Source organism: Zingiber officinale, chromosome 5A (assembly GCF_018446385.1).
Source record: "Zingiber officinale cultivar Zhangliang chromosome 5A, Zo_v1.1, whole genome shotgun sequence".
Classification (NCBI taxonomy): domain Eukaryota; kingdom Viridiplantae; phylum Streptophyta; class Magnoliopsida; order Zingiberales; family Zingiberaceae; genus Zingiber; species Zingiber officinale.
The window spans coordinates 111605214-111677302 of NC_055994.1; the positions used below are offsets into that span (position 1 = coordinate 111605214).

A 72089-nucleotide genomic window follows, 5' to 3' on the forward strand; every position below is an offset into this window, starting at 1 on the left:
ATCTTTTCTTTTTATTTTCTTCTCCTCTCCCACGCCGCTTCCCTCTCCCGATTTCCCCCGACCCCGTGCCCTAACCGGCGCTATTCTTATCTCCTTCCTCTCGTTGCCGATCACTTCTTCGGCTACTCCACCCGACGGCGCCGCCCTCTTCGATCTTCACTGTGCTACCACCAAGCTCCTCCTCAGCCCTAGCACCGGTTGCCAACACTGTGCCTTGCCGATGGCGTCGCCGTTCGCCGGGGAGCTCCCAGCCGTCGATCCTCTTCTGTGCCTAATTCCTCTCGCGTGGCCACCGATCACCACAGTCGACGCCGGCCGCTCTGCCATCGTCCGATCGCTCGCCGCCGCACCTCTGCACGGGGCTTGCCTTGTTTGTGCCACCGCCGAGTCTGCTTCACCGACTCTAGCCTTTGCCCCGACTCCAACGACGCCGTCTCTGTGCCTTAGTTCATTACCGCCAGCCCTCTCCTAGCCTCCAGCCACTATGCTCTAGTTTTTCTCTTTACTGTGGTTCTGTTTTGTTGTTCCAGTAGCCACAGCAGTTGTGGATTGAGGTAAGGGAAGCTAGGTTGATGTTAAATTGTAGAGGTGTATTGATATTTTGGTTGAGCCTCAATTTTTCTTGTGATCTGGGCAGTGTGGAGGGTTTCCAGCAACAGTTACTTTGTCCAGCAATAATTTTCCTTGGCTGTGAATTTACAGGAGCGGCTAAGAAGTAAGGTAATGGTTTGGTGTATGGTTTGAGTTGGCACGCTCTTGATACATGTTGTTTTAGGTATGAATTGATACATATATAATTGGATTTGGATTTAGGTTAGTTTCTCGGGGATATGATTTAGCTAATTAATTTATATGTAATTAGCTAAATCGGTATACCATGTATTACAGGACTTTGACGCGAGTCGAGCATCTTGACATCGGATTGGACCGGATACGATCCTCTTATTGAAGGCGGGTACCTCTTGACTTATCTTTTATGATAATGTCTTTGGATATGCATAGTATTTTATAACTACAAGCAATGAACATGTTTGTCTTTGGTATGTCACTGTTTGATATACATAGCATGTTAGGTTTATCGCCTGTGACGTATCCGTGCTTATATCATGTGATTTATTGCCATGAGTACTGTATTACCATGAGTATCTTAGTTTCTAGAATAAGTGACATACCATGTTTTACTGAGGTTAGGACTAGGTTCTGGACTTTTGGTTTCAGTCATGTGTATCGAGATTGTCTGATACTTAGATTTTATGTCATGACTGGCTTGTGTACCCCTATTTGTATATCATATATGATTCGTGTACCTAGACCTTGATTCTTGATATGTGCATATTGTTGGTACATATGTTATGGAAGGAGATATGTTTAGGATCTAGGTTGCTATACCATAGAGGACCTGTATGCCCTAGATCCGTGGATTGACCTACTAATACTGTGGTACCCATATTATGTATATATGGATTTTTCTATGCTGATCAGGATATTCCATACTTATTATGTTCAGGACATAGGTTTTTGATATTCTATCTGACCTGTGTACTATAGATTTTGGTATGTGACCATCGCTTTTACAGTACCCATTTTGTATATATAGATATGGTTATGTTGATCAGTTTTTGTTATGCATAGTGACATGCATCATGATTGCATGCTATGCGATTGTCGGCTCCACTATGGTTGAGCCCATCGCCAGTTACATATACTGCACACACCCCCACTCATGGTTTAGTGGTATATCAGGCAGGTGTGTGGCGTTGTTTGGCTCCGTTGGTCACATGACCCAGTGAGGTAGCCGGCAATCCGCTCTGTTTGGCTTCACTGGCATTTAGTGTAGCAGCGGAGTAGCCGGCAGACGGTGGACTCTGCTTGGCTCCGTTGGTCGGTGACTCGGGTAGCCAGAGATACCTCCCCATCGTGTACCGGAGTTGAGAGCATCGAGCTCCCCATTTATGATTTGGGGTCACAGGAGAGGAGGACAAGATCCCGCCCACTCGGTCACTCATCGTGAGTAGTGACGACAGAGTGCACGGTTGTCACAAAGACTACCCACTCGGTCTCACCATTTGTGTGTGAGATGGCTGGCGTGGTGACCAAGACGCATCATTAGCATCATATGCATTGATGCATTTATATTTTTATGATTGCTGCATTTGGTTGCTGCATTTTGGTTGGATACATACTTTTGACTGCAAGGATTATTGACATTTTCGGTTTGACGACCCTTTTGTCCGGATAGGAGTTCCTGGTGAGTCTGACTTCCTCGATACCTTTCAGTTTTGCGTATTCCCTATATATGATTACGAGTTGTATTCCATGTTTGTTGCTGTTAGATATATCTTACTACTCATGTCCATTGGTATTCACGAGTTGTTGAACTCACCCGTTGATACTATCTTTTCGTGTACCGAGTTGGTTTTGGTGTCGCTTGGAATATCCTGTCTGCTGGTCCCCACGTCACATCAGAAGACTTATCGGTTTCACGTATGTTTTGCTTGTTTTATGTATCAGTTTGTTTAGCTCTGTACTCTGGTTTTATTTTTGGAGGGTTGATGTTGTTATGTGGTGTTTTGTATTTGTTATTGGTTGTGTAAGTCTAGCTGGCTAGCAGTTTTGTGTTTTGGTTTTTGATACAGCCGAGTAGGCTGCTTTATTTTTAACTGCGTGGTTGTGTCAGCCAGAGGCTGAATTTGATATTAACTGCGTGGTGTTTGTTTTCTTTTATTGTTATTATTCCAGCCGCATGTGGCTGAGGTATATAGTGCTTGTAGAAAAGTTTCAGATTGTCCGTCGTACAGGGGAGATGCTGCCGAAATTTCTTCAGACAAAGACTCCTCTGGGACGTGACACCTAAACTTAAATATTCATCAAATATTGAAACTTCACATCAACATTTGATTCGATCTCTAGATTAATTGCAAAATGTGTTGTGATGCAATCTGTCCAACTCATCCTTTGTGTCCTCTACATGGATCTCATGTTCTCTTTAGTTAGATTCAAGTTTTAATTTAAGCTTCTATCGAAGTCTTCCATTAGCCCTTCCTTTTGGATAATTAAAATTCATCACCTTCAACTTTGTGATAGATCCCACAAAGTCGTAAGCATCATGATTACATTATACCTATTGTATAGTTTTGTTATCCAATACTTTAAGAACATGATTCTTGCCTAGGAAATCTCATTTTTCTTTGTCATCAACTCTCCCTTTGCTTAAGGCTCATTTTTCAAATACATTCGAGATATCTATCCCTAGTACCCCTACGAGGTATAATTTCTTCGAGTAATACAATATATTATTACTATTTTCTCTACTCCTTTGGAGTAACTTATCTCTTTGGATAGAAATTTTTAAATTGAGGTGAAAAATAAACTTTCTTTCCTGACGATGATATTACCTCACTCTCCAAGGTGTTAACGACTTATTAATAATCGTCTTCTAAGGTAGCAAAAGACGACTACACTCGTCCCCAGTATCTCTGTAAATTTATCTCAGAGTCAATAAAGAGGAGATATATCACAAATGACTACTAGTCTTTAGAATAATGAGTAGTGCATGAAAAAGACATTTACCTCGACTATACTGAAATTCGAACCTCAAATCTCATGATGACAACAACTCATATACTAACTACTACTGTCCTTAGTCCTTAGGAGATTTGACAATTGTCGAAAACACGGAGCAAAGAAAACATCAGAAGAAAGCTCATAACTGAGGTTGCGAGCTTGCTGTGCGATTATTCTCGTGTCATTATGAGAAGGGATTATCGATGAAAAAACAAAGGGTCGGTGATCCTATTATTTTGGTAAAAATATAGATTACCTATTTTTTTTTTTTTTTTTTTTTTTTGCCAAGGCTTGCCCGACAATCCATTTTCTTGATCATTATTTTGATCGGTATATTTTAAAAAAATTATCCGCTAAACAAATAACTAGTAATTTTTTAAAATAACGGTCAAATATATATTTGACTAGTAATTTTTTAAAAAAAATAGCTACCAATTTTTTTTTACAATTAAGTGGTTGGCAAAATTTTTTTAAAATACCAATTAAATATATATTTGGTAAAATTACAATTGACCGATAGTTTTTCTAAAAATAAATATTAGCCACTATATTTAATTGGTATTTTCAATTGAGTTACCGACTAATACATTTGGTCGCTGTTTCTTTTTTTAAAAAATACTGAATTATCTTAATCAAATTTTCAATCATTTCTATAAAATAATAATCAATAATTTAAAAAAACTAGTTAAATAACAGATAAAAAAGTGAATTTTAAACTGAGTAGTAAATTACTCAAAAAATAATAAAATAGAGTAAATAGTAAATAACTAATAAAAAGGCACTATGAGAAAAGATTTACGTAGGGTGTAAAAACTATTTAGATTATCTTCTTCTTCTTCTTCTTCTTCTTCATCATGATTGGAAGTCGGCTCAAACTATTGAAGTAATCTATTATGAAGTAATCTACTATGTTGATATTGCATGAGGAATTGATTAATATTTTTTATGTCTTGATTTCTGAGTAGGCTTGTGCCTGTATTATCTTTATTTCATGCTTGGGTTAAGATATTTGTGTTTCTCAAATATTTAAGGGCCAAGTTCTAGTTTTAACGAATTCATGAATAAATTTTTCTGAATTGATGATTGAAGATTATATTCGTCATCTTTAAAATTAATTAATATAAATTGAATATCCCGTGTCAACTAAAAATTATAATATATATATATATATATATATATATATATATATATATATATATATATATATATATATATATATATATATATATATATATATTAATAAATAAATAAATAAAGGAGGGACAATTACCCCTTTTCCTCAGTGGAGCCGGCCCAGATAGCATGTACAATACAACAAAAAAAATTGTAAAGCATTACAGAGTCAAGAGATGGGATATAAAGTTTTCCTATATGGTATATTTTATAAAGTAGCGAAATATGTCAACAATCGATGAAGTAGACTATAGTGTTAATAGCATCATTCAAATTTTAAAAGGGATAGATGCATGATGGAGAACTTAGATTATTTCTATTATACAGTGTCGTTTCATTTCTGCAATATTATTTTGATCCGGGTTTGAGAGCAGAGATGAGGATAAAGGAATTGATATTCTTCTCTTCAATCAAAGTAGATAGAATATTTTATGACCAAAATGACATTCAATTCAATGTTTCTTTAAAATGATAGCATATGTGCAAGATATAATATTTTATCATGAGAAAAAGCTAAACAAAGGTAGATCCGTTACCTTAACGGCCCCCCTAGTGCCGGCTCCATGGATATGGAGGGAGGTTCATGCAGGTACACAGGTCATAGGCGCATGGCGGGATAAACTCCAGGTCATCAGTTCCTGAGAATCGACCCCTGACCATTACGCCAGAGATACCATGCGCCCATCGTCTATACTACGTCCTGGGGGCAAGAAAAAGCCAAACAAGATTTGCTAAGTGATTGATAAAGATAACATATTAGAGAAAACATTGCATTAGACATAATATATAGGAGAACGACTTTGAATTATTGGAAAGTTAGAGACATGGTTAGACCAAAAAACAAAGATAATTATTTCGAAACAAAAATGTTACATAAATTGTATGGTAAAAATGAGATACGTAAGTATAATAACAAATGATCTCTTGAATAAGATAAGGAGAAGGATGACTGATTCTGTGCTGGTTTCGGTGAATGGTGGTTCTAATGATGATGAACTTCTGAAGATCCGGAAGAGCTCTTCAACAATCCTAAGCACAGTCGAGATGAGCCAATAAAGTGTTAGCGAGATAGGATCGGGGTAGAGATCCCTGACTAGGCCTTTCGACACTCAAGTTAGTTCCTCTCTTAAAGGTGGAAGAAGAAGAAGAAGAAGTACAGTAACTAAAGTACTTAGAAACAGAGTTTTGGATACTAGAACTTACTTACCTTGCCAACGAAGAGGATCCCCTTTTTATACTACCTCATATAACCTCCGTAGTCATGAGGTGGTCCCCGATTTGTTAGAGTTGTTAGAAGATAAAGTCATACTTTAGGCTTCGTGCAATAATTCTTTAAGAAATCTTTTTTTATCCCAGATGTACCTCTTTTATCGTTTGTGTCTCATATTTCTGATGAAGTATGTATAGGAACACGTCACTATAACTAGAGAAGGTTCTAGAGAATATTTCTCGCCAATTTTGCCAAGTTGTCATACTTGTGTGCTATCTTCTGTTAAACATGTTTCCGCCAGTCGTTCAAGCCAGTCATATATATATATTGAGAATACTTTCTGTTAAGAATGTCTCGACCGATCATTCAAGCCGGTCGAATATATATTGAGAATACCTTCTGTTAAGCATATCTTAGCAGTTCATTTAAGTAGTTGCATATATATTAAGAATACCTTCTGTTAAGCATGTCTTAGCCTGTCATTTAAGCCATCCCCATACATATTGAGAATACCTTCTGTTAAGCATGTCCCGGCCGGTCATTCAAGTCGGTTGCATATATAATGAGAATACCCTCTGTTAAGCATGTTCCGACCGAGAATGTACTATAAGCTTTATAAGGTTGAGCACCTTTACTCTCGGTCGGGGTCTGCCCGACCAAGCATATATAAGCACATTGATGCTCGCTTGGCCTTCACTCGGCCAGTAATATATTAAAAGTTGTATAAGGCTAAGTATATTTTCGTTCAGTCTGGATTTATCCGGCCGAGCGCATATAAGAATCTTGGTGCTCACTTGGCTTCACTCGGCCGGTAATATACTAAAAACTATATAAAACTAAATAATTTTATGCTCGGTCGGGCTTTATCTGGCCAAACGCATATAAGCACATTAGTGCTCGCTTGACCTTTACTCAATCAGTAATATACTAAAAGCTGTATAAGACTAAATACCTTTACACTCAGTCAAGTTTTGTCCGGCCGAGCACATATAAGCACATCGGTGCTCACTCGACCTTCACTCGGCTAGTAATATACTAAAAACTGTATAAGACTAAGTACCTTTACACTCGGTCAGGTTTTATCTGGCTGAGCGCATATAAGTACATTGGTGCTTGCTCAGCCTTCACTCGATCAGTAATATACTAAAAGCTGTATAAGTCAAAGTCCTTTTACGCTCGTTCGGGCTTCGCCTGACCGAGCGCCTACAGAAAACCTTTTATTTGGTCGTTCATTATCCAATTAATCATACATTCACCCAGCTATAGACCTCTCCTATATTTCTCGATCATGACTTCTACTTCATTCGACAGGTCGACCTATCATAACCCGTATCACTAGCCTCCCCTTTAAGTCTAGTCGAATGAGGTATAACCGACTGACTAGACACGAGTTTCAATTTTGTTTGTTTGCACTACTCTTCTAACTCATTGTTTTATGTTTTCTTTTCTCTTCTCTCTTAACTATATCTTGAGAGTCGAGCTATTTTTCAAAATTATTTCGTTGGTAATTGGTCCTTCATCAGAAAGAGAATGTTGGAGGCGCTTGAAGATATGGCGTCTCAGGCTATGATTTGGTATGTCCTGTCCATCATAAATGTCTCTTTATGGGTGAGCGCCACATAACATTTTCTCCTATTTCTTGAAGCAACCTTTAAAATGCTTCTTTGTCAATGTCCTATCAAATATTCTTCTTAGCAAATCAATGACTCTCCTTTCACGAACCATTTCAATTTAATGACGATTGTTACTAGTTATACCACCCTAAAACCCTAAATCTTTTTTATTTCTTTACCCTTCGTCTTCCTCAACTCACTTTCTGGCGATTCTCTTTTCCGGTTCTTTCCAATACCCAGCGCTTCTTCATCTTCCCTGACCTTCTTCTGCTACCTATTCTTTCCTTAAGGACCTAGTAAGTTGCCTATCCCTTTAGTGTTTTTGTTTTTCGCCATGGCTGAGGAATCACTGGTTCCTTAGTATGCTCAGATTCATTCATCCTTTGGTACTGTCGATCGAATTTCCATTCATTCTCAATACGAAATCCCTAAGGAGTATCGTGTCAAGGTCTTGCAACCTGATGCTTATCCCCATCTCCCTCCTAGTAACTATATTACCTTCTTCAAGGATCAATTAGTGGCAGATTTACGCTTCCCTATTCCCTCATCTTAGCATAGATAAGTCAGTATTTTGATATAATTTACAACAATTTGCCCTAAATACTTTCTGATATCTATGTGGGTTATACATATTATTTCACCTCTTCAGTATTCCTCCTACTCCTCAAAATTTTTTCATATTCTCTTACCCTAAAAAATCGGAGCTAGGAGTATTTCTTTTCCAATCCCGTCTGAAGATGATGTTTTTTGAAGAAATGCCTTCATCCAATAAGGGTTGGAAGTCATGCTTCTTCATCATAAAATTTCCTAGACCCGTCACATGGTCTGCTTCATGACAATCTTCTTGCCCCCCTCTTCCCAATATAAAAGAAATTCATCAACGACCAATCTTCTCTGATTATTCCAAGAGATTACTTGGTCACCATTTTTTACTTTCACAAATGGATACGTAGTGATCTTCTATACCTTTTTGGTCTAAGCCCTGTTCAAAAGAAATTGCGATGCTCCTTTGGTAAGTTGTGACATTTTAACCATTACTTTTTTACTAACTAAAATACTCTTTATTTGTTGTAGTGGATGCTATATTTGAAGCCATGGTCGACAAGGAAATCGATCTGGAAGAGGAGGTGTTATTGGCCAAGGAACAAGAACTTAGTGTCGAGCGAGATCAACCTTCTACCGCATCTTTGCCTGAAACCTCCATCCAGCAGGCGACTGCTTCTAGTTCCCAAACCATTCTCGGGGAAACACAAGTGCAAATGCAAGAATCTCCATTGCCAGAAGACACTCCTTTAGAAATACAAGAGCAAATGCAAGAAGCTATTCCTAAGGGAAAATGCCTCAGACGTAGATTGACCTTAGCACCCCCTCCCCAAGAGACGGGCTATTTCTGTTTCTGAAGATGTGGTGCAAGGGGATACTCAGACTACTTCTCCTAAACCCACCTTATCCTCCTTATATCCTATTTTCTCTTCACCATCTATCCAGCCACAGGGGGACCCCCCCCCCCCAACTCAGAGTACTAGCTCGGATCCTGAGTTTGTCATGACTTTCCCAGAACAAATTCCTTTACCCCTCTAAGAAACTCAGGATCCTCCTTTTCTTCTCTTCTCTCCGCCCTCACTTCACACTTCCTTATTGTCCTCATCCACACATTCTTCTACCCTTCCAATATTATTGGGAGGTTCTTTAACAATTGTTTGGGCAGAAACTCGCCAACAGCTTGAGAAGCTCACTTCCGCTAAGTTGGCAGATAAATTTTCTTTTGAGGAAACTAAGGTAAGATGCTATTCATTTAGTTATTTTCTCATTAATGCACTTTACTAACAACTTTCTACTCTATAGCGCTGGGCCACTAATATGAGTGTGGCCTGTCAATTATATGACTTGGTTCGAGCGAATGATACGTTAAGGCAGCAAGCCCCTGAAGCATCTTCTTCTTAAGCTTCTTAAGAGATATTTGAGTTATCTGCACAGTTATAAGAGACTCGCCGACTACTTGAGGCTGAATCTAAAAACCTGAGTCAATGGAGAACCTCTGTAGAAAACTTCGAGTCTCAAGTTCAATCATAGATCAACATACGTGCTGAACTGACCATAAAACTAGATAAGCTCACCATAGAAAATACTCAATTATCATCTCAGATACAAGCATTGAAGGATGCTCATGCTTTAGAATTAGCTGCTAAAGTTTTCAATTTACACTCTAAGGACATAGAGATAGCCTCTCTACATTCATCCTTAACCAAAGCTCAAGCAGACATTTCTTCTAAAGAGACTGACCTGAAAGCTTCTCAAGATACTCTAGAAGACTATCAGGTGGGTGAAGATGACCGATTTGAAAAGAAGAAAAGAATACTTCTTGAGTCGCCCGACTTCAATGCTCCTATTGCCACCTCCATTGTCAAAGCTTTCAATCATGGGGTTGATGGGGCCATAGAACAATTAAAAGAAAAAGGATATCTAGCTTCCGACCCTCTAGCTAATTTCCTCGCCCGTAGTAGATTACTTAAGACCCGACCCCCTAATTTATTTCCTAAACTAATATAATCTCCACTTTATCTTTGTATCGAAGAATCTTTTTTAATAATTCTAAGTGTTAACCTTTTTCTATGATGTTTCAAACATTCGCACAATTTATCCTTAATTTTGACTATTAAGTACATGAAAACTTGTATAGTCAGATGAGGTTATGTTGATTTTTTTTAGAGTTAATTTGATTTTATTACTAAAGGATTGAGTTAATATTTGTTTTTAATCAGAATTGATATTCATTTGGCTTTTAACACTCGCTCGGATTTGTTCTATTGTCTTTAGGTTTATTAGTCATTAGTCTTCTACGGGAGGATTACCCTTATTTTAATCCATACTTATTATCTCCCGATCGTAGCATTTGTCTGCCTTTTATCAATCGATCTGGTTCGCGTACTTCTATATTTACTTTCGCTCGAATTTAATACTCGCCCGACCTTTAGTGGCCGACCAAGTTTATACATACATATATGTATATTTTAAACTAGCCTTAAGACTTAATTGGCTCATAATGGTTGATCGAGTTTATACATACGTATATATTTTGAACTAGCCTTAAGACTCAATCTTTTCATTATAACTGACTGAGTTTATAATACGAAAAGCATATAACTCATATTCTATATCATAAATATTTAGCTTTTGTTGGGATCTTGGAACTTTTCAATTTAATCTTAGTAATGGCTCTAATATCTTGAGAACGTAACCTTTTATGTCGATTGTCGATATCGTTTTCCAATTGGCGACATGTGTGTCTCTGACGTCCTAAGTGTACCTATCTCATTATATCCACCGCCTTATGAATCCATCCAACAGTTCCCCCTTGACCCCACTTTTTTTATCATCTTGATCTTGCATTTCTACTTAAAACACCTTTTTCAATACTTTACTAAGGCTTTTAAAAAGAAAAAGAGGAAAATCCTTAACACTTCGTTTTCTTCCTCCAATTTGCCTATTTCTTATTCTTTGCCTTCTAATAGCTTTGCTTCTTGTTCCTACTAATCCTTCCTGCTAACAATGTCGACATCCGACGAATGGTACACTCAATGTTCTTCTAGATTTACTGTACAAGAGGCCTATGAGCTTCAATGGAACTATCATTTTCCTCCATACCTAGTTGTCCCTACTTCAAAGTATTGTCCTCACCTCCCTCCTTCAGAGAGCGTGGCAATCTTCTGGGAACAAGTCTTATCGGGTTTTAGGTTTCCCATTCATCCCTTTTTTTATTGATGTTTGTAGATATTTTGACATTCTCCTGCATCAACTCATTCCTCAGTCATTTTCTATTATGGTTGGTTTTGTTGTCCTTTCTCGCTTACTTGATTTTCTTTTATCTCCTCGCCTGTTTCACGATTTCTTTATTCCCCGTCAAGTGGAAGATAGTTTATTTAAGTTTCAGTCACGCCTTAAAGTCACTCTATTCCATAGAATTTCACCCCAAGGAGAATAGAGGGACAATTTTTTTTTCATGCACCTTCCTTCTCCTTCACCGTATCCAATAATCTGGTAGCGAAACCTACCCCCTATTCCCCACTTAGGTGATTTTTTTGAAGATCCTATGCTTCGCTCTTCCATAGGAAAATTGAAAGGCGCAAAGTTTAACTTGCCTTGATCACAAAAGGTTTATTATTTACTTTTGATCTCAGCTGAGCCAACACAGCATTAGACGCCCCCTTCGATAAGATTATTATCCTTATATATATATATATATATATATATATATATATATATAGTCATTTTCATATTGTTCCTAACATGAGTTCTCTTTTCTCTAGCCGATGCTATTCTTCCCGCTTTCATGTATAGGAATACTCGCCTAACAAGAACAGTCTTGACTAGAATGGGGGAAGACTTATTAAGAGATTGTCTTCTCAATCATCCTTCCTCTTCTCTTTGTTTATTACCTCCAGCTGCATGACCCAGAGAATCCTCCAGCTCACCAGAACAGGAAGATCCCTTTATTGTCAAATGTAAAAGACCTTGCACCAAAGCCCGGGGTTTACTTATATCCACCATACCTACTTTTGAACAGATTCCTATTACTCCTTCTAAAATCTCCTATACTAGAGGTAAAGAACCTGCACCTCCTACACATGCTCATTCCTGTTCTACACTCAATATGATGAGACTAGGGATTCTCATCCTTATGTCCCATGTTATTCCTCTAGTTGTTCCTTCACTTGAGGTGGTACCAACTGTCCGTGTGGCTTTATCGCCCTTCTTCAGGTTTTAACTTCTTCTCCCACCAGGCCCCATGCCAAAAGAACCCCTTGCTGGAGATCGATTATTCCTGGGCCCATTGAAACACGAACAAGATCCTTCATCGATCAGCCTTACACCCCCTGATCCATCTTCACAGATTTCCTTGGCAACTCCTGAACTTCCTCCTACTTCTTCTTCACAATCCACAACTTCGACCAGCTCCTCCATCATTTTTAAACAATCTCATGGCTTACCATCCTAACTTGGTCAGACATTTATTCCTCCCTCATGTGGGATACTCCAGCTAAAAGGTGTCTTAGCTGAGTCATGGATGCATTCTCAAGCACATATGAGGGAGCACACCATCTCTGAACGTGTTGATGACCACAACTGCCAAACTACTGCAGTAAGTTTGTTATTGAATTTCCTTAGTCTATGGTTATAAAGTATAACTATGTTATTATCTTATTTTAGTTCTACACCGCAAGATTATATTTGGATCAGCTAGCTGCGGATCTGGAAAGGACTAATCGAGTTTTGAAAGACAAAGTGGAGGAATTGCAGGCTGCCTCCAACCTCCCTAATGATGAACTTACTCAGCTATGAGACAAAGTAAATTTATAGGTTGAACTCAACACTGGCCTAGAAAAAAGCCTTACAAGATTGTCGTCAATTACTACAATCTCGAGAAGAAGAAAAGAAAGGCTTGGAACTTCAATTACAACGGAGTACATCTCAACTCCTAATAGAGAAATCTTTGAAAGACAAAGCTCTCTCAAATTTATCCTACAAAACTACTCTTTTGGAACAATTACAATTATCCCATGGCTCTAGATCTCTTGAGTTAGCTAAAGAATTAACCTCTAAAGATTTTACATTGTTTCAACGATAGGAAAGACTACGAGTCCTAGATTTGCAGTTAAGCTCATTTTTGAAAGAGATAGAGAGTGCTAAGGCAGAGAAAACTACCCTATAGGGAGAGAAGGATAGCCTACAATCTAAAATCCAGACATATAAGGCAGGTGAGGAGCAGGCGTAGATCCTATTTATACTCCCTTGAGTTTGGTAAGGAATATGTTCGGCGCATCATAGAAACTCTCACCCATTCTGTTGAAGAGGTAGTCCGACAATTAAGAGAGGGGGGGTTACTTATCAGGAGAACCTCCTCCCTTATTTGTAGACCACCGACGACTCAACAAGGAGCTTCCCAAAGACTTTTTAAGTAGATTTGAGTAAAATTGGAATCTTGTATTATATCTTCTTATTATTTCATCACTACTATACTCTACTTATTATATATCGAATATTAATGAAAATTTGTAATTACCTGTCCTTCCTTGTGTAGCATCCCATGTCTTCGGAACCACCTAAGTATTCATATAGATTAAGTTCTTTGATATATTCACCACATATATCTTGTAGAGAAATCCCATACAGAAATTATAATCAGAATAAGTAGACCTCATAGTTATCTCCTGAGTAATATATAATACTGTGTGAATTCTCCTTGACGATTTCCGAGCTTCTATGATAGGTTGAACGCCCCTGCTTGTATAAAGGACCCTCGACCTATCTAATAAACCGGTTGAGCATATATTCTCGGACAAAATAAGTAAACTAGATGCAATATAATCATTTTTATAAGAACTCTTTAGTTTAGATTACGTAACCATATACTTCTGACCAAAGTAAAGAGGCTAAATATGACATAAGAGCCTTCCTCAATGAATGTCCAGGTTACATGATGAATTGATCGATCTTATACCACCAAATGAAATGAGATAAATATAATAGTCACACTCCATATGCTTTGATTAACTTGTTGAGGGTTTAAATTCTCTGGTTCTCCTTAAGGGAGCATGTCCGGTCACCCCTTAAGGTCTCCGATCGACTGAATAAAGGTTTAAAGTCGCGGTTCCCCTTAAGGGAGACCACTCGGTCACCTCTTAAGGTTCTCGATCGACTGAATGAAGGTTTAAAGTATCTGATTCTCCTTAAGGGAGTCTATCCGGTCACCCCTTAAGGTACCCAATCGACTGCATGAAGATTTAAAGTCTCCGGTTCTCCTTAAAGGAGTCTATCCGGTCACCCCTTAAGGTACCCAATCGACTACATGAAGATTTAAAGTCTCCTGTTCTCCTTAAGGGAGTATGTCCAGCCACCCCTTAAGGTCCTCGATCGATTGAATAAAGGTTTAAAGTCTCCGGTTCCCCTTAAGGGAGCTCGTCCGGTCACCCCTTAAGGTTCCCGATTGATTGCATGAAGGTTAAAAGTCTCTGATTCCCCTTACGGGAGCCTGTCCGGTCATCCCTCAAGGTCCCTAATCGACTGAATGAAGGTTTAAAGTCTCCAGTTCCCCTTAAGGGAGCATGTCTGGTCACCCCTTAAGGTCCTCGATCAACTGTATAAAGGTTTAAAGTCTCCGATTTCCCTTTAAGGGAGCATGCCCGGTCACCTCTTAAGGTCCTCGATCGACTGTATGAAGGTTTAAAGTCTCCTGTTCCCCTTAAGAGAGCATGTCTGATCACTCCTTAATGTCCTCGATCGACTAAATGAAGGGAACCCAATCTATTTATTTAGGAAAATGTGTATATTTCCTCATAATATTATCTGTGCTTTTCATTAATTACACCAGAGAACTGAACACCGTGTATAAATGGATTACAAGCATTCTTGTTATGTTCGATAAGGTTGTAATGATTAACATTCCAAGGTCGTTCGAGATTTCTTCCATCTATGTCATGGAGATAATATTAGTCCGAAACAAGTTTTTGTATCACTTTTTAGGGTCCTCCCCATTGCGGCTCTAATTTGTTAACAACCCCGACTGGTTTGATGCGCTTCCAAACTAAATCGCCTACTTGAAAGAACCGGGGAATAACCCTTTTGTTATAATTTTGTCTCATTCTCTAGTGGTAGGATATAAGCCGAGTTACTGCCTTATCTCACACTTCTTCTATTAGATCGAGCTCCATAAGGTGTCGCTCTGAATTATCTTCATCATACAAACGCCTTCAATCGGATTCAACTCCGATTTCAATTGGGACCATTGCTTCACCACCATATACTAAATGAAAAGGAGTTATCCCTATTGACTCTCAAGGGGTCGTACGATATGTCCATAATACACTAGGTAATTCATCTACCCAATTGTCATCAACATGATCTAATTTAGTTTTAAGCCCTCTGATAATCTCTTTATTAGTTACTTCAGCTTGACCATTGCTCTATGGATATGTCATAGAGGTGAATGTCCGTGTAATGTCATACTCCAAGCACCATTCTCTAATTCTCCTGCATTGAAATTGTCTCCCATTATCAAAAATTAATTTGTGTGGGATACCAAATCTATAAATAATATATTGCCATAAGAACTTAATGACTACTTGTTCAGTAATTCTGGCCAATGACTCAGCCTCCACCCATTTTGAAAAATAATCCACAACCACTAATAAAAACCTTCTCTGAGCAGGTGCAATAGGAAATGGTCCCACTATATCCATCCCCCACTGATCAAAGAGACATGATACAATGGAAGTCTTCAATAATTCAGTGGGGGTGATGAGGAATATTTTGATATTTTTAACAAGATAAGCATATTCTTACAAGTTGAGCAGCATCCGCTTATAAAGTAGGCCAAAAATATCCAGCTAATAATATTTTTTTTTAACAAGAGATCGTCCCGCCACATGACTACCACAAAAATTCTGATGCACTTCATGTAGAATATATTATATATCATCTGGTCTGACACACTTAAGTAAGAGACTAGAGAACCCCCTTTTATATAACTGATCCCCTACCATAGTATATCGAGCACCTCTCTTCTTAAATACATGTGCTTGTTCTCCATCAGTTGGCAAAACACCTTGTTGTAAGAACATGATGATTGATGCCCCCCAATCACCTTATATCTCCACATCTATTTACCGTTCAATATAAGACACCAGCACTGTTTGTTCCATAGGTTTATCTAAGTTCCAGGGTATTATGGAGAAAGTCAATTTAGCTAATTCATTTGCTATTTGATTATTTGATCGGGTAATATTCTGTATGCTTACTTCTTGGAATCCAACCTTCAACTTATCAAATGCATCTGCATATAATTTGAGTCGCTCATTACTGATTTCAAAATTGTCTGTTAGTTGTTGTGCTGTCAATTGAGAATCAGAATAAATCAGAATCCAAGTGGCTCCTACATGCCTTGCAGCTTGTAGTCTGGCTATTAGCGTCTTATATTCTGCCTCATTATTAGTAGTTCTATAATTTAATCGAATGGATAGTTGTATTCGATCCTCCCTTGGTGATATAAGAAAAATTCCTATTCCACTGCCTTACCGGGTAGAAGACCCATCAACATATATTTTCCAAGTCTCCTCTTCTTCTGGACCTTGTATTTCTGTTATAAAATCGGCTAAGGCTTGAGCTTTGATTGTCGCTTGGGGTTGATATTATATATCATACACACTAATTTCAGTTGCCCATTTAATTAGTCGCCCGAATGCATCCGGGTTAATGAGTACTCGACCCAAAGTATTATCAGTTAGTACTATGATTGGGTGTGATAAGAAGTAAGGGCGTAATCTCTGAGCGACCAGAATCAATCCGTAAGCCAATTTCTCGAGTGCAGTGTAGCAACACTCGACTCTTTTTAATAAATGACTTAAGAAATACACAGGCTGTTGTTCCTTCCCCTCTTACCTCACCAAAACTGAGCCAACAACATGATCATCGGCCAATAGATAAACCCACAAAGTTTCCCTCACTATTAGTTTAGCTAATACAGGCAAAGTAGACAAATAATTTTTTAATTCTTCAAACACCTTATCACATTCTTCGTCCCATTGGAATTTAATAGCTCGTCGGAGTATATTGAAGAAAGGAAGACTTCGATCGACCGATCGAGAGATAAAGCGTGATGGAGCAGTGATCCGACCAGTCAACCCCTGTGCCTCCTTCATGTTACGCGGTGGAGCCATAACTTGAAGCGCTCGTACTTTATTGGGATTGGCTTCTATCCCCCGCTTGATCACTATATATCCCAAGAATTTTCCACTCTTAGCTTCGAATAGACATTTACAAGGTTGAGCTTAAGTCCATACCGCCTCAGAGTCCCGCAAGTTTCTTCTATATCAACACACAAATTCGTAGTTCATAGAGATTTAATAAGAATATCATTCACATAAACTTCCATATTCCTCCCGATCTGCTCTTGAAAAACCTTGTTCATGAGCCTTTGATAGGTGGCCCCTGCATTCTTTAGTCCAAAAGGTATAACATTATAACAATAGGTACATTCGACAATTATAAAACTAACTTTTTCTTGGTCTTCCTTATCAAGCGGGACTTTATGATATCCTTGATAAGCATCCAATATACAAATAAACTCACACTTAGCAGTAGAATCCATCACTGGGTCAGTATAAGGTAGGGGATAATAATCCTTTGGACAAGCTTTATTGAGCCATTTATTTCAAGTTTGGAAACCAAGACCACATTAGCCAACCAACTGGGAAATTGCACTTCCAAGATATAACCAGCTTCCAATAATTTATCCACCTCTTCCTTAATGATTTTATTCTGATCAACTCCAAAATCCCGCTTCCTCTGTTTAATCGGTCGGGCATCAGGATATACATGAAGTGTATGCTCCATAACCATAAGGGATACTCCTGTCACTTCCTTGGGCATCCACGCATATACATCATTATTGCGTATTAAACATTGTATCAACTCGACTTTTAGTTTAGGTTCCAAATCTAATACCACATGAGTAACAGGTTTCGGTCGGCCAACTTAGATCTGTACCTCCTCCTTTTCTTCATATACCAGGGCGGGCGGTCCTTCCTGGATAGTATTAACTTCCATCCTTTGGATTTTCCATTCAGCATTAGCTTCCACCTTGACTGGTTCCATGTAGCACTTGTACGCTACCAATTGATCTCCTTTCACCTCCCCTACTTGATCATCCACATGAAATTTAATCTTCTACCAAAAAATAGAAATAACCGCCTAAAATTCATTTAAGGTTGGTCGACTTAGGATGACATTATATGGAGAGGGCGTGTCTACCACCATAAAATACGACCGGTGCATCCTCATTAAAGGTTCTCTCCCAAAGATATAGCCAGTTTTATCTATATCCCAATGGTTGAACTTCATTTCCAGTGAAATCATATAGAGGAGTTACCATGGGTTACAAGTTGCTCAGATCTATCTACAACTGATCAAAAACTTATTTGAAAATAATATTAATTGAACTACCAGTGTCAATAAAGGTACGAGAAATGTTATAATTGGTTATAACATCCTTGATTATTAATGCATTATCATGGGCACTTCTATCTCCTCCAAATTTCTGGGCCCAAAACTAATTTCTGGTTCGATCGCCTTTTCTGTGTTGCACCCCACAACATGAATTTCCAGTTGTCGAGCATGTGATTTCCTCGCTTAGTTAGAATCACCATCCATCGGTTCTCTAGCTATCGTGTTAATATTACCTTGGGGAGTGTTGCTGTGATTTTCTTCTTGTCGAGCTGATGTTGCTTCTTGTTGTGCCTGACCGAGTACTTGAGCTTGCCCGACCGGGAGTGGTAGAACTCTTGCCTATAATTCAGTCATTCAGTACTCCAGCTTAAGTAGACTATCTTGCCTCAGATATTGTCGGTGATTTGGGGCTGGAGAATGTCGCCGATATCGAGGATTATGAGCTTGTTGATTCCTGAGGGTATAACAATTTTCTGTACTGTGAGTATTCATTAAATGATATGTGCACAATCTTTATGGGATCTCTTGAGGAACCCCCCACGTGTTGCACAGCTTGAGGTCGCGGTTTAAGATGCCATTGGGGAGGAACTGCATGAGGCCCTCTGGGTGGCTGAGTAGGTACCCCCGGACGATCTACATTTGGAGTGGGAGTGGGAGAAACAAATTCCTTTCTCTGAGCAACTTGAGCTTCCTCCACATTAATAAACTCAGTCACTCGCTCGATCAATAAATCAAAATTGGCTGGAAGGTTTCTGACCAAATCCTTAAATAAATCATTATCCTTAAGTCCTTGAGAAAAGAAGCTTACCAAGATCTTGATGGTAGCCGTAGGTACATCTATGGCTACCTGATTGAACCTCTTAATATAGGCTCGAAAAGATTCCTTCGGCCCCTATTTAATTGAAAAGATACTCTAGGGGGTCTTGTGATATCGTCGATTGCTAGAAAAATGATGAAGAAATACCTTGCGAAAATCTTTGAAGCGGCTAGTAGTGGCTTAAACCACCTTTGCGCTGCCCCTCCAAAGATAGTAAAGAACATCCGACATTTGACACCATCGGTAAATTGTTGTAGGAGAGCGACATTCTCAAATTTAAGAAGATAATCTTCTAGATCGGTTGTTCCAGAATATTCTCCAATGTTTAAGTTTTGATAATGCTTTGATAGAGGATCATCCAATACTCGTTAAGAGAATGGTGTAATGATCCTCTCAGGAGAACTGTCGCGGGCTATGATCTTTCCCTTACGCTTATCTCGCATAGGCGCTTCTCCAGAAGACTCTTGGGGAGCCTCCCTTCGTCCTCCTTGTTCAAGGGATGCGCGAAGAAAAACTCGAGGGTGTCGAATTGGGGAGAGAGGAGTAGGAAGCAAGCAAGCAGGATCCTCCTCCTCACCTCTTCTCTCCCTTGGATAAGTAATTATTAATATCGTTGGATTTAGAGTCATAGGTAATGTACCACCAGTATTGACTTTCTATTGTTGTTGCAATAATTTCTGCACTCTGGTGTTGATGAGCAACTCCAGATCTTCTTGTGTCATGGTTATGGTGTTAATTTTTCCAACCTCCTCCATCTTATAACTTCATATTCAGGTGAAGATTTCCACAGATGGTGCCAAATTTGAGCATGTTTGAAATTTGTGAGGTGGTGTGCTGGCTCGGGTGAATGGTGGTTTTGATGAAGATGAACTCTTGAAGATTCGGAAGAGCTCCTCAATGATCCTACGCACAGTGATACAAGTCAACAAAGCGTTAGTGGCCTAGGACCGGGGTGAGGATCCCTGGCTAGGCCTTCCGATGCTCAAGTTAGTTCCTCTCTTGAAGGTGGAAGAAGAAGAAGAAAAAGAAGAAGAAGAAGAAGAAGTCCAGAAACTAAAGTACTTAGAAATAGAGTTTTGAATGCTAGAACTTGCTTACCTTGCTAACGAAGAGGATCCTTCTTTTTATACTACCTCATATAACCTCCGTAGTCATGAGGCGGCCCCCGATTTGTTAGAATTTGTTAGAAGATGAAGTCAGATTTTAGGCTTCATGCAATAATCCTTTAAGGAATCTTTTTTTTTTTAACCTAAATGTACCTCTTTTATTGTTTGTGACTCATATTCCTGATGAAGTATGTATAGGAACACGCCACTATAACTGAAGAAACTTCTAGAGAATATTTCTCGCCAAATTTGTCAAGTTGTCATACTTGTGTGCTATCTTCTGTTAAATATGTTTCCGTCGACCGTTCAAGAAGGTCGTATATATATATTGAGAATATCTTCTGTTAAGAATGTCTCGATTGGTCATTCAAGTCGGTTGCATATATATTGAAAATATCTTCTGTTAAGAATGTCTCGATCGATCATTCAAGTCGGTCACATATATATTGAGAATATATTCTGTTAAGCATGTTTTAGCCAGTCATTTAAGCTAGTCACATATATATTGAGAATACCTTCTGTTAAGCATGTCTCGGCCAGTCATTTAAGTCAGATACATATATATTGAGAATACCTTTTGTTAAGCATGTCTCGGCCGATCATTCAAGTCGGTTGCATATATAATAAGAATACCTTCTGTTAAGTATGTTCTGGCCGAGAATGTACTATAAGCTTTATAAGACTGAGCACCTTTACGTTCGGTTGAGTTCTGTCCGACCGAACGCATATAAGCACATCGATGGTCGCTTGACCTTCACTCGGCCAGTATTATATTAAAAGCTGTATAAGGCTAAGTATCTTTTCGTTCAGTTTGGCTTTATCCGGTTGAGCGCATATAAGCACCTTGATGCTCACTCGACCTTTACTTAACCGGTAATATACTAAAAACTGTATAAGACTAAATACCTTTACGCTCGGTCGGGTTTTGTCTGGCCGAGCGCATTAAGCACATTAGTGCTCGCTTGGTCTTTACTCGACCGGTAATATACTAAAAGTTGTATAAGACTAAATACCTTTACGCTCGGTCGGACTTTGTCCGACTGAGCGCATATAAGCACATTGGTGCTCGCTCGGCCTTCACTCAGCTAATAATATACTAAAAGATATATAAGGCTAAGTCCCTCTACGCTCGATCGGGCTTCGCCTAACCGAGCGTCTGCAAAAAGCCTTTTATTTGATCGTTCATTATCATATTAATCATACATTCATCCAGCTGTAGACCTCTCCTATCTTTCTTGTCCATGACTTCTACTTCATTCGACGGACCAGCCTATCATAACCCATATAAATGACCAAATCAAATATGGCAAATGGAATATTAGTGAAATGACCCTAGCTCCTATTTTAAATAAAGAAAACTGATTTTTTTTTATTTTTAAAATTAAAATCACAAGAGTCTTATCATAGCATACCTACCATACCCCATTTCAAAACTAGTTTACCAATAAAATAAAATCATCTATAGTTACCACCCATTTGTAATTATAGGCATCGAGGGTGAACATATGAAGGCTCAAGCCAAAGCATAAATATCAAGGCTCTAGGCCAACAAAAAAAAAATACAAAGTCAACGAATTCTATAAATCAAATATTTCCTTAATGCGACAAGGTGAATAAAGGTCTCCATGTAAACGATAAAATTCCTTCTCATTATCAGGTGCAGCAAGTCCATCATAAATTGAACTAATTTTCACCAAAATAAAATCAATTGCAATTAATATTTATCATGCCAACCAACCTAGTACGAATAAAATTTATGTAAACCAGTCTAAACATCATAAAAATTTAAGAATAATAATACTTAAGCATATTATTTTTTTCATCTTTAAAACCCCTCATAAACCAAAAAGAAAAAAAATTATCCTAACATAATGCGATAAGCAGCATGATCCTCGAGTGTATACTGCAACGACCCGGTCCAGTCAAATGTTAGGGCCTTCAACTTCATAGCTATTATCACATGTACCTATACAAATCGAGTGAATCTAAGGACCCAACACTTCCTAACCAGTAATAACAAATTTTACATATACAGGTGTATGCATAACTAAAAATAAAATTACTAAAACATATTCATCTTAAAAATCATGAACATATGCATTTATCAAAAATCATTACAAACTTGATCATCATTTATCATTTCCATATATCAAAAAATCATCACCATATCATCATATAGCTTTTATCTTCATCATATAAAAAGAAAATCCTTTTAAGGTGAGATTTAATAGTGTTGGTGCAGGTAGTATCAAACAATCGAACCTGTGTTTTGATAATGACAAATGGTTCAAAGTTAAGTTGTCATGTAATCTAACAAGTGTTGAATCAAGTATACAGGAAAGTCCTAAGTGTACTTAGACAAAAGTCCTAGTAATGCTAGGCAGGTGGAAAACCCTAGGAGGTGGTAACTCTAGGTCCTAAGATGTGGTAACCCTAGGCGGAAAGTCTTAGCGGGTCGAACACTTTGGGCAAAACCCTAGAGTCGGAGACTTTAGATGAAAATCCTGATGGTCGAGAACCAAGTGGAACACTGAATGGGTCAAGGATTAGACGTCTAACGGAAAAATCCTGAAGACTCGAACGCTGAGCAAAAGTCCAGTCGATCTGGAGAGCAGGTCTGACAACAGGTAAACTCTCTTGAAAGGAGTAGGTGAAGATGTGTTCCCTGAAAAGGGAACAGTAGGAGTCGGTTCGACCTAGAATTTTAGCGAAACTCAAAGCCAGAACTGGACAGTCCGGAGATTGTTAAAATAATTTATTATTTCATATTTTATTGTGCTAACTCTATTTTGTAAGGTATATTTTATATTTGGACTAATATGCCTTATAGGAAGTGGAAAGCACAAAAGAGCCTCAGGTGAATAGCATTCAAGGCGCCTTCCATGGAACTTGAAGATGTTTCCAGTTAACAGTGTTCAAGGCGACTTCTATAGAGCTTGAAGGCGCCTTCGGAGAGATAAAATTTGCAGAACACGAATGTTATCAATGATCAAAGTTATGGGGATAAGAATCAAGTTAGAGGTGCCTTCCATGGAGGCTGAAGGCAGCTTCAACAACCTATTTAAGGCAGGTTCGAGTAGAGCCTTGATAACACTCATTCTTCGCAATCTTTCTACTGTGCACTGCTCAAAAGATGATCCGACGAAGCTCTAACAGAACTTCGACAACCGGAAGTCCGAAATCCCTTATTCGTAGTTGTCAGTATACTTTCAATTATTGTACTTTAATTATTGCACTTGTAATTTCTGGATTGATAGTGAATTGCTCAAAGTAAATACTCAACGAGTGTGGACCTTAGAATAGTCGTCACAGGCTCCGAACCAAGTAAAAGAAAAATGTTAGCACTTGATTTGCTTCTGCGTTATTTCTTATTTCCGCTGCATTAATTTGTGCTTTCCAAAATGAGTGAAAAAGACACGAGTGTTATTCACCCCCTTTAGCGCTTCTCGATCTTACAAATAGTTGAAAGGGACTAGCTATCATCATATGACCGATTGATCAATATCAGCTATAAAACCATGGTACTTGGCAGTGCGGCGTCAACAACTCTTGTCATTGGGTCGTGGCATAATATGGAAATCTGATACTGAGCTCCCTATGGGGCTTTTTCCCATAAACAGGCTCCCTTCGAGATCTTTTCCAGTAAACTGGCTCCCTCTGGGTCTTTTCCCGTAAACGGGCTCCCTCCAGAGCCTTTTCCCTTATAGTATTCCCATTAAGTTATCATTGAAATCATTATCTTTCTCGTTTTTTTACAGTCATCTAGCATAAAATAAAAAAAAAAAAAGAAAGAAAAGTCATGATATAGAGATTTTGCCACATATTACCTTTCAACTTGGTACAATCTGAACTAAATTTAAATAACTTAGCTTTTGTAGGAATTAACGCCAAAGAAAAGTAGTCGTCTTTATTGATGAATCCAAAAAAAATGTTGTAAGAAAATAAAGAGTACAAAATCTTATATAGTTAATTAGTAGAAAACCTAAACCCTAAATTGAAAAGGTAAAAGACTAAATTATCCTCAGGACTATAAACAAATAATTCTAATTATATAATCTAACATCCCCCCTCAAACTCACGATGCTACAGCCAAAAGCATTGAGAGCTTGTCAGATAAAAATCGGAAGCGCAAAGTAAAATGAGCCTTGGTAAACATATCAACTATTTGTAGTGAGGAAGGAACAAAAGGTAATATGATAATGCCAAGCTGTAGATGATGACGAGTGAAATGACAATTTATCTCAATATGCTTCGTTCTCTCGTGAAAATCTATATTATGTGCAGTCTGAATGACACTCTGATTATCACAATGAAGAGCGGTAGACTTTTGAAGAAAAATTTTCATATCTGCAAGCAACCAACGTAGCAAAATAATCTCACAAGTAGTGATAGTCATGGCACGATACTCAGCTTCTATGGAGGATCTCGAAATAACATCTTGCTTCTTACTTTTCCAAGATATAAGAGAATCTCTAAGAAAAATATAGAAGCCAGTGGTCGACTTATGATTCATAAGGTCACCTGCCCAATCAATATAAGAGTATGCACAGAGCTCTAATGAGGAAGTAGAAGGGAATAAGAGACTCTAAAACTTAGTTCCCTGAAGATACCGAAGAATGTGAAGAATAGCAGCCCAATGAACTGTGGTTGGTGTAGTGATAAACTGACTAACTACATGTACAATATACGCAATATTAGGATGAGTCACAATGAGATAAACCAAACTTCCCACAATTATACGGTAAAGGTTAGGATCTGGCAAAGGAGAACCATCTGATGGAGAGTACCTAGCATTAGTCTCAAGGGAAGTATCAACTACCCTATTGCCATTGAGACGTGCACGCTCAAATAGATCAGCTATGTACTTTGATTGAGACAAGAGATAACCTTTAGATGAAGAGGCGATCTCAATCCCCAAAAAATAGCACAGTAAACCCAAGTCTTTCATAGTGAAACAACGAGCTAATTCAAACTTTAAAGACTCAATTCTATCAAAACCATCACTAGTAATTATCATGTCATCCATATATAAAGACAAAAGTATATAACCTGCGCACATGCATTTGACAAATAAAGTCGAATCATGATTACTGGGATGAAAGCCAAGCAAGGTAACCACCGTAGAGAACTTGGCAAACCAAGCATGTGGTGCTTGTTTGAGTACATAGAGAGCTTTGCGAAACCTGAAAACTTTACCAGATCAGTGAGCAACTCCAGGAAGAGGCATCATGTACACTTCCTCTTGAAGATCACCATTCAAGAAAGCATTTTTGACATCCATCTGAGATATCTTACATTGACGAACAAAGGCAACAACAATTAACATATGAATAGTGGTCATTTTAGCAACAGGGACAAAAGTTTCCTCATAATCCATGTCATACTCCTGAGAGTAACCTTCAGCAACAAGACGAGTTTTGTACCGTTCGATAGAACTATCAAATTTAGTTTTGATTTTATAAACCCAACAAGAACCAATGCCACATTTCCCTGGTGGCAGAGGTACCAAATCCCAAGTATGAGTATAATGCAGAGCAGTTAATTCCTCGTCCATAGCATTCTACCAAAGAAGATTACTAACAACTTCTCTATAAGACAAAGGCTCAAAAAGATGATGAATAGAGACAACTAAAGAGGCAAAGGAAGTAGAATAACAAGAATAAGTAAAATCAAGTAGTTTAGTAGACTTAGAAGGTCATGTAGACTGACGAATAGGATTTTTTTAAATCTCTAGAGGTGAAGGAATAGTCGTAGGAAGGGGAGGGGGAGGTGAAGGTGGAGGAAATGTCTCGAGAATACTAGATTCAGTGAAACCGTCATGTGGATGAGTAGCCATGGGGGAGGCTTCGTCGGTGTCGGTACTGAAGGGATTAATGCGAATAGGATTTGCATGAGTCATGTCATGTGATAGAAAAGGTATGGAGAAGAAAAGAATATGCTCAAGAAACACAACATGACGAGTGATATATAATTTTTTACTAACTGGATTAAAACAATGATATCCCTTTGACCAACACCATAACCAAGGAAGACACATAAAACAGACTTAGAGGACAACTTATCACGCTCAACGTGTGGTCGGAGAACAAAATAGGTACAACCAAAAACACATAAAGAGGAATAAGCAGGAGCATAACCATATAGTTTTTGAAAAGGAGACAACCCTGAATTGTAAGAAGCTGAAATCCTATTAATTATATGAGTAGCAGTAAGAACTACTTCTCCCCAAAAAATACTAGGAACATCTGCAGATAATAAGAATGAACGGGTTGTCTCAACAAGATATCTATGTTTTCTCTCTGCAACCCCATTCTGTTCAGGTGTTTCTTGACACGAGGTTTGATGTAAGTACCTTCTGATGTAAGTAAATGAGAAAAATTATTAGAAGTGTATTCGCTCCCCCAAATCATAATGAAAACACTTGATAACTATTAAATGTTGAGTTTTGACAAGAGCTTTAAAGTTATTGAAAATGATAAGATAATTAGATCTGTGTTTCATAAGATAAACCCAAGTATAACGAGTGCAATCATTAATAAAAGAAACATAATATCTTGATCCCCTTTTATAGTAACAGGAGAAGACCCCCACACATCAGAATGAACAAGATCAAAAGGATTAGGGGAAAAAGATAGACTTTTATTAAAAGGTAATGTAGAAAATTTTGTCAATTTACAACCACTACAATTTGAAATATCATGACTTTTTAAAGTTCCTAATACTCCAGATGAAACTAAAAATTGTAAACGAGAGGCTTAAACATGACCTAGACGAGTATGTCATAAATAAAAATTAGAAGAAGAATGACTCAATCGGAAAGATGACAAATCGACACTAGAAGTTGCAAGATCTAGTATTTGAAGCTTATCCAAGACATAGAGTCTCCCTTGCCTACGACTTATCCCAATCACCTTTTGAGATCAAGGGTCTTGCACATAACAATTGAATGAAGAAAAAGAGATTAAATATATAGACTCAAACAATTGACTAACTGAAACAAGATAAAGTGTAAGACTAGGAATATAATAGACATTAGGAAGAGACAAGGAAGTTGTAATAACAGAACCAACACCTAATAATAGCATCGGAGTACCATCAACCGTCATAACTGATAAAGATGAATTAGAAGATAAGAAGATAAAAGATGATAAGTTAGATGATATATGATGAGAGGCTCTAAAATCTAAGATCCATAAAGAGGAAGATATACCTGATGTATCGGAGGATGACAAACCTATATGAGAAGAAGCAGACATGACAGAGGGTTGTGAATTAAAGAATTCTTGAAACTACTCAAGCATATAAGGATCTAAAGAGGGGGCAACCACTGCATTACTAAACTGAGATAGTCTATTTGGCAACTGTTGTGGTTGATTACCAGATTTCCATGAAGCATTCTGATGTAGCAATGGTGGTTGTTGAGGTCGTTGCTGCTAATATTGCTGTTGTGGTGATTGTTTTTACTACTACGGTAGTTTACCTTTGTTTAACAATAATGGGCATTGAGACTTCCAATATCCTTTTTTCTTTGTAAAAAACACACTCATCACTAGAAACCTTCGAAGTCGACCTACTTTGATTATGCAGCATAAATCGTTGTGGTGCTGCAAAAACATATTGCATAGATGGTGCAACAGTCCTCTTATCAACTTGAGACTTAAGACGAATCTTCTTAGTTAGCAATTTATGTACTACTGAATCAATGGAAGGGAGAGGACTATGATGCAAAATTATTCCACACAATCCTTCAAAGTCATCACGAAGTGCCATCAAGAATTGGACCAGACGTTACTCTTCTCTACGAGTGACATAAGCTGGGAATGCTCTCAATTCTGAGGATTTTGTGAGTGATAACTGGTCCCATAGTTCCAACATGACAGGATAAAAATCTTGGATCCCCATATCTTGCTGTCGAAGTGTATGTATATATACTTTTAATTAATATTGTTTGGTAAAGTTAAACTACGTGTATAATCTTGCTAGATGATCTCAAACCTCTTTGGTTGTCTCGTACTTGGTCAACTGAGCACCGATGGAGTGTGAAATAGAATTATTAATCCATGTAATAATCTTCACATTATTGGCCTCCCAAACATCCAACAACTTTGCATAATCATTAGCATTAATATCTGTAGATTGAACTCGCACACCTGAAACATATCTCCACATGGATTTTCCTCGTAAAATTTTTTTCATAACATATCCCCAATACAAATAATTTTTCCCATCCAACGGACACTGATCGATTGAAGTGAATATTATGTGCGACCACTCATGATGATAGAACAAATTGTGTTCATGAATAATCGAATACCAAACAAAACCAAGTATTATGAAAATAAAAGAAACCCAATCAAAACTGCACGATTGCGGCAAAAATTTTTTTTTGAGGCTTCGCTCCAAACCCTGAGTAGGGGTGCGCTACCCTCTGCACCCCCCCCCCAACGAACTCACCGCAGAGTTTGATCTGCGAAAACTGTAGATCGAATTAACAATTCTTCAATCTAATTATAAAAAACATAGAGATGAAGACTCTGATACCATGTAAAAATTGACGTCAAAGAAAAGTAGCTCTTTTTATTGATGAATCTAAAAAAAAAAAGATGGTAAGAAAATAAAGAGTACAAATTCTTATATAATTAATTATCAGAAAACCTAAACCCTAAATTGAAAATATAAAAAATTAAATTATCTTCAAAGCTATAAATAAATAATTCTCTAACCGTCTTAACATATATCATTCTAATTTCATAAATTTTATAATCATTTAAAATAGTCTTAACATATATCATTCTAATTTCATAAATTTTATAATCATTTAAAATAGTCCTGTTATCATGTATCCTTCAAGAGTATGGTAGAACTTGCTTAAATCATAAAAAAAAAAAAAAAAAATATGAAAACATGAGTAAATTCCTATGCTATTGGTATGCCCTGCCTAACAATACAACATGCATAATGTCATTTGAATTGTGCAAACATACCATCCCCTTTTTTTTTTTTTTTTTCTGAAAACCATGCCTACAGCATAGTCTTGAAAAATATCATAAAAAGGTAATTCATAAAATTCCATAATCTTATAAAAATAATCCTTTTTGTCCTACACCCTGCAAGAACCTGCTAGAAACCCAATTAAACCATGAAGATTCGGAAACTGAACGAACACATATGCTACTGGTCCTCATGCATTGTATTATAAACATGTATACTATAAATTTGAATCTATGCATCCTTTATAAAAATAATATAACATTCCCTGATTGTTTAAAAAAACATGCAAGAGACTTGATGAAATAATGAAAGGTCGGAAACGTGAACAAACACTTATGTTTCTGTTTCTTTTTTCAAGCATAATAATATAAACATGTATCATATAATTTGAATGGTACAGAAAAGAAGGAAAAAAAACAAAGGATTGGTTTAAGAAGTGCCTTTGCGTTTAAAATACTTGGATTTCTATACTTGGAGCACGAGCAGAAAGCCTTTGGCCGGACCTCCTCCTTCAAGAATCTCACGTTTTTTTTTTCCTGCTATGCCTTGGCGAGGAAGACCTCGGCGGCTGCAGCGTTCTCCTCCCTTTTGCCCTAAGTTTTTGTCTTCTCTCTCTATATATATCTATAGATATTAACTTTGGCTTTAATTACCAAGTAGACATCTAAGCTTAATAATGCTACGTATTTTGAATTCCTTAATTTTTTTAGTATTTGTTTATTATTATTACCCTTTTTAAATTCGTTAACTCCTCTTTTTGTCATCATTTATTTAAATTAAACTAATAAATCATCTAATTAAATTAATCTAGCGATTTCACTATTTATATGAAAATAATTTACGTTAGGAGATCTTGGACGTTATAATTTGTGTGTTCATCAATAAGAGTTGTAGAATAGTTCTTGTTCCTTGATTCTTCACATGACAATTAAACAATTATGAGAGTAAAATTCAAAACAGATATTATTATCGAGGAACAATTGACAAACTAAGAACTCTACACACGAGAAAAGTTCAATTTGATTGGAAAAAAAGGTATTTCCAAGGTAAGAAATTTGCAACCCAATCATTGTTTATTTGCATCCATCGTACGATATTATTCTTGTAAGAGTGTCATAGTATGGCGTAACATGAAGAATTGCATTAGAATCTTAGATGGCATCTAGTAATTGAGCACTCTAACAGAGTCATATAATGAGGAATTATGATAGAGAGTGCTTCATAGATAGAATAATCTATTGCTTTGAGGAGGAGTTCGGAGTTTGGATATGGATGCAAACTACTAATAAGATTTGAGTCAAACCTTTTAAAGAATTCATGGACAAAAGTGACAATTGACGAAGAAAATCCAAAATCTTCCTCGACCTCACCCTTGCTCTTGATCTCTTTCACCATGATTACTTCAATTGAATTTCATAGGGATTTCTTTAATAGTCTTGATAGTTATGTGTGCCTAATGAAAAAGAAAATTGGGCACCACACCAGGTTTTCATTCTAAGAATAGAGTTGCCATATTGAGAACTTACACATTTAGTTCAAACATGGAGGACCCACGGTAATCGTCGGCGATAGTCTTAAATAATTGATTACATATACGAATTGTTGCCTTATTGAATGTAACTACATTCCAAGTTGTAGGATGTGGGCCCAAGAGTGAGACGCAATGGCTTAAGGACACACGTTAGTTTGTTCGGAAAACTAGCTTAGGGGTACAAGATAGATTGTTTGGATTGCTGACTTTTTTGTTTTTTTTTTCAAAATGATCTGTTAAAGGTATAATAAGTTTTAAAGGATAAATTTAGAAGAAAATAGCGGGATAAAGTATCATGATATAACGATGGATATATGAAAAATAAAACTTCATTTTAATGTTTTTCTTAGTCTATTGAACGTGAGAATTTTCATGTTTGTTATGTAAATAAGAATAGGGGATGAAGAACCTATTCAACAACATGAAATGAAAAGTATCCTAAAGATTAAATACTATGTAAAGGAGAAGCTTTTGGAACACTGTAATTCAAAGTTTGAATACTTTAGTTCATAAAAGCAGAAGATGAGCAGGATCCCCATTATTGCGGTGCAACAAGTCTACAGCTAAATAATTCTGGTTTGTTCTTCTCTTATTATTTTATCTATCTACCCGACCGAGGGTATGAATCCCGGTCAAAGACTTGGTAAACCGAAGGCCGCTTCATGTTTACAGATGGCATAACGATGTCGTTGGGCTCCACTTTTGTAGCCATTAAAAGTGCAGCATTCGCTATGCGGTACCGCGTAAAGAGCAGCGGATGAGTGAGTCGCTCCTCGAATATATGTACACGGGGTGTGAGACTGGGTGTTGACTGTTTTGGTCGAGGGTTTGATGCGTGTCGTCTTTGGTGTCTCTCAGTTCCTCCGTCTCGCTCTGAACCCAACTGGAGCAGCTGGAGCTCCAGTGGCGAAGCCGATCTTCGTCGTGCTAGTGATGGGTGGTATCTCTTTGCCAAGGTCTGCCCCTTGTTCGGCATCTTCGTCGATCTTCCTTTTACCTTTGATTTTATCTTTTTTTTTTTACTCTCGGAGTCCGCATCCCGGATGGGAATTCTGAAGAACTGTGTCTTTATTGTCCTTTTTCACTTTTCCTAAACTACTTTTACAGGATTTGTGTGTGTGTGTGTGTACGCTTTCAAGGGCGAGGTAACGCGCCGATCGTTTCTGCACTCTCTGGGAGCATTTCTTTTCTCGAATGAAAAAAATTCCCAATCTTACTTGTTTTTTCATGGTTTTTGGTCGAAAGCACTGCGGAGAATAACTTTACCCTGCAATTTCTTGGTCGTTTCGTTTATTTAAGGCCAATTAAATTGGATGTATCATAAGTGTTGGGGTATCTGGGTGGTTGGAAGAGTTCTAATTAAATCGATTGTAAAACTTCTTTTGAAACTTCAACAGGATGATAATTTCATTAATCACCCAATTAGGTGAGAAATCACAAAGTAACAAGGAGAAAGATAAACAGTTGAAAGAAGACAACGTTCAAATTTCTCCCAAATTGTGGTCGCATCCATCTTGCAAATAGATACTCGTCTTTACACAATTGTCCTTCATGTATACCAAGGATGGCCTTTCCCTGCGAGTAAGCCTTTGGTGCGAGATAATCACATTTTTCCAAACCTTTTACCTTATCGACATGCATCTCTTGCTATCTTATTGAGTTGTGGATTGACGTTCTATTTTATGTGACCTAGAATTTATCTGTTGGCTCACTTTTCTATGCATCTATTGCTGTTTTATTGAGCTGTGGATTGACGTTATTTTTTTATATGACCCAGAGTTTATCTGTTGGTTAATTTTTCTGACTAAAGCACATTCATTTCTTCTATAACTTGGAAAACTGAACCTCCTTCTTATAGGGCTTCTGTATCTGACTCCTACTTGATTAAATGAGCAAGGGGCAACAACTTGTCAAGAAATATGGTGGTTGTTTATCTATTCTGTATATTTATGTTTTTGCTGTCCAGAGTTGAATCCGATCCGCAAGGTACTCCACTTCCACTTCCACTTCCACTTCTAAAATTTGCATATAAGAAACATTTGCTAATCTAATTATCTTCTAGTATTATATATATATACCGTGTGACCTAGAGCTCACGGGTTTAAGTCTCGGAAACAGTCTATTGCAAAGTAGGGTAAGATTGCGTACAATAGACCCTTCCCAGGACCATATATTGGTAGGAACTTTGTGCACTGGACTGCCTTGTTTATCACACACCATATATATACAGATCCGGAAAGGTAGATAAACATCTATGTCATCTAAGTGTTTAGTGTTGATCTGATTATCTTCTAATATTAGTGATAAAATATACAAATCAGAAAAGGTAGCTCTTCATAAATGAGAAAAGATATACATCCATGCCAATATTTATTATTGATCTGATTATCTTCTAGTATCAGTGATATATATGGATCCCAAAAGGTAGAGCTTTATAAATAAGAAAAGATATGCATCTATGCCATCCGAGTATTTGTAGGACCTAAAATAGTTTTATACATTAGTAGAGTTAACAATTTTTTTCCTTTTGGATTATTGATTTAATAATAAAAAAAATTTCATTGCCCTTAGATTTAGAAAGTTATTTTCAACGTACTGGCAATACCTCTAGTTTACAAGATGGTAGTCAAACTATGCTTTGTTTATTCCTGATTTTTTATCAGGTTCTCTTGGTGATTTACCAAATTATGCATCATAAATGGAAATTATCTGTTTGTTTGGAGATAATAGAAAGAGGGGGATTTTCTGCTTTCTTTATGAAATGGATAGAATTACTCTTAATTTATGCTAGACATACTTTAAGGATTTGATCTTATTTCTCTGTTGTGTACTAGTGTTTCTTTACATTTTTGAATGATTCGTTACCAATAAATCTCGGAGTGTATGACATCTAGAATTCTAGCTTCCCTTTTGACACTCCAGTATTCTGGTGACTATATATATATATATATATATATATATATATATATATATTATATAGTTGTTTAAGTAAAGGGAGAGGGAGGTTGCTTGGGTTGGTGCAAGAGTAGAGTGGAGATAGAGAGATAGATAATCTCTAATACCAAGTTAAGAAAGAAAGCTTAATATTTATTATATTCTAAATGGTATTACAATCCATATATTTACAGATTTCTAAATAACTAACTAAACTTTTTTATCAGTGTGGGGGGTTTGAATTCATATAATGAAATTGTTAGGAGGGTTTAAATAAAGTTTAAAATTTCCACCCATTTTAGAGTTTTGGCTAAAAACTAAAACGATACTGTATTGGAACAATATTGTTCTATTTTAGTTGGCACCAATCATTTCGAGGAGGGAAAAGAAGGAAGGGGTCTTAGTTGCTATTGGTCGCTTCGTGTAGTAGTTGTTGACATGAGGATTGATGAAGAATCAGAGTCCTAAAGAGGGTGAATAGTGCCTTGACATAAAAATGAAAAATTCTTTGTCTCTTGCATTTGCTCTTGTGTCTGTGATAACCAGCTAGAAGGGGTGGGGTGAATATTGATCTTAACTTGTAATTAATAATTTTATACTCTTGCTATGAGCTAGCAAAGTCACATACGGTTAGCACAACAAAAATAACACAATCATTGTATCAAACACTCACAATCTCAAATACATGGGCCTTTAACGTGGTTTGACAGTTCACCCTTGTGCTCCTACATCCACAATGGATCAATCCAGAAAGTCTCTAAACTTCCTCCTCGATGGATCAATCCTAAAAATCCCCCTAATCTTCTCCTTCTGGATTAACTACCGGAAGTAGAAAAACCTCTTACAAGCATAAGAAGATTATAAGGAGTACAAGAGGATGCTTAGAGGAAATACAAGGCTTTCAATAGCTTTAACCAACATTATTTTGCAAACTTTGAAGCCTCCACCTGCTTCGTTTCTAACCTTCAAAACCCTCTTGTAAGTGCTATCTTCCACCAAAGATTCAACGGGCTGCAAAACAATAGCTCCTTTTCTTTCTACTTTAGCAATCAATTGATTGGATCTTTCTATCAATCAATTGCCCCGTTGACTTAGCGATTGGACACTTAACTTGGCTACTAATAGAAACATTATGTTCGCTTGCTCTTTTGACACAATTGACAAGCGGTATTTACCGTTCCGCCTGGAAACTGGCACCGCAAGTGCGACCATTTTGAGCGCGTCATGCGCGCATGTCACGCGTCCTGGAGGCGTTGGCAGACTCTTTTGGTGGCACCAAAAGCGTCCCACGGTACTTTTGGCGATGCCGGAGGCGTTGCAGAACTCCTCTGGTATCGTTGGAGTCATAGGACTCCTCTGGCGTCGCGGGGGCGTGGGCGGTGCGGGCGGCACGGGACTGTGGGCGCCGCGGGCACCACGAGTCGTTGGCATTGCGTATGTGGCGGTTCAAAATTAATATTGAGATTTAAATAATTTAAACAATTCCTAGGTATGATATTTTAATATGACTTTCATAAATCCTTATTAAATTATCCCAATAAAATATAAAAAAAATATATTTAAAATTTTAAAAATAATAATAAATTTTATTAATTAATATTCTGGAATTATTTTTACTTTTTATTTTTTTACATTTTATTTGAAATTTTTTAAAAAATTCTAAAAAAATTAAATTTTTTTTTATAAAAATCAAATTTATATTTTGATATTTTTTAAAATTATTTTATATATATTTTTTACTATTTTAATGTTTAATTGATATTCTTATTTTTTTTACTATTTTAAATACATATTATTTAAATTAATAATTAATTAAATGAATAAATAGTTAATTTATATAATTATTATATATAGAATAATATTTTTTTTATTAATTTATATAATTGTGCGTTAGAAAATTATAGAGTTGACCTAAATATAAATAAAATATTATATGAACTAATGTTTACATATTCATGCCACTTATTAGTAAGATAATAATATATTATGATATATCAATTTTAATTCGAGTTATTGATAAATCAACTTGCTTTAAAGAAAACTATATTTAATTATTTTTTCTACTAATATTAAGTTGTTCAATAATGGAGAACTTATATAAAATTAATATATAACTTATTTTTAAATTATACACAATAAACATATTTATCTAATAATTACTATGTATAAATAAAAAAAAACCAAAACGTATCGGCACAGTACGATACAAAACTGAAACCGTATCGCTCTAGTCTGAGACCGAAACCTCGGCACGGGTCGAAATTTTAAACTTTGCTCGAAACACTTTGAGACATTGGGTTACATAGCCACTAGTCAACTGATCTTTGATACTAGTCAGCTAGTAACCATAAGTACAGTCACCTTGAAGGTCGAGTTGCTTATGTTAAGTTCGGCCCTCGTTCCATTGCGTAGAGGTCAATTAACACTCACAATTCACCTGTCTTACCATCGTAACTAGACTTTCCTCTTCGGCCATCTCCACCAGGTTACTTGGTCCCTCAAATGTGCATGAGCCCTCAATTTTTTTCACATGCCATCTTCACCTCTTCACCTATGTAGTTCACTGCCATTGGCTATCATCCTTGCCGCTTTGATGTTTGTCGTCCTACAGTCCCTTGGTCTGCCTCATCTTACCTTCTTTGAACTCTACATACCTTGTGCCATTGACCTTCTAACTTGGCTACGCCAAGTCATCATTGCAAAGTTGCTCGAACACCACCTTAGTTCTTTCATCCTGTGGTTCCTTAAATGTCCCATACCATCCTTCTCTGATTTATTCAGACCTCTTAAGTCACTAAGCATGCTACCTTGTCATGTCAAGCCAACATCTATATACTTGGCCTCGTTGAACTATGAGCTCTCCAAGTTTTTTGTGTGATCCTACAAGACCCTACACACTCAACCACACATATCAAAAATAACACAAACCTTAACTTAAATCCTTTACCTAGACATCAAAATATAAGGTCTTATTGGAGCTTGATTACATCAACAATCTCCTTTTTTTATTTTTTATGTGCAACAATTTATGCAAGTTAGAGAAGCTAAAAGAATATCAAAACACATGCACATGCAATGAGTGCAATATCATGCACCGAGACCTACATGTAGGTTCCCCTACATCTATACTCCTACTAAAGTTAGGAATTTTTCTAAAAGTCACCATTAGAGGGGAACAAGGTTCCTTTAAACCTTCACCAAAACCATTGGCACGCCCCATGGACCATTCTAGTATCCCTGCCTTGAGATCCAAAGACCATGGGTTCCACTTTGGCACATGAATCTCTCTTAAAGCTTCCAACCATAGTCATCTTCCTCAGCCAAATACCATTTATTCTAGATGGCTTCGTCGTACCATAATCAAATGTCACCTTGGCATATAATGGTAGCTTGGTCGTTGGTGGATTATGCTTTAGGCATTGCCTTCCGAGCACATGTTTCAACTCTTAAATCCATTGGTGAATCTTTTAAGGTTTTTCTCTACATCCATAAGCTTTACTTGGTTCTCCAATTCTAGCTTCTGCATCCTAGAATCATTTTGTCCTCCTTGGACATTCCTAAATCTATTCCTATTTCTAGGCATGTGTCTACCCTTCTTGGGTTTCTTGTTTAAATTTTCTTATACTTTTTCATTCCTAGGTAAAGCAGTCCTATCATGAAAATTCTTTCTAAAGTTATCAAACATTACAACCCTAGTCCTATCATTATATCTAAAGCCAAAAATTATGTATAGATAAATGAATAAAGTTATACTCCAATGTATGGAAGTATTCGTATTTGAATTGAAATTCAAATTAGGATTACCTTCCCTTTTATTTTTGGAACTCCCCCTTACATAAGCATCCATTATTCCATTTCCTTATTTGCTTCTTTTTCACTCCCCCTTTTTGAGCATTTCGTGTGGTAGTAGTAGTGGTAGTGATTGTAAGTACGCCGGGTTAGTTTTGATGTTGATCAACAAAGTTAAGTTAGGTCTGTGTGTTTGATGCCTTATGTCTAAGTGTGCAGGAACGTAGGAACACAAGAAGTCGAGCGGAAGACGCAGTAGGTGAGAAGGATGACACGGGAAGTAAGTAGCAAGAGAAGTTGTTTTTAATCATGGTATTGTCCTTGCTAAGTAAGTAGTAAGAGAAGTTGTAATTTGAATTTGCAACTATTCACCCCTCTTTAGCCATTCCACCAGGACCAACAATGACCTCTCTTTCCACACGTGAAGCCGTCAATATGGTTCTTCTTGGCTTTCTTTTTCCAATAACTTAGGTTAGAATTTAAACCAAATTCAATAAAGTTTAGAAATTTCCTTTACCTTTTTAGTCTCCTCTTTGGCAATTGGACACCTATTATGATAGTATCTGTAAAGAATAGGTGGCCGGCTAGAAGGGGGGTTGGATAGCTAGGTCACCCTCAACTTCTTTTCTTCTCTACAAAAGATTAGTGCACACGCGGAAATCCAACTAACTAATGAAAACAATAAAGAAAGAATACCAAATCGCTAACAAGCTCGATGTAACGTGGTTCGGAGATTGCTTGCTCCTACTCCACGGCGTGTCCTTGAGGTGGACGAGCCCTTGATCCTTCGGTGGATCAATCTCCGGCAATCTCCGGCTAGAGCTTTCTCCTTCTCGGTGGAGCAAACCTCTCACAAAGGATCTCTTCCTCTTTACAATGATGAACTTAGGTTTAGGAGGAAGAGAGTAGGCTTGGAAGCTTTTGGGCAATGACAAGGAGTTATTCAATAAGCATGAGTAAATGCCTTCAAGCCCCAAAGCTTCCCTTAAATAAGAGGAGAGAGTTGATCATCATATCAACTCATCTCGGCACCAGTGCAAAACCATCAGTCGACTGGTGTTACCGTTAGAGGTAGCCAACGGCTATTTTCCAGCACCAACGGTCATTTACCAGTCGACTGCTAAAACTAGCAGTCGACTGGTGCAGTCGACTGCTAAAACTTGTAGTCGACCGATCCACATCGATCGAACGAACAGAACCATTCTGTTCGTGCCCAGTCGACTGCTAAAATATGCAGTCGACTGCTACAGTACTACTACAGTACCGCTACAGTAAACCCTAAAACTTATGTTTTTACTCCGAGTACAATCTCTCGTGCACTCGTACCCTCACCCTTACGACTCTTTTGACGCTTTCTTTGCAGCTTTAACAGAACCTTCAAGCATACTTTCTTTGGCTCTCGTCCCTCGGATGCATTCAAGTCTGCGGCTCGTTCCCAATGCCATCCTTCGCGTATGCCTCGAAATTGCTTCCCTCGGCCCTTGTCCTCGCTGCCTTGTCCACGGTCCCTCGGATGCTCCATCCTTCAGCGGACCCGAAGCCATCAACCTAAGTTGCATGTGTATCCTGCGAACCTGCACAACTCAAATACACATATCAGATACAAGGGTAAACCTAACTTAAACTCTTTGACACATACATCAAAACTATGATTGTACCGATCAAAACCTAGGTCGATTGCACCAACAGTATCTCCTTTGATACCCATGACACACAATGTGCTCTTTCAACTTAGCATCGATGGAGGTACTCGGTACTTGGGCTTGTTAGATTTCTTGCTCAATTGTGTTGGACCCATCTTCTTTCCTTGAAGAGGTCGATGACTCCTCACTACTCATCCAGTGTAGAAGATCTAGAGTCCTCATTTACTTATTCAATGCTTGGGCCTTTAATCTCTTTCTCTTCTACCACTTGTGGTGATTCAAAATTTTCCTCTCTTTTCTCTACTTCCTCTTCAATTTCCTCATCTTGGACTTTTCCCATTCTTGAAATTCTCAAGAACACGCACTATTTGACTCTAAAAATCTCATGCCTTCTCACATTCTCCACCTATCTTGTCTAAGATCCTTTTAGCCACTAGTGAGATTAGGGATTCCCAAATCTTCTTGTAGCTTCATATAATTCAATTTGGTACTCCATCCAACTTCTTCTAATCTTTTTTCTTTCTTTATTTCTAGGCTGTTGATTCCCCAAAACATGGCAATACTTCTTCCATGGTTGATTATATAGCAATGCCTTATCAATTCCTTCTAAAGCTTGAAATCTTCTTGGTATGATGGAATCTCATGGTCCTTATCACATGATGATTCTCCGCACACCATTCTATCCATTTTTCACAGTGGTTAGTTCTTTTGAGGCAACCTGGATTTATATTATTTGTTGGGATTACTAGCTAAAAGGAGGGTGGGTGAATGATGCTTGTAACTTGTAAGTTATTAATCTATACTCTTACTACAAGCTAGCAAGGTCATATACGATTAGCACAATGGAAATAAAACAAGCTTGCAATTAGATAGTTCACCCTTAGACTCCTACATTCGCAGCCTATGATCTGTTAGTGGATCAATCCCAGAAAGTCAGCTAAGTTCTTCCTTCTTGGTTAACTACTATAGGTGGAGAAAGCTCTTGCAAGCACAAGAAGATTGCAAGGATTATAAAAGAATTCTTTCAGGTATTACAAGACTTCTAATAGGTTTGACCAACACTATTTTGTCAACCTTAATAGCTGTCAAACATTTCTTTTATAGCTTTCTAAACCCTCTTACTATAAATGCTATCTTCTGCCCAGTAGTCCACTACGTCGTTATCAGACTGTTGTCACACAATTGTTGGTACAGGGAGCACTGGACGATCAAACCTACATTTTGATTATGACAAATAGTCCAAAGTTAAGGTTACTTATTGTCTAACAAGGTTGAATGAACTTGCAGGAAAGTCCTAAGTGTTCTTAGGCAAAAGTCTTAGTGGATTCTAGGCAGGTGGAAAATCCTAGAGGGAGGTAACCCTAGGTGGTGGAAAGTCTTAATCGCGGTTAGGCAAGACGAAGTCTTGGAGGGTCGAGCACTTTGGGCGAAATCTTAGAGTCGGGGACTCTAGGTGAAAATCCTGGTGGTCGCGGATCAGGTGGAAGTCTGGACGGGTCGTGGAAAGGGCGTTCAGCATGAAGACTTGAAGTCTAGGATGCTGAGCAAAAGTCCAAACGATTGTGGAGGACCGATCTGGCAAAAGGTAAACTCGCCAGAGGAGTAGGTGAGGACGCGCCCTCTGAAGAGGGAACAATAAGCGTCGGTTCGACCTAGAGTTTCAACGAAACCCAAAGTCAGAATCGGAGAGTCAGAGACTGTCAAATTTATATTATATATATGGTTTATTGCCCGGACTAACTTCGTTTTGCAGGAAAAAGCAAGGCTGGAAAAAACTGATCCGGGTGCCCGGACCAGCCTCGCCCAGGGCGGGCGGCAGGCGCCCAGGCGGTTCGGGCGATCGGACTTGGTCCAGGCGCTCGGACCCGAAAACTCATCCATAAGCCTACATGGAGCACGTCGATTGGTCGTGACACGTGGTCCAGACGTCTAGAACAACCTATGTAAGTAGAATTCGACCGGGAGCTTGACAACAACATTCAGAACGACTTCTGCACTTGCGCGTTGCTCCGATAAGGCCTCTACGACGTCCAAAAGTTCCAACAACGACTCTGCTGAAGTTTTCATCCTATCAAGTCGTCGGTATTTTTAGTTTTCTAATTACTTGTAATTGTTTCAAATTGTACTTGTAATCTTTACGATTGATTAGTGATTACCCATCGAAAGTACTCTCACGTGCGGGCCTTGGAGTAGGAGTCACCACAGGCTCCAAACTAAGTGAAGCTTGGTCGTGTTAGCATTGTTTATTTTTCGTTTCTATCTTTATTCCGCTGCATTTTACTTGACTGTTTTAAACGAACGTGAAAGTCACAAGCGCTATTTATCCCCCCCCCTCTTTTTAGCGCAACAATCCTATAACAAGCCCTTTTGCTTTCTATCTCAGCAATCGATCAGCTGGGCTAAACCATCAGTTGACTGCATGTTATGAGTCGACTTCCCACACAACTCAACCATGAATGTAAATATTCTGTTCACTCGCTCCTCGAATACAGTAGACTAGCCAATTGATGGTCCATCAGTCGGTTGGTCAAATCTTAAATCCTATAACACTTTTGGGTATTGGATTTCTCAGCCACTAGTCGATTAATCTCCAATACTAATCGACTGGTAATCTGAGTAAGACGACCTCTAAGGTTGAGTTCTCTTATGCTAAGTTCTATCATTGCCCTATTACGTTTAGGTCACTCAACACTCACAGCTTGTCAGAGTTTTACCATTACAGTTAGATTTCGTCCCTTAGCCATCTCTTGGTAGGTTACCTAGTCCCTTGTATGTGCATAATGTTGGTGCAGTGGACTAGAGGGGGGATTAAAGTTAGAAGAATCTCTTGCTATTTGACAGAGCAAGGATGCAATATTAATTCAGCAGTTATAACATTAAAGAAGAATAAAATAAAAGGAAATAAGGACGAAGGCTACAGTGTTTTATTTGGTTACAACTTAGGTGGTTGTTAATCCAAAGCAGATGAAAGCTCACTAAAATTCTCTTTCGTTGAAGGCGGAGAAGCGTCTTATACTCTTTGATAGCTCAGAAAGATACTAGGAAATGAATACAGAAGTTGTTAGGTGGTCTTTTTATATCTTTTGGAAAATCTTATCCGTGACTTGGAGGCGCCTTCAAGTAGATCCAAGGCGCCTTCAATCGGTTAAGTTTTATCTGCTGAAGATAAAACTTTATCTTCGGCTAACGGGTGTTGAAGGCGCCTTCCATGAGGCATTGAAGGTGCCTTCCACAAGGCAGATTAGCCTTTAGCTGGTCTTCTTCATGTGGATGATGCTTCGATTATCCGGAGTTGAGCTCACCTGAACTCAACTCTGGTCTTCTCCTCGAGCAGGCTTCCGCTTCGACTTCTCGTCTCTTGGAAGCGTCGCGCACTTCCTTCTCGTCTGCCAGTGTACTCTTCCGTAGCATCTCGTCCCTCGGATGCATTAAGTTTGTCGACTCCCTTCTCGTGGCATCCTTCTCGATAGCTACGTCTTCCGCTTGACTTTTGTGTTCCTAAGCTCCTGCACACTTAGACATAAGGATCAAAACACCATAGGCTATGGAAGACGCCTTCCACAAGGCATATTAGCCTCTAGCTGATATTGTTCGCATGGGTGATGCTTTGGTTATCCGGAGTTGAGCTCACCCGAACCCGTTTCGGCTTCTCGCCCCTCTAAAGCGCCGCGCGCTTCTTTTTCGTCCGTCGGCGTACTCTTCCGCAATACCTCATCCCTTGGATGCACCGAGCCCGTCGACTCCCTTCTCGTGTCATTCTTCTTGCTAGTTGCATCTTCCGCTCGACTTGTGTTCCTAAGCTCCTACACACTTAGATACAAGGATCAAAACATCACAGGATCTAACTTAATCTAGTTGATCATATCAAAACTTACTCGGGATACTTACACATAAGTCCTCGGTTCTTCCACTTGACCCTTTGTTGCTCTTTTTTTTACGGTCCCTCCTTTTTGGATGTGCACAACCTTATCTGAACTCTATGGACCTTGGTCATTGAGCCAACTTGCCACACCATGAAATCACTCCTGAGTTGCTCCAACATCACCTTAGTGCTCTTGTCTTGCAGTCCCTTGGATGTCTAATATCATCCTTCTTCGATCTCTTCAGACCTCCAAACCGCTGAGTATGCTACCTTGGCCACGCCAAGCCAATATCCAAACACTCACCTTGTCGAACCATGAGCTCTCCAAGCTCTGTGTTCATGCAAGTCTAGTTCCTACACACTCAAACACATATTTAATACAATACAAAGTCTAACTTGAATTTTTTGCCCAAACATTAAAATCTAAGAGCACAGGGCCATTTGGATCACAATTACACCAACATTTTCTTATGTAAGGTTAAATAATTCGTTAGCGTTTTTTATTGTGTTGTGTATTTATTTAAATTAGAGTGAACTCAACGGAATATTAATGAGAACAAATATGAGACCCAGATCATACTCCGTGGCCTAATAATTCGTTCTGTGGATCAAGCTTGAATTTAGAGAAACCGTACAAGGAGTATTTTCTTTAAAGAATATGAAAATTAAAAACATAAAAAAGATATTACTAGAGAAGCCTCTCTATGAATTGTGTTTGAGGTCCACTTTCCTATGTATTTATTATAGCAAGAGAGCATTATTGCACATTCAGATAATTTCTAGCTAATTTGAGTCAACTCAATTTGAAGTCAATCAACTGAAATTGTTTAAGAAAACCATATAGACTAATATTAGAGTCAACTCAAATTCGTTTGAGTTAATTTAACTAGATAAGATCGCAAGCTTACCTACCAACTACTGCCATCTTCAGTTGAGTCAATAAGGTTTCAGTCGACTCAAATCTTGTTCAATGGACTCAAACTATTTTAGTCAACTAAGTTGATCGATTCAATGAGGTTATATATCAAAAGAACTTTTAGCTTAAATTAATTGACATTCTAATTTACTTAATACAAATAGAAAGCAAAGGTTTTTTCAAGTATAAGATTTTAATTGATTTATTAGTTGACTTAACATACCAGTCAACTCTCTGACTCAATCTTCAAGATTTTGCTTAACTTACACCCTATAAGCACTCACAAACTTCAAAGATTAATTAAGTGTGGTTATAAATTATGACTAGGACACTTCCTTAATTAAAGGCTTTCAATCTAAGCATAACTAACCCGAAGTTTTGGACACACAATGAGAGTTATAATTCATATAATCTCTCACAACTCATTTTTTTAGGTGCTTTCTTAGCCACAAATTTATGTTAACTAAGAGTACAACTCTCATCAGGACTGTAGTCTCTTAGATGTACTTCCATATTGCATCCTTTGTTGGGTCACTTATGTGGTCCACCGCTTGTAGTTGTCGAACCAACTCCATGCTCCCTGTCTATGGTACCTCAAATGTCACATACCATCTTTCTTTGATCTCCAACAGACCTTTGAGCCATCAATTCAATTATCTTGACTACGCCAAGTTAACAACCACGGCTCAAATTTGTCGAGTCAGAAGTTGTATGATCTATATGTGCATCCTGCTAAGTTCTGCAAACTTTATGCACATGTCAGAAACAAACACAAACTTAAACCCTTCGCAAAACACATTAAGACACCTTTGTTGAACATGACCACTTAGGGTATAATTGCACTATTACTAGGAGGGGAACAAAGAAGAGGAGGATAAAAAGGAACTTATGCACCTGAAGAAGTTCCTTGTGAATTGGGTAGTTCAAACGAAGGAATGAAGGCTTGTGTTTTAGCATGGATTGAGTGAAGAAAGAAGACATGTATGAAGGTCAAAGGTAGAGGAGGAAGATGTGAATGAACAAAGGTGGAAGAAGAGGCGGAAGGCGTGGACGAAGGTGGACAATAGCTTACCTTGAAAAAGTCTCATCATAGAATTGGAACCCTAGTCTTGTTCATTCACTGGTAGAAGAGGAAGCTAGTTATGCTTCTGTCTCTCATAGATGCTCATGGAGGAGGAATCAATTCTCATGGTCATGCCTCATGTTATTTTGCATTTTGGTGTGAGTTCGGGATGAAGAGCAGCACACTTGACACCTCAAATTAAGGGTTTAACATTGTTTACCCCACCCCTGGTGAGGAATAGTCTCACGTCAAATGTGATATGGGAGCACCTCCTGATTAATACCAAAATGGAAACCTAACTAAACTAAAGATGAGGAAACTAGGTTAGGTGAATATAACATTAAATAATTTTAGATTAGGCTATCATATTTATTCTTTCTAGCAATAAGTTCTTGCTTTTACCCCCAGCAGGCATATAACAATAAAACAAGATTCTAATGGCTCTTCATCTTTTTCTAATTATGATTCCAGAAAATTCCTAATTTCTCTTCCCTCTTAAATCGATATAGGACTTTCTTTGCCTATGTTTGTGATTAGTTGGATACTCTGCAATTTAGAACTTGCACGTTCTACTGCAATGCTGTATTTTTAGAGTATGCTTAGAAGTTATTTACAAATGTTTATAATCCCCGTAGTCATATAAAGCAGGTGCAAAGCACATGTGACACATTGTGTGACTTGTTTAGTTAGTGAGTTATTTCCTTCTTGGAGTAATGTGCTCACTAAATAAACCAACTGTTGAAAGAAAGCTCCATTCTTCCAACCTTGATGCTCGTAAGAAACAAGCAACAATACAATGTTTGGACTTCAGAAGGTTGTTTGTGCATATACGAAGTTTATATGCATCTATCATTTTCAAATGTTAAAATATAAGAATATCTGTTTTTCTATTGAACATTTAGTCTAAACTTCAAAGTTTATTTAATGCAACACAAGCAACTGATAATGGTTGTTATGATGCAAGGTAAATTCACATGCCTGAGCTGACTATCACATAGTTGTCCCTTTGTCCGTAATCTTTCAAAAGGAGAAGAATTTTTACATTGAATTTGTGCTGTATTATCAATTACATGAATCGAATAATGTTGGAAGAAAGGCTTCACCTTCTAAAACTTGGTATCCATTATACTAGCCTTTCTATAAATTGTAAAATTAAAAACTGCAATATTATTATGTGTACAATTAGATCATAAATCGAACCAGTTTACTAGACCGATACCAATGAAAACATTTTTTTTTCCTTTTTTGCATGATTCTTCTCCAAGGAAACTCTTAGCAAGTTCTTGCCTTCTTCATTTAGTTGGCTATTTTGATGAATATTGAAAAAAAATTATTGTCATCTTTGTTCTGGTCTTCAAGGTTCACTAGCTTCATCATAATCTTTGTCTTTGGTTGTCCCCTTAATAGATAAGAACATATTGCAAGTAACTGTAATGTGGAAGCTGTCTTCATCTCAACTATGTACTCAATGTCTGAAAATGTGGTGCTGAAGATGAATGATGTGGCATTGAGAATGGGTGCAAGTTTTGGAAAAGTCTCTAAGGCTCATAATAACATAGCAAGTGTTACATGTTGAGGATTGGACTAATGGTTTAGTCGTTTGGCAAGCATTAGAATCAATTATTTTTTCTCCTGGTATGAGATATTGGAATGGCCATAAAAGGTTTAGTGGAGTTTTTATGGGTTTGTTCAAGCTATTGAATGTAAAGGCATAATTTTCTTGTGTTGCAGACTCGTGTGATTATTATTCAATGTAATTTTTCTCCTAGAATCAATATGCATCTATTTGATTGGCTCATTCAAAACTCTTAGTTTTGTGGAAACAAGTAGATATACATAAATAACTACGAATCAATACATACCATCATATGTCTTAGTAAAAATATTATAATCAAATATTTAATTCAATTTGTTTCATTTGGGATCCTAAGGTAGCGTGAAGGATTCGGCAACTGGGACTAAGGCAGAAGCATGTTGAATGATTTTTAAATAAGGCAAGCAACCTATGACTCTTCTTGAGTAATACATATTTGGGGTCTTAATGGTTCTATGGTAAGGAGAAGGGTCATTAAAATGACTTGGAACTTTGATTGCCACATTGTTAGTAGTGTGATAAACTTTTCCTATGGGCCTGAATCAAGGATTCAATGGGCTCTTTTGGGTTTAAGAATTGGAACTCACTTGTAGGCTCGTTAGAGAGGAGTCACTAAATTTGGTAGGGGTTATCTCTTGAGGTACTAAGATTGGTATCATTCTTGGATTTCAAATTTCCTCACTGAGTTTGAGACAAGTCATAAAGTGACTTTTCTGAAATTGAATTCTTTTGACTCACTTAAAAATTCCTTAATTTCTAGAGGGGTGACTAAATACGGGTGAAGCTCGAGACAAGTAGTGACTTTTCTGAAATTAAATTCTTTTGACTCACTTAAAAATTCCTTAATTTCTAGAGGGGTGACTAAATGAGGGTGAAGCTCCAATTGTTGTCTTGAGATACTGTCATCATTGTTGGATTTTTCTTTTCCTTGACTTTTAGGTTTATGTAAAAGTGGGGCATTTTTTATTATTTACAATTTTTTCTGGCAAGGTTGGGCATAGTGCTTCTTCCATTGTGTTTAAAAGCATTTATCTTCACTCTTTCATCTAGTGTGAGCGAGAGAGGTTGTCCAACCAGAGTATTCAAGTATGGAGATAACTTTGATGGGAAAAATGTCACACCAAATTAATTTTCCTAGTTTGTTCATTCTGGCCTTCATGGATTTCAGCTTGTTCTCCATTTTTATTTGGATATACTCACACTTAGCATATACATTCGGTATTTTCTTTCATCTTGAGAATATTGCTATGAGTTAAGGTATGGTGAACTATTTTTTGATCACACTACAAAGCCTTTTTTTGTGATAAAAATCAATTAGATGCTAATTATCCAACAAATTAAACAAAAAACAATTCTCAGTAAAGAAACCACGGTTACATGAGGATGATATGGACCACAATAAAATGCACATAGATTAATCATATTTTCTACATCTATTAGTATTTTAATACTATTCGCATATTCCTCTGAATATGTGTTGTGTATCGGGTGACTCCATATGGCCCAAATACACTTTTTGAAACCTTGATAAAATGTGTGCCACGCTTGTACTAGATCTGCCTCTTTATTTATGATAGGATTTTGCTTAGAGGTATAATAAAATGCCTGTGCGATTATAAGTCTAAATAAATTCTCTAGAGCAGCTGATGGGGCTGAGGTTATATTCCTTTTTTCTCCTAAGAATTGAGTTCCTTTTGAGGTATTATCTATTGGCTCTGATATTGCTTGTTAATCTTTCTTAGACGTTGATGTCATCAGAAATGGTCCTTATAGTACAAAGCTCCAAATTTGTAATTTTTCATGCTAGAATTTTACATACATTTTCTGTTGGTAAATGTATTGGTTAGTGTTGACAAATGATGATTTGAAGCTTACTAGAAATAATATGGTTGGTTCATAGTGTTTCATGACCTTATTTACTTCGTTGAATTAGTTTATGGATTGCAAGGAATTAATATGTTTTCAGGTGATGCATTATATGACATGAAAATGAGGTTAAATGCCACTGGGAATCAGCTTAGTGATTGGAATCGAGATCAGGTCAATCCTTGCACATGGAACTCTGTTATTTGTGACAGTAACAGCAATGTCATTCAAGTGTAAGTCATTTGTTGTTCTCCTCTTCAAGTTATATGATTTGTATTATTATGTAGATTTTATGAATCAGTTGCAATGAATTGTAAGTTTCATCTGTTTGCTGTGTGTTTATGAAAGGCATATTCTGTCATTGTGATTTTGTTACCTCAGAACATTGTCTTCAATGGGATTTAATGGAGTTCTGTCACCAAGAATCGGAGAACTTCGATATCTAAATGTTTTGTAAGTATAGTTTTACCAATATTTTAGTTACTATGTAACCAAACTATTTTTTATCTTTCTTCAATAGATTTTGCACCAAAGAATTTGTTTATAGAATTTCTTCTACACTGTACAAATTAGTGAAGTCATTGTTTTCAACTTCTCAAACATGCTATGATTGCATTGTATAGTTTGATGCTCCTGCTAAGTGATGTTGTTGAAATTGGCAGGTGTTTTGATATAGTGTTTAGCTACATTCTGCTTGAAACAGACACCATCACCATGATTGGGTTGCCAAGTCCTATAGCATCATTTTCTTGTTCCAATTCCAAGGATATTTAATTGTAGAATGCAATTGTTACTATGATAAATTGGTAACATAGAGACATTAGATGGCCTATTTATTATTCTTCTAAATCTAACCACTATCAATAAAGGATATAGAAATTTCTAGCTACCTTAAAGCAGAATGCCGTAGGAGGCACAATTGAGGCTTTTCTGTCTGTACATACTATTGTTAGTTACTTTTTATTATTATCATTAGTTTTTAAGTTTTTACTGCCTCACACATTTGAACAATGTTGTCTGTCGACACATACAGCTCATTATGGTTTCCTGTATAGAGTTCATGGCATGCAATAGCTGAAAAGTAGTTGGGGGCATCAATGGCTTATTATTGTTTTGATAGGACAAAATACTTTGTAATTAGCCAATGAGTTCAAAGTAAGCGATGGCTTTGGTCTACATGAACTTGTGATGCAAATATCAAAATGACAAAGATCATATCACATAAGAACGATAAATAATATAACAACAACCAAACCTTATCCTACTAGGTGGGATCGGCTATATGGATCCTTCTATGTCATTGAACTTTATCCCTACTATATCATTATTTATATTTAAATAAATTTTATCTTGTTTTATTGTTACTAATGGAGTCTTCTTTAGTCTTCCTCGTTTGATGTACACATTTATGTTTTACATCACCTAATTAGAGTATCTATTGATTGTCTACGTATATTTTTATACAATTTTAAATGTGTTTTCTTTAATTTTTCCTCAATAGATGCAATTTTGACTTTTTTTCTAATATTTTCATTTCTTATCTTGTCCATCTTTGTATATCCATACATGCATTTTAACATCCTCATTTCTGCTTATGTGCTCGAATTATAGCCTAATATTCAGCTCCATATAGAATAGAAGGTCTAATCACAGGTACTTTACAGTCACAAAGAACACCTGACGCTCTGCTCCATTTCAACCATCTTGTTTGTATTTTATGTAAGACATCTCACTCGATCCATCTATCCTTTTGTAAAAATGATCCTAAATACTTAAAGCTCTACAACTCATCATCTTTTATTTAAACAATTGTCTCATTACGTCTGATATTACTAAACTTAAATTTTATATATTCTGTCTTTACTCTACTAAATCTAAAACCTTTTACTTCTATCATTTCTAGTTTAGCATTTATTTCTTCACATGTCTCATCTACCAAAATAATGATGTGTCTAGTGAGTTCGTCATGATTAATGTAAAAAGATATTGATCCTTGATGTAACCCTATATTTATCGGAAACGCTTTGGTCAATCCGCCTGAAGTTTTCACTCGTATTATTATATTCTTATACATATCCTTAATTAGTTCAATATATGATTTACTAATACCTCTCTTTTCTAAAATTCTCTATATAATTTCTCTGGGACTCTATCATCGATTTTTCTAGGTCGACAAATACTATGTGTAAGTCTTGCTTCTGTTCCTGATACTATTCAATTAGTTGTCAAAGAATATATATAACTTCTATTGTCGACATTAAATTATCTAAGTTAAGTTGTTCACCTAAAATACCTCTTCCCTTTTATTTTCTCATCATTTAATAGTACATTTATCTTTAATATATCTTTTTTGGATAAGATCTTGTCTTACTCTCTCTTACTTTAGTTATTTTGTAAATATCTCTCTCCTCCTTTTGTATCTAATTTTTAATATAAGCATTTGTAGATTTTATTTTTTTTGTTTCATTCTACAACTCATCATCTTTTATTTAAACAATTGTCTCATTACGTCTGATATTACTAAACTTAAATTTTATATATTCTGTCTTTACTCTACTAAATCTAAAACCTTTTACTTCTATCGTTTCTAGTTTAGCATTTATTCTTTCACATGTCTCATCTACCAAAATAATGATGTGTCTAGTGAGTTCGTCATGATTAATGTAAAAAGATATTGATCCTTGATGTAATCCTATATTTATCGGAAACGCTTTGGTCAATCCGCCTGAAGTTTTCACTTGTATTATTATATTCTTATACATATCCTTAATTAGTTCAATATATGATTTACTAATACCTCTCTTTTCTAAAATTCTCTATATAATTTCTCTGGGACTCTATCATCGATTTTTCTATATCGACAAATACTATGTGTAAGTCTTGCTTCTGTTCCTGATACTATTCAATTAGTTGTCAAAGAATATATATAACATCTATTGTCGACATTAAATTATCTAAGTTAAGTTGTTCACCTAAAATACCTCTTCCCTTTTATTTTCTCATCATTTAATAGTACATTTATCTTTAATATATCTTTTTTGGATAAGATCTTGTCTTACTCTCTCTTACTTTAGTTATTTTGTAAATATCTCTCTCCTTCTTTTGTATCTAATTTTTAATATAAGCATTTGTAGATTTTATTCTTTTTGTTTCATTCACTGTTTTCTTGGTCTCTTTCTTAACTATTGTATATATTTTTTTAAGTTTTCCTTGTTCTTTTATATTGTTTGTTTTTTTCCTTCACTTTTTCATGTACTTTCTCATTCCATCATTAAGATTTTTTATTTAGTGGTGCATCACCCGTTGACTCATAGAGTACTCTTGGCTACTTATTTTTAACTTTAATGTCATCTTATTCCATGTAATATTCGAGTCACCGTGTATTTCTTCTAATACTTGATGTCCTACCCCCTCCTTAAATATGTTTTATTTTCCATTCTTTAACTTTCACCATTTAATTTTAGGAGTTGTGCAAATTTGCCTTCTATTGATACTATGCTTGAGGTGCATATTCAACACTACTAATCTATGTTAGGTGATTAAGTTTTTTCGAGGGATGACCTTACAATCTTTATAAATTTTTCTATCTTTCTTTGTAATCATAAGAAAGTCAATTTGTGACTTGTTATTCCCACTGTAGAATGAATCCAATGCCAATTTCTGACACAAAATAAGTTTATATAAATTATATTGAAGTATTTATTGTTCTTATTTATCGATCACATAAGAACAAATAAATACTTCAATATAATTTATATAAACTTATTTTCGGTCAAAAATTGGCATTAGATCCATTCTCCAGAAAGGTTGTATCATATTGTCCTTTTGCATAATATTTCTTCCATCACATGGTTATTCTATTGTGATCTGCATGTTTTGTGTACCTTGTGTTGGCGTTTGGCAAAAATATGATGGCAAGGTTGACTTCTCTAAGACTAATTGGACGGTGAGATTGGATGTTTACCATTGGAGATTAAGAAAATATCAGCTATACATGAAAACTTCTCAAGTTAACCATGACAACAACCAAAGGTTTTCTTAGCCATCAAGCCAACCTGCCAACTCACTCTAAAGTATCATGTGTATGCCAAATTCATGTAAGCAGACAGCTTTTTAATATACCAAAACTGAACACCCACCTCTTCTCACTGACCTATGTGTGTAAACATTCACACAAAGTATGCAGACTATCCACTAACAGGAATTTAATAGTTTCAATTTCAAGAGTAATAAAAGCAGAGTATCGGGCAACTGTTAAGATGATAAGAGATTAATGTAAGATATGAAGCTATTAGGAACTTATATGAGACCTTTTTAATGCATGAGAATTGCTAGTTTTGTTGCTAATAAGTATGTCTCATTGTACTTGAACGTTGATCTGAATTACATAAATGTTTTTGTTACTTGGTAATGATGATGACATCTTTGAATATTTCGCTTGATAATGAGGTATCCTCAGATTATTTGACATGTAATTGTGCAGGTCATTGCCAGGTAACAAGATAACCGGTGGAATACCAGAACAGTTTGGTGACCTCTCTAGTTTGACCAACTTGGATTTGGAAAATAATCATTTAAGTGGAGAAATACCAGCTTCCCTTGGCAAGCTTTCTAAGCTTCAGATATTGTCAGTAGGATCATAAAATTTTCTGATCTAAATCTTTTAAGTAGACTTAAAGACTTGCCTTAATTTTTTTTTATTGTCATTATTCAGGATTCTTAGCCAAAATAATCTTACAGGGAACATTCCTCCTTCCCTCACAAATCTTGGTGCCTTAAATGACATGTAAGTGTTATTTCTCACACAGACAGCAACTGTAGCTGCTGGAATCTTAGAGATACTGTTCTCTTTTTTTTTTTAACCCTATGACTGAATTTCTATAAAGAGTTTGTACATGAATGAAAGGATAAATCAAAACAGCAGCAGTACATAGAGTACTGGGAGGAAGCATAGTAGCTGTAAATATAGTAACATGAAAAGAAAATACCTGGAGCTTGGCTTCAGAATTATAGAAAAAGGAACAATTTTTTTTTTTTTTTTGTTATTCAAGTGAAAACACATAGTTGCAATACATAGTGTTTTATTTTTCAACATGAAGTTTAATGTGCTTCTCCTATTGTTATTGACATATTGCCATTATCTTTCACATAACATTCTACTATTGAATTGAATTGACAGTCGCCTAGCTTTCAATCATCTTTCTGGAGAAATACCTGGAGAGCTCTTTCAAGTAGCTAGATACAAGTATGAATAATTGTGTGTAAACTTTTGAGCTTGCTCTTTACAATTTGAAACCATATCTATGTTATTTATTTATTTTCCTTGTGCAGCTTCACAGGAAACAATCTGAACTGTGATATAAATTACCAACACACTTGTGCTTCTATCATGCCTGTTCAAGGTAAACATTTTCAATAATTGCTTCTGGACTTAGGGTTCCATCATCTGTGGTACGTAACTATTTGAAAGAAAAAATTATTTTGCCTCGTATTCAAGCAGCTGAATATACTTTTGGTCTTGGTAGGAAAATCCCAAAATTCAAAAGTAGGAATTGTGCTTGGAATTGTTGGAGCTGTCATATTATTGCTTGTTATGGGTGTCATATTTTTCTTATGCAAGGGGCAGAGAAAGGGTTATCAACAAGAAGAATTCGTTGATGTTGCAGGTTTAATACTTTCTTACACCTGTTTCTTTGGTTTTTGATAGAACCTTTTGCAAATAAATTTTGTTTCATGTTAACGAGCCATTAACTATGCCATGTTTCTTTCTTGTGCTGTACATTTGTTATACTACTTTTTTTTTCCTTGCTGAAACAATAACATCCACTGAATTAAACATCTTGCAAATCAGAACTGATATTTATAGAATCAAGTACGTAAATTTAATTATCAAAAGTTTACCTGATTGATTATTTTACATATGACATGCAGGTGAAGATGATCGCAGAATTGCTTTTGGACAGTTAAAAAGATTTGCTTATCGAGAATTACAGATTGCAACTGATGGATTTAGTGAAAAAAATGTCCTTGGCCAGGGTGGTTTTGGAAAAGTATACAAAGGAGTGCTTCCAGATAGCTCTAAAATTGCTGTAAAACGATTAACTGACTATGAGAGTCCAGGTGGGGAAGCTGCTTTTTTACGTGAAGTAGAGATGATAAGTGTTGCTGTCCACAAAAATCTTTTGAGGTTGATTGGCTTTTGTACAACACCGACAGAACGTCTTCTTGTCTATCCTTTTATGCAAAATTTGAGTGTTGCATACCGGTTACGAGGTAACTTTCAGTTTCTACTGTAATCTATTCTGGTTATCTCTCTCATGGCAGCAAAGCTAATAAAAGAGCAAAGGAACATGAATTTAACTAATTGTTTGTCAATTTATGCATCGACTGTTTTTCATCTCAGTTTAATGACCATATCTTGGGTCCTTTAATCTGGAAAGTTAAAATTTCTACCTTGGACTTTCATTGATTCATAATTTTTCTGTAAAGAGTTTAACAGATATCCTGCTAAAGAAATGGGCAAAGCAATCTAACATTTAGTCTTGGTTCTTCTTTGTATTCTTGCATTAAGTTCTTCCCATGGCATTCCAATCAGACTGATTGGTGCTAAGCTAAGTGGTAGCCATAGAAGGTTTAGGAATTGATAACCTTACGGTATCCTGATTGAAATGACAATTTTGTTATATGTACTTGATTTAAATTTATGTATCTTATACTTGTGATAAATAGGAAATTATGTTTTAGCTGCCCATTGATCACAATGCTAACTATGTTCTGCAATTGATATTGAAGGTAATACTGTTAAATAATTGCAGAATTTAAAACAGGGGAGGCAGTATTGAATTGGCCAACAAGAAAAAGAGTGGCACTAGGTACTGCACGTGGATTAGAGTACCTTCATGAACATTGCAGTCACAAAATAATACACCGCGATGTTAAAGCTGCTAATATCTTACTTGATGAGGACTTTGAGGCTGTAGTAGGTGATTTTGGGTTAGCAAAATTGGTAGATGTGAGGAAGACATCTGTGACAACTCAAGTTCGGGGAACTATGGGTCACATAGCACCTGAGTATTTATCCACCGGAAAATCATCTGAGAGAACTGATGTTTTTGGTTATGGAATTATGCTTCTTGAACTTGTCACTGGACAACGTGCAATAGATTTTTCACGCTTGGAGGAAGAAGATGATGTTTTATTGCTTGACCATGTAAGCTTCATTATCTTGGTAAACATAATTTATTTATTTATTTCAATTCAATAATTTCTATTAGCACAAGAAATTTTTGACAAAGTAAAATAATCCTCTATTTTTGTAGGTTTAGCATCACCTCATGATTTAATCTTCTGCTTGATGCAACAAAAGTTACACATCTAAAACTCCTTGTAGACATCTTCCAAGAGAAAATTGCAACATGCATTTATATTGGATTTTAAGTCTCCCTTTCATATCCAACTAATTATTTTCAAGTATTGTGAACTAGTTAATAAAGTGTTTATAGGTTTCAACCTCTAGAGAAAGTAAACTCAATCTCATTTATTTTTTTGTGGGAGACCTTTCTGGTAGATTGATCCACCCTTTTGTATATGGGTCAATCTTTTCTCTAGTTTTAAATGCAAATGTGTATTGGAAAGGTGACCTTGTTCTATATTTGTCTATAGAATTCTATGTCCACTTGATTTTTGGGCTGGATGTTAAGGTTATGCAGTTAGTCTTTTCTAGCAGCTTCTATAGTAATTTCCTAGTTCACCGTATAGACAAGATCATTTTTAGTTTATGGATTCGTACATAGCATTTAATTAAGTCCTTACTCCTATTCACTGTTCTATGATCCAATGTTTCTAAATTAAACTGATCAATGAACTGATGTGGACGCTGATTCTACAATTCAATTGCCAATTCTTTGCCTAGATTGAATTAGAAAATGTAATTAGTAAAATTAGGTAAGCAGAAGTTAACTTCTGCTAGTTCTTGTCCCTTGCCTCCTGGTTTAGGCCTTGAAGTGGACTTTGGTTGGTACAAGGTTCGCTGACTAACCAATTCAGTTGGCCGTTCTGATTTTCTAAGTATTGTTTTGCTATGATGCCAAAACTCTTATCAGTTTCCTATGACTGGAAAATTTATCAATGGGCATTAGTTTTGCATGACAGTCAGTTCTAGGCTACTATTTCTAGTTTAAGATGAAGTAAGAAGTTAGATTGTTAGTGGTTTATTCCACCTTACTGCAAGTTTTATTTTTCTGCACAGGTAAAGAAGTTACAGCGAGAAAAGCGTTTGTCTGACATTGTCGACAGAAATCTCAATAATGAATACGATGGCCATGAAGTCGAAATGATGATCCAAGTTGCTCTTCTTTGCACCCAAGCTTCACCAGAGGACCGCCCAACAATGTCCGAAGTGGTGCGGATGCTTGAAGGAGAGGGTCTTGCTGAGAGATGGGAAGAGTGGCAGCAAGTCGAAGTGACCAGAAGGCAAGAGTATGAAAGGATGCAGAGAAGGTTCGACTGGGGAGAGGACTCTTTGTACAACCAAGATGCAATTGAGCTGTCCGGTGGAAGATAACACGTAAGATGTAAAGTAGGGAGGAAAATACTCGTCTACATCCAATGCAAGCTGTATTGTTGAAGTCATTTACTCTATTTCCTCAGCGTTTCAAAATGGTTCTTGCATTTTGTACAAGTTCAAGATGTTCTGGCACTTGAATTGCCATTTTCTCTTGCATCAAATTGCCTCGATGGAAAAACCAATTTGGGTCATGGTTTATTCACACATATCTTTGCTCTCCCTGCGGCATGGTCTGTGCTGCTTAATTTCCTATGTTTTAGCCATGAAATTGAATCGATCAAGTTATTTTTCTTAGCAAGGCTTTCATATCTGACCTGCTCATCTCTATTACCCTCTTTGACCGTCTTCCAGAGCCTGTACTTGAGTAGCAAAAGGTTGATAAGCTCCAAGTTTGATTTTCATTTGAATCCATATTAATCCTTAAAATCAGTTTGGCAACTATGCAAGCAGCAGTTCAAGGAATCAGTCATTGTTATTTGGTGTTCAAGTTTCATTTCCAAGCTAAATAGAAGAAACTATAGGAAGATCTCTATTTCCTCGATCGAGTTTCATTTCCAAGCTAATTGTAATTGTAGGTTTCACCTCTTATAGAAAGTCCTATCAATTTCGGAATCTGAATCTATAGGAAGATCTCTTGATTTGTCAAACCTAAGCATAAAAGAAAACCATCATCATTTGAGGAAAAAAAAAGTAAATGTTGCAGTGAGGGAGGAAGGAAAAAAAAAAAGAAAAATAGCTAATAAGGAAAAAAAAAATCTAAATTAATTAAATCACAATTAAATTAATATCAATTTGAAATAGTCCCGGTAATTATGCCAAAAGCTTAATATGCGAAATCTGCAAGTGCACAACTATCGTCAAGTAATAAAATATCGTCCACTAAGACTGTAAATCGAGTACCAACTCAAATCGTGAAACAAACTATCTAAATCAATCGAAATCAAGAGAATCGTGAGAGAAAGAAAACATTGATGGAGGAAAATTGATTTTGGGAAGTATTTCTAGGACTTTGGTTTCACCATAATGAACATTAACAGCCTAATATAGTTTACTCTTTTACTTCATTATTGAAATGCACGAAGATGATCTATCACGAGGCATCCAATATATTCTTTTGGAATAATATCAATGTGTCTATCCAAATACAATGCTTACTTTTAGGTAATCTTACAAAGCGATCATTTTCTCAGGGAGACTCTTATGATGCTCACAGTCTCCTAGGTGCTATCTCCTACTTCGTGACATTGAATCGCGGTAAACCCATTAAGTTCTGTGATAGCTGATGCTCTCGAAAGGTTTTGGATTACTTTCATAAATAAACTTTCAAGTTTTAATTTTTATGGGTTGGAGAATTAAGTTCACCTCTTGGTCCTTTCCCACATCCTTGTTGTATGAAAGCACATGTGAGTTTCATAGTCATGTACGGATAATAAAGCCGGATTAAGAATCAACACATCATGTGATAAAAAGAGATAAACTAACATAAAATGAATATCAACAATGCATCAGACTACTCTCTCATCCTATAATTAGAAGAACTACTCCAAAGACATGGAAAGCAATATTCTACAACTTAAATCAAAGAGAAAAGGGAGAAATAGCCCAATCGTCTTGTGTGTCAGTGTCTTCGGATGAACTCCAAGCTCTCGAGAGGATGGAATACAGACAACTCCTTTGAAATGACGCTCTCCAAAGGTTCCTTATCACAAATAAACCCCTCTGATGCCTCAACATGAGACACTTGGGTGCCTTTTAAAGTCTCCAAGGCCTTCCAAATTCATGGGAAAACTTCCAAAAATATCGAGGTGCCACCATCATACCAAGATTGTGTGGAAAAGCATGATTGGGTCATGTCAGCTGCTCGAAGTCTTATTGGTGAGCAGCAATGCCGAACACGACCATGATTAAAAGTACGACCAACTCGTGTTTCCTTTTGGAAGTTCGATTCTGATCAATTTCATGCCTAACTCTTTAAATGATGCACGGTTGTGTCAGGGACACGGCTAAACCATACATCATGTTGGTAAATCACGTTCAAAGGCTCTTTATCTTTATTATAGCTCTGCATTTGTGTCATGTCAATAAAATCATACAAAGAGCATATTTTTGAATAAAAAAGGTGAAAACAATAGAAAGACAATGAATATATGCCAAATATATTTATGCAATGGAACAATTGCATGCAAAATAATATTAAAAATATATACATGAAACACACACATCAATACTAAATATTAAATTCTAACAGGTTGAGATCCATTGGATGTTAGATAGTAAAGTCTCAGTGGATTGATAAGGATACGATATTAGGCACGATGAAGTCTCGAAGGCATGAGAAGTCTCTTGGTGTGATGAAGATAGGGAAACATGAAGGCTTTAGGTGTAGCAGAAGTGTCATAGGAAGCTAGAGAAGAGAGTAAAACTTGTGGTTGTATTTGTGATTATCATTGTGTATTTCTTATATATTGTGAGCATGAGCACCTCTTCTCCGTTATAGCCTATGATCGAATGTTGACATGTCAGGTTCGGTCGATCGGAAAGCCTTATCAGTCGATCTAAAATTACTGATGTGGCAAGTCAATCTCATTCACAGGGCGGTTTTCACTCATCCTATAGCTAACATGACATCCTTTCGGTCTTCCAAAACATGATATTGGTCGACTAGAACCTAGTCAGCTCCTATCACTGCTCTGGATCACTTGCCACATGTCATCCGAACACCTAACCTTGTAGTCTGATCGATTGATCTCTTACATCATATCTACATAGCTGGATCAATTTCCATGTGTCTTCCGATTGCCCGATCTTGATATTCGATCACTCAATCCTAATCCATCATATCCCATCAAATAGATAATGATAATCTTGTGCGTAGGTTGACTAATCGGCTTATTTGGTTGATCAAAAGATCTGATCAATAGAAATACTTATTTCGGTCTCTCAAAATCTCAGACTCATACAACCACACCTAAGTTTGCTAGAACTTTCCTTTGCCAAGATCTAGTCACTTTAATCTGTTTGGACTTTTCTCTTACCAAGCATTTGGTCTGCCTTAATATGTTTGGACTTTTCCCTTGTCAGACATCTAATCAACCTTAACTTGTTTGAATTTTTCTTTTAAGAGACATCTAATCAATCTTGATTTGTTTGGACTTTTCCTTGGCTAGACATCCGATCAACTTTGATCTACATGGACTTTTCCTTTGCTAGACATAGATAACTCTTGACCTGTCTAGACTTTTCTTCATGTCTAGGTCAACCTTGATCTTTCATTTAACTATCAAGTATCACTCTTGACTTATTTTAATTTCTCATTAACTGTCAAGCATCTAGTCATTTTTGATTCGCTTAGACTTTTTACTAACTTTGTCAACCTTGACAAAATTACTTGACCAACCTTGACTAAAGTTTTATTGAATATATTAATCAAATAAATATTAAAATCCTAGAGGTGGATTATACCAATAAAAACTTCTTGGCACAATAAAGTCCTGGATACATGAAGAACCTCTTGGCAGATTAAGGTGAAGTTTTGATAGGAGAGTACTCGGCGCGCTTGTATTTTGGGATGAAAGGAAAGGAATGGACTGACTTAGAAATAATAAGTTAGTTGAACACCTAATTCCAATATGATTTTGGAACAATGATTGCGATCCAGCAAGGATTCAATAAACCCCTAGATGAAAAATGAAAATAAGATGAACAAGGACAAACGAAATCACAATCGAAGAAAAAAAGCATATGGCAGATGGAAGAGCCATATACATTGTCCAATGTGAACTACCCAACAAAGAACTCGACAAGATACACAATTATAACGATGCTAAAGATTTATAAACTAAACTTGTTGAATCGTATGAAAGATCTTTGGAACCTAAGCTCACAAAGTAAGACCTACTGAGAACTCAAATGACTATGTTCAAGATGAAGGGGGACAAAATTGTGCTCCAAAATGCATGGGCAACATCGTGTGCTATTCAATTGAATAGAGGATGATAATTTTATTATAATAAAATAAAAGATCAATTTATAATTGGTACATACTATTGGACAAAGAAAAAAAATACCTTCTCCACTCTCTAACTACTCAACAGTCGATTATAAATTAATTTTATAATTTACCTCATCTCATATGATCTAGCGGTATATGGAGTAAAAGTAATTATTTTTTTTCTATGATATAAAAAAAATCCTTTACACCGACATCGAGCACCTTTGCACTGTACACTTCACCATCCAATACACATCTGATTCTTCAGTTGCATTGAAGAGATCATAAACTTATTTTCTTAGAACAATTTATCAGATTTGAGAGCATAATTTGGTGAGCCTTGTAAATAAACTCTAGAAGGGAATTAATATTTATTCTTAAATAAAATTTCACACAGATCAATCAATTTACCAGTGCAATCAGAGACATGATTCAGTACAGATGAAGCGATAATAATCAGTAACATCAAGAATAATGAAAAAAAAAAAAAAAGAAGAAGAAGAAGAGAGGGAGGAAGACATATCGAACAAAAGCAAGCCAACAGATATCGAACTCGCTAAACATGACAAAAGTAGACGAAATGAAGAAGAAGAGAGCGAGCTAAGCTGCCATCAGCAGTGCTGCGGCCGTCACGGCCATGTTCACCACCACCGACAACCCATTCCTTGCTGCGGCGCTCTGATCGGCGGCCGTCTGATCCGCAGGCTGCTCCTGCGGCCCGGCCGGCGGTAACGCCTTTTTTGACTTCGCTGTTCGAGGGGTCTTCTTCTTCTTCTTGGGGGCCTCGGGCGCCGGTGCCGGGGCCGGCGCCTCGGTGGGCTTGAATATCTCCGCCGGCCGAAGGACCTCGTCGATGGCGTAGACGGCGAGCGGATCCTTGTCGATGAGCGTGGCGGTGATGGTGGCGACAGTGAATCGCGTCTTGAGGGTCACCTGCTGGCCCTCGTTCTGGACCGTGAGGTTGTAGTTCCTCGCCGTCCCGTCGGTGGCGAGCGTGTTGACGACGCCGTTGCCGGTTCGGAGGGTAGCGACGGAGTAGTAGACGGGCACGGCGTGGTAGAGCAGCAGCGAGAGCTTGGCGTCGGGGGTGAGGTTCTTGAAGGTGGGGAGAAAAGGCTTCATGGCCTGGTCGAGGGGGCAGAAGGCGGTGAGGCCGCCGTCGACGCTGCCGGCGAACGTCTGCGCCGCGTCGGCGGTGGAGCTGAGTAGGTTGGCGAAGGTGGCGCATCCCTTTCTGGCCATCAGGGACGTGAGGTTGACGGGCGCATCCGGGGCGGCAGGGGCCTTGGCGGCGAGGGCGCGGCCGCGGGTCGCTATAGGGGAGACATTACCGGATCTAGTAGGGCCGGCGACGGCAGCCTGGAAAAGGAGAAAGCCGAGGAAGCAGAATGAGATGAAGAAGGAGGGGCAGCGCAGCCTCATTGCGGTAGCAGGGCTTCAGAGAGAAGAGGAAGTAGCTGCCCCTCAATTCTACGCCTACTTTCTTTTACAGAGCAGAGTCTGAATTAAGAATGAAGAGTCGAAGAAGATTGATGGATTGTAAAAGGTAAAGATAAAACAACAGCCCAACAGTTCGCTGAGCGCTACTCGCAGTGTTGTCGGCAGCCGAATAAAATATTTTTACAATTTTAATATCCGACAATTGACAGTAGGACTTGGAGTTGTGACATTTTCAAAACGCACCCTTTCTCGAAGGGTACATTATTTTTCATTTCACCCCCTCTCATCACCGACCCACTGTAATATAATATTATTTTCAAAGAAATTATAATTCGACGATGGGCATTGATCAATCGATGTTTTTTTTTTCCAGAAATTATAATTCAACGTCGTAGCATTTGGGGCCCTCCCTGAGATTAGATAAACACTATAGGACAGAGATCGAGATAAAAGATGCAGAAAATTTTACTCTAAAACAACAACTTCCAGTTTATCGAACGGACGGCAATGGTGATAGGAGCTCATGAAATAGTGTCGGTAAACCAAAATCTAAAAGTCCGGGAGATCCTCAGTATAGTCGACGACAGAGATAATTTACCAGCAGCTAATAAAAATGAGCATCTGCTTTGTTTTTTTCTTCTTTAATTTAATTTAATTTAAAGAAGGTGAGTTGAAGTGGGCACGGGCTTCCATCATCAGGCAGGCGGTACCTGTCTGCGGAAGATGCTTGTCCTCGCTCCGTCCATTTTTGATCGTGCGGTCTGGACTGTGAAATAAAAATGGATGGGAAAAAGAGAGCCGCCGACGGTGAAGTAGTGGACTGTTAACGAGACGGTTCCTAAAATTGGAAGAAAATCTAGGCTATTTCTTATATAATATATTTTTTAAGAAAAAAAATCGCTCGAAGTTTTCCTGTATTGTAAATTTATTATTTATTTTATTTGAGCGTAATGGCAATTCGGGTAAAATACTTCATGGAAGGATGGTAAAGTCCAATCGAGTCAATTTTTTATAATATTTAAATTTATTTAATAAAATAATCGAGTTAAAACGTGTTTAAAAAGAATTAAATTGTTAAAATAATGATTCAAACTTTAATTTAATTTAGAATGAGCGAGCTCTAGCAAGTTGAAATCCTAATAGGTTAAATAGAATTGGATGGCGGGCAAGAAGTTGAGGAGAATAAACACTTAACACGTTTAAATCCTAATAGGTGGACTCAATACTAGGCATAGAGTCTCATAGGTGGGCTCTTAGCGGATGGAATTATAACTCCTTGTAAGTTCTTAGATTTGAATCTCTTTAGTGTAAAAACAAGTCCCGTCATTAGTGATATATTTTTGCCTCTAATTAGAGACGAAATTATATTTTCATTTCATCATAATCAGCGTTAATAATAAAAAATCATAGTTAATATGGAGAGATTAGCGTTGAAATTTATATTTCCGTCATTAAATAGCGATGACAATATATCTCTGCCACTATTTAAAGACGAAATTTATATTTCTGTCACTAAATATCACTACAAGAAAACTTACGATTAGCCACCGAATTAGCGACTATTTAAAAGGCAGTCGCTAATTAGTGATCGATAATTAAATCAGTCGCTAATTAGCGATCGATAATTAAATCTGTCGCTAGATTAGAGACAAAATTTAATTTCATCGCTAAATAGATGGCTAATTAATCGGTTTTATGAATTATGTTAATTAATTAATGACGGAATTAAAATTCTATCATAAATTAATGATGAAATTAATATTCCGTTACTACCCATTTGGACATGATTTCAGCTAGGGCATGCATGTTGTCTTGTGATTTCAACTTCTCTCCCTTCCCTCTCGGGCGATTTTGGTGGCTTTCAGCAGCTCTCCAGTCCTCCCTCTCCAATGATTTTAGCGGCTGGCGCTGTTGGTGCAAGGAGCACCATAATTGAACCTATATTTTAATGTTGTCAAAGATTAAAGTTAAGTCTTGTTATTATCTGATGAATTAATCAAACAAAAAGTCCAGATGTGTTAAGTGGACTTGACATCTGGCAGGTGGACTTGATAGGTCTAGAGGACTCGATATCAAGTTAAGTGGAAGCCTTGACAGCTAATCCAATGCTGAGCAGTTAAGTCCAACATGTTTAGAGGACCTGATGTTTGGCAGGTGAGTTGAGGTAAGCTACTAGAGGTAGTGCAGTAAAGTCGTGTCCTAGTAGGGGGCAACCTTAGACACTGATCCAATTGAAGAAACCAAAAGAGTTTTCTAAGTTGAGATCAAGACAATTCTAATTGTCTCATTCATGTACTTATATATTTCTATCTAACTCTATTTTGTAGGACTATTATTATATCATTATTGTGCTAACTTTATTTTATAGATTGAATAAAGTTTGAGTTGACCCAAGGTTTGGTCAACCAAATAGGCAGTTCAGTTGAATGATCTAATTTTAGTAAATGATAGAGATCAGATCGAATCAATGCAGAATTGGCAAGATTCATGTTTAGTCGATCGGTAAGCTAGATCAATTGATCGAATAGCATGATTTATGGGATCAGATGGATCAGATCAGAGCAAAGAAAGAAGCTGAGTTTAATCGACTGATAGGTTTAGTCGACCGAACGTGGTTTCAGTCGACCAAACGATACCTATAAAAGAAGCCCTCGAGCTCCGAGCCATTGAGAACTTCTGTCTTCTAATTTTCTACTACGCTCATTCACTGCTTGTGCAAGCTGCGATAACTATAATGCTGGGAGGTTTCCGACAACCTACATTTCTTCATATATTCATTGTTGTTGGTATATCTATTTTACTTGCACATTGTATTTATATTTGTAATATCACTTTATCATTTAGTGGTTTGCCCAACAAAAGCGATCAACGATTGCATGCTTTGGAGTATGAATCGTCAAATGCTCTGAACTAAGTAAAAAAAAAATAGACTTGTCTTTTGTCTTTCTCTTTTTTACTTTATTCCGCTGTGTACTCTAAGTTTTTATGAAAGAAAAGAATTTTTTTTAAAGCTACGACATTCACCCCCTCTCTCATTCTTTTACGATCCAACAATTGGTATCAAAGCAGGTTTGCTCTGAAAAACTTAACCATCTTTCAAGCTGTTTTCTTTTCGTTATACTAATTTTTTCATCATTATTATTTTTTTATCCCGCACTACTAATTCTAAGATGAAGTCTTGGAAATCTTTATTAAATGTTCTGTTTTACATGAATGGTAAACTCTCATTAAGAAGGCTACAACACTGTTCGTCCACCCCTCTTCAATAGAAAAGACTTTAGCTACTGACTAGAAGAGGAGGATGGAATGTTTCTTAAAATTTGACATTGACATGTGGTTCAACATCCAAAAGTGATACATACCACCAAGTGACCATGGAGAACCACTAGATCTAGAAAAATATGATTCAGAGATGAAGAAAAAGGCTCAGATTGACTATAAAACAATGAACACCCTCTAGTGTGGTCTAACAAAGAAAAACTCAATCGAGTCAGCCCCTTCAAAAATGCAAAAGTACTTTGTGATCAACTAGTCAAGCTACATGAATGAATCGATGACTCTAAGATAACAAAGAGAGATATTCTTTTAATCAATTGTTTAATATTCAAATGTTACACGAAAAAATCACAACTCAACTACACACAAGAATAAAAGACATCATCAACGAACTCCACCTCATCGGTTACCATCTAGAAAATCGAGATGTGATAAGGTATGCATTAAACTCGTTTCATCGAAATGCATTGTGGGCATCAATGGTAGATGACTATAAAGTTTTGAAGGATCTTTCCATTATAAAATTAGATGAATTGTTTTGCGAGTTAGATTTACATGAGCAAACTAACACTAGTTAGACGAAGAAAGATATAGCTTTGTATGCAGGACAAAATAAGATCAAGGAGGCTAAGCCCAAGTCAAAGCTAAAACAAGAACCTGAGAGTGAGTCAAATTCATATTCAAACAATGAAGAAGAAATAGTACACATGGTATGAAGAATATTTACTAAAAATAAGTTCAACAGAAGGAATATGAAGAAAGCACAAAATATTTCATCCATACCAAAATTGGAGATAACTTGATATAGGTGTAACAAAATGGGCTACTACAAGCACGAGTGCCCTAACCTAAAAGAGGAGAAAACCAAGTTTACAAGAAGAAGGAATCACTCAAAGCCACTTGGGACGAATCTTCATCGGAGGAGTTGGTTATGGAAGAACCAAAGCAATCAAGTCATCTTGCTCTTATGGAAATGAATGAAGAATCTGAGTCTGAGTCTAAGTTTGAGTCCGAGTTGAGCCATGAATCCGTATCCATTTCAGAAGGACCACAAGAGGTAACTTTATTTTCAGAATGCATAAAATTATTAAAACTTAAATTATAATATTTTATCTTAATTAAAACTCCTCTCTTTCATTTAAATTAGTTTATTTATAATATTTTATCTTAATCATAGTGAAAAGATATCTAAAACAACTCAACAGGAGGCTAGGTCCTTGACCCCTAGCTAGAATCCTAGGTTTTCCCTATAAGACTTACATTAATCCTTTAGTAACAATTTTTTTTTTGTTGTTGGAACCTGTTTATCTTAATCATAGTGAAAAGATATCTAAAATAGCTCAAAAGGAGGCTAGGTCCTTGACCCCTAGCTAGGATCCTAGGTTTTCCATAGAAGACTTACACCAATCCTTCAGTAATAAAATTTTTTTTGTGGTTGGAACCTGATGTCTTGATCTTCCTTTTTATTAGACCTATTGTCCGGAGGCCATAAAAATCATATAACACTACTCCCTGGATAGTCTATTCTATTGTAAACATGCATACAATCACACACTTTGTGCTTAATTTTATCATAATCTATGTGAGATTAATGCTCATCATTTTAAGGCTAGATTTGCATTAAGGGACATGTTATTTGATTTCGACATATTCCTTCAGTTCTTACATATATGATCTTTAACTAACTGGATATTTCATGTATTATTCATCATATCCTGATATTCTACTAGATCCATTCTCTCATCTGATCTTTGATATCATATATGCTGACTTCTTCCAAGGTGTATGCTCGAAGAAGATGTCATCAGTTCCTCTTAGTCTACAAGATAATGCTCTTTACAAAATGATCATCTCATGCATTCATCCCCTTGCCTCTAGAGATCAAGTAGTCTTGCGTTCAGTTCACCTTTTTCTAATGTATGCATTAAATTTAAATTAGCTACATTAATGGCCCCCTAGTACCGGCCCCACGGATATGGAGGGAGGTACATGCAGGTACACAGGCGTCAGACGTATGGTCGGGTAAATCCTAGGTTGTCAGTTCTTGAGGATCAATCTCTGACCATTACGCTAGAGATGTCATGCGTCCACCATCTGTTCTATGCCCTGAGGACCTAATGTGTGCATTAAATCATAAATTAGATCTGGACTTTGGTTATTGGATCTTCAAGTCTATTATTTACTATTCAGGGTATAGTACCTCAAATAAGGTTCACATGGTTCATTGTCATATTCTGACTACTTTCATAGCATCCTTTGGGATAGGTGTCGATTAGGGAGTGTTAATAGAGTTATCTGACTTTGATCTAGTAGGTTTCCGACAATTGTCCCTGGTTGGGATAAAGGCTAGTTCACAAGGTCTGGTATACAAGCACACTCATCTTTGTTACATTCGACCTGCTGGAGAGGAGGTCAATGTTGCTGATGTACCTATAGCTGTTGAAGAGCCCCTATGATCGACCGATGGCCTAGGAGTTCACCCTAACCCCATACTTTAATGCAATTCAAGGAACATCATCTATAGCTCCTCCAAATACTAGTAATCCTTTTAAGCAATTTTGCGATGACATCTTCAGTTGTTTCGAATCTCTTCAAACCATGATTCAGGATCAATACACTTCATTCCAGGGGCATCTCACAGATTTTTATCAGGACATGACTGATCGAGTTGATACTTTAGAGGCACATCAATATAGGATGTTTGATTATTTTCACACGTCCTCCGCCTCCTCCATCTGATACATAATTTAGTAGCATACTTTTGGACTATTATATCTAATGTTATGTTTGACATTATGTTGACATTTTGATTATGCTATTATATATTCGGTATCAATGTTTTATCCCTCTATATGCTAACTATCTTTGTAGAATAGGTATTTATTTTTATGCCATTTTTTAACTGATAGTTTTCATAAATTTATTTTTCTTTTACACCCATGATTTACAATACTTAGGTTTTCAAAAACATCAAGATGGAATTAGCCTAGGTCATACCATTGAAAGCATGATCTGATAGCTTTAGGACACCAAAATTTTACAAGAACACTAGGATTCCTTGTTTGTGTATTGTGAAACTTAGAATGAAGAGAGATGCTTAAGCCTTAGCCTAGATTTCAGATTCTTTTATTAGTGCATCAATATAAATCCCGATTTTGAACATATATTAATCAAGTTGAGTGATCTTACTTAGTCAAAACTAATTGGAATCTAAACACTTAACTTGACTAACTTTAGAGAAATAAGCTGATATCTTATGATAAATAGCTAAAAGCTAAAGTTATGTTGGGACACTTCGAGGGGGGGGGGGATAGCTTGTCGCTTCGCTTCGATGATGATTTATAGTGAATAGAATTGAAGCCAAGCTCTTCAATGCTAACAAGTAGATTTACTTGGTATCCACCTTAAGAAGAGATGACTAATCCAAAGATCCACACACGATGCACTCTCCACTATGAACACAACTCCTTTTATGAACAATCGGAGGTGAAGAAGCCTCGTACAACACAAGAACAAGAATACAACTCTAAATAAGAAGTAAATGTAAAAATACAACTCAAAACCTCTTCTTGCTTGATCTCTTGTTACTTGTGGATGCCTCTGGACCAGTTGGAAAGTGCAACAACACTTGTCTTCCAAAGATCAAGATCAAGCAAAATGTATGGAGAAGAATCGTGTAAGCGCTGCTGAGAATGGTGCTCGAAAAGTCCTTTTCAAGGTTTATCGTTGGTGCCTTAATCGATTAAGAATCCCCTTAATCGATTATCACGTCAGCAACCTGCATAAACATCTATATTTTCAACTTTAATTGACTACCCTAGTCGATTAGGCATTGCTGAATCGATTAGCCAGATCGATTCAACAATCCTCTGTTCAATCTCGAGAAACCTCGTAATTGATTAAGCCTTCTTGCTTAATCTCTTATTGAACTCTCGGTGCTTTTGTGAAATCCAGCTTAAGTGATCACCCTGATCGCTTAAGCTTCGAATAGATCCTTCTATTTGACGCAGATGACACTGTAAGCGATTACCCTAGTTGCTTATGGTATCCTAATCAATTACACCAATCGATTAGGAAGCCTTTCTTGTGATTCCAAGCTTAAACAATTACCTTAGTCGCTTAAGCTATGGTAATCGACTAGGTTAGTCGATCACCAAATCCTAACTTCCCAACTGAAGTGTAGGGTCTTTTACCCAATATTGGATCAACCTTGACCTATTGAAAATCCTCTTTGCCTAGCATCTGGTCAACCTTAACCTATCAAAACTTCTTCACCAAGTGTCCGATCAATCCTTTGACCCACTTGGACTTTTCTTCTTGTGCCAAGTATCTGATTAATCTTTTGACCTACTTGGACTTCCAATCATCAAGTGTCCAGTCAACCTTGACTTACTTGGGCTTACCATCTCATGCCAAGTGTATGGTCAGTCTTGACCCCACTTAGACTTACCAATCACTAGGTGTCCGGTCAACAATTGACCCACCTAGATTTCCACATGCTTGGCTTCACTCACCAGGACTTTCTCACTGCTTAGCTTCACTCATTAGGACTTTTACCTTGCTTCACTCATCAGGATTATCCTTCTGCCTAGCTTCACTCACTAGTACTTTTCACCTGGCTTCATTCACCTAGATTTTCCAACTGGCCGACTTCACTTACCAGGACTTCTCATCTGTCTAACTTCACTTACTAGGGCTTTTCACCTGGCTTCTCTCACCAGAAATTTTCAACTGCATAGCTTTACTCACTAGGACTTTTCATCTGCCTAGCTTCACTCATTAGGAATTTTCACTTGGCTTCACTCACTAGGACTTTCCACACCAAATGTCCCATCAACACTGACCCACTTATATTGTCTTCTTCTGCCAACCTTCCCGTTGGACTTGTCCTTGCTTAACTTCTAATTAGGACTTCCCAATCAAGTATCTGGTCAACCTTGACCTTCTTAACTCTTCTTCACATCAAATTGGTCAAACCTTGACCAATCTTTCCATAACATATAATTGCACCTGCAATCTCCATATATTGTTAAATATCAAAACTCAAATATCAAGAGTCAAGCATGAATCAATTTAAGCTTAGTCAAACTGGTCAACCTTGACATAGGGAAATTGCACCTACAATCTCTCCTTTTTTGATGTTTGATAATACATTTAAGTTAGATTAATCTCATAGCCTTAACTTCTTCTTTATGCCTAAGCATGAATGATGGTTTCCTTCATTCTCTCCCTTTCCAAGAAGGTAGCCTCCCCCTTTAGGTAATTAAGGTTTCCTAACTTAAACCCTATATTCTCCCCCTTTGGCACACATCAAAGACTCTCTCCTTGAAGAGTTACCTATATATTGTTCACAACCTCACTTGTTGTTCACAACATCACAATGAAGTCTTATACCTTTCATTGTGCCTAAATACTCATCCTAGAGCAGAAATAACAATAAAGGTTTAAAAACCTTCCATTTGGTTGTTAAAAAAAATCATCTCTTTAAGGAGTAGATCCCCCTCAAAACATGCTCCAAATTTCTGTCATTACACTAACAATGACTTGGAGTTCCTAAACCTTTAGGAAACTCAAAATTTTGAACTGTCAAGGTTCAATAATTAAATTAAATGTAAACCTCATTTTAAACTTTAACTTAATCTCTCTTAACCATTCCAATGTTGTTTTCATCATGAAAACTACCTTTAAATGTTCACAAATAAATTTCTTAGGATTAAGGGTGGTTAGCATGACTAAACATGACTTATTCAATTTAAATAAACTTATTTAAGCTAAAATCAAGATTTTTAGCGCTTAAACAAAGCTCTTAATCACTTAAGACTAGCCGTAATTGATTGAAGTTGGAATTCAATCGATTTTCAAGTGTTAATTGATTGTTGTAATCGATTAAGACCCTTAATCGATTGTTGTAATCGATTCTGTGACCTACTGTACTCATAGGAATTCACTTAATTGATTAACCAATTGATTAAAGTTGGTAATCTATTGCTGTAATCGGTTACGATTTCTGATTTCTGAAATTCAATCATGTCCGAATTTCAAAAATATCAAAAAAATTCTACAAAATTCTAAAAATTGTAAAAATTCTTGTAGACATATTTAGGGTATATACTATTATGAAAAAAAATAGTTTTATTAGAAAA

The 72089-nt window shown here is 36.9% G+C and overlaps 2 protein-coding genes across 3 annotated transcripts; one reads left to right on the forward strand and one right to left on the reverse strand.

Moving 5' to 3' along the window:
* Positions 1 to 31803: 31803 nt before the first annotated feature.
* On the forward strand, positions 31804 to 57445 carry LOC121981390 (LRR receptor kinase SERK2-like). Of its 2 annotated transcripts, XM_042533878.1 has the most exons (12): positions 31804 to 31962; positions 32865 to 32992; positions 48774 to 48906; positions 49055 to 49126; positions 53157 to 53300; positions 53388 to 53459; positions 53853 to 53918; positions 54005 to 54075; positions 54199 to 54339; positions 54605 to 54946; positions 55489 to 55883; positions 56922 to 57445. In XM_042533878.1, exons 2-12 carry the CDS (start codon positions 32926 to 32928, stop codon positions 57234 to 57236), a joined length of 1818 nt encoding a protein of 605 aa, XP_042389812.1. In that variant the 5' UTR covers positions 31804 to 31962; positions 32865 to 32925; the 3' UTR covers positions 57237 to 57445. The 2 variants fall into 2 exon arrangements, with proteins under 2 accessions (XP_042389812.1, XP_042389813.1); XM_042533879.1 differs by lacking the exons at positions 31804 to 31962; positions 32865 to 32992 and adding an exon at positions 47189 to 47207.
* Positions 57446 to 61577: 4132 nt separating this feature from the next.
* On the reverse strand, positions 61578 to 62801 carry LOC121981391 (fasciclin-like arabinogalactan protein 1). Its single transcript, XM_042533880.1, has one exon. It carries the CDS (start codon positions 62650 to 62652, stop codon positions 61831 to 61833), a length of 822 nt encoding a protein of 273 aa, XP_042389814.1. The 5' UTR covers positions 62653 to 62801; the 3' UTR covers positions 61578 to 61830.
* Positions 62802 to 72089: the final 9288 nt, after the last annotated feature.

Coding starts and splice junctions, on each gene's coding strand:
- LOC121981390 (XM_042533878.1), top strand. CDS start 32,926: ATGGTGGTTGTTTATCTATTCTGTATATTTATGTTTTTGCTGTCCAGA. Junction 32,993..48,773: donor AGTTGAATCCGATCCGCAAG/GTACTCCACTTC, acceptor ATATGTTTTCAG/GTGATGCATTATATGACATG. Junction 48,907..49,054: donor AACAGCAATGTCATTCAAGT/GTAAGTCATTTG, acceptor TTGTTACCTCAG/AACATTGTCTTCAATGGGAT.
- LOC121981391 (XM_042533880.1), bottom strand. CDS start 62,652: ATGAGGCTGCGCTGCCCCTCCTTCTTCATCTCATTCTGCTTCCTCGGC.